The sequence below is a fragment of the Gobio gobio genome (genome assembly GCF_949357685.1).
Source record: "Gobio gobio genome assembly, chromosome: 1".
NCBI lineage: Eukaryota > Metazoa > Chordata > Actinopteri > Cypriniformes > Gobionidae > Gobio > Gobio gobio.
The window spans coordinates 58487733-58555504 of NC_137097.1; the positions used below are offsets into that span (position 1 = coordinate 58487733).

General features: G+C 39.4%; 2 protein-coding genes across 3 annotated transcripts; one reads left to right on the top strand and one right to left on the bottom strand.

Moving 5' to 3' along the window:
• Positions 1-8984: 8984 nt before the first annotated feature.
• Positions 8985-39460, top strand: epn2 (epsin 2). Of its 2 annotated transcripts, none has more exons than XM_079823851.1 (9): positions 8985-9163; positions 14789-15571; positions 24538-24650; positions 31659-31760; positions 33157-33289; positions 34875-35042; positions 35181-35270; positions 36040-36237; positions 36719-39460. In XM_079823851.1, exons 2-9 carry the CDS (start codon positions 14977-14979, stop codon positions 37099-37101), a joined length of 1782 nt encoding a protein of 593 aa, XP_079679977.1. In that variant the 5' UTR covers positions 8985-9163; positions 14789-14976; the 3' UTR covers positions 37102-39460. The 2 variants fall into 2 exon arrangements, with proteins under 2 accessions (XP_079679977.1, XP_079679978.1); XM_079823852.1 differs by having other exon boundaries at positions 33166-33289.
• A 419-nt stretch (positions 39461-39879) lies between these two features.
• Positions 39880-42077, bottom strand: b9d1 (B9 protein domain 1). Its single transcript, XM_079823908.1, has 7 exons — positions 41874-42077; positions 41695-41763; positions 41317-41425; positions 41015-41111; positions 40857-40919; positions 40269-40336; positions 39880-40128 (listed from the first exon to the last, which is right to left on the bottom strand). The coding sequence occupies exons 1-7, from the start codon at positions 41934-41936 to the stop codon at positions 40001-40003; spliced, it is 597 nt and encodes a 198-aa protein (XP_079680034.1). The 5' UTR covers positions 41937-42077; the 3' UTR covers positions 39880-40000.
• Between the last annotated feature and the right edge of the window lie 25695 nt (positions 42078-67772).

Below are 67772 nucleotides of genomic sequence, written 5' to 3' on the forward strand. Positions count from 1 at the left end.
CTCTTTTGGCAATTACACCCTCTGTGGCAGTTCTTCCCACACAGAGTCCCCAGAAAAGGAAAGCTTGAAATGGTAACAAAGTATTTACTTGAGTATTTATTTGGAATATTTTACTCAAAATGAAAATTGTGTCATCATTTACTCACCCTCAAATTGTTTCAAACCTGTATGAATGTCTTTCTTCTGCAGAACACAAAGAAAGATATTTTGAAGAATGTTGGTAACCAGACAGTTGATGGTACCCAATGACTTCCATAGTATTTTTTTCCCTACTATGGAAGTCAATGGGACCCATCAACTGTCTGGTTACTGACATTCTTCAAAATATCTTTCTGTGTTCAAAGCTTGAGGGTGAGTAAATGACACAATTTTCATTTTAAGGTGAGCTATTCCTTTAAGAGTTGATTTAAATGTGGGTACATTTACTTTAAGTACATTTCTAATGAAAAAAAACTGTACTTTTACGTTGGGCAACATTCCTCTCGTTACTTTATTTTAACACAATAAGTTGTTAAATGCATATTTTATTCCAAGCGTGCTGTATCTTTATTGTCTGGGCATGAGCGATGCTCAATTCACAAATGAATCACTCTTTTGAGTCGATTCTGTTCAAATACTTTTTTTCTGGGCACAAGCAATGCTCAATTGTCAATTGATACATTCGATTTCATTTCATTCAGGTAATACATTTTACAACCAAACAGATTACATAATTTCTCGGTGTTCGGTAGCCTATTCAAATCTTTCTTAACCCTCTGGTGCTCTTTGGTCATTTCTGACCGGAAAATTCTCTGTTTTGAAATGTTAAAAATCACAGCCTCATCGGAATGATATGAAATTTGGTGACTTTTCTTGCATTAGGTATGCAAACACACCAAAAAAAATTGAGGGCATGATTTGAGCATGCTAAGTGGTCGTAAAAAAATACTCCCACTTGTTCTCTTTGGTCAAAATTGACACTGTCACAGGGTAAGCCTGTGACTATGCATGGACTATACACACACATACACATGCACATTACGCATACACACCGGCGTCAGGTATGTCTGTTAGCCGACATATATTTATGTATGCATGGACCTTTAATGTCACTGCTGTAAACTGGTATGATGTCCTGTATGTAGGGTTACCTGAGTTATGAGAACTAGTAACCATAACACGAGTGCATATGATAACATGAGAGAATTGTCTTTTCTCATATACAGAAATAAATCGCCACCACAAGTAGTTGATTTACATAGTTTATTGAATACAGTGTAAGAGATACAGATTATGCTTACCACATTTTGAAGAGTCATTTGCCAAATCTGTTCTGTTAAGCAGTCTGTCTATTTATAGGTCTTTGTGTCCACCATCTTGTGCATGTGGGTGATGTCACCGGAGAGTCCATTTGCATAGCTGTAAGGGAGAAGGGTTTCTCAAGTTATTTATTTCCTTTGAATATGTATGTTATGTATACTTGCAGATATGATGTCTTGCATGTATGTTTATTTGTATTTATTGTTTTTGTTGTTTTCATTATGTATTCCTGTGATGTATGTGAAACGTGTTACCTTTCATGTGGTACGTTCCAGAGTAGGAGGAGTCAGGCCTATAAAATGGCTTCAGAAAGTTAGTTGGATAGTTCAGAGATAGGAGGCGAGGAGAGGTCTAGGCAGACCATGGACAGTCTGAGTCTGCGACTGGAGACTCTGAGAGACTGTGAGAGAGTCTCTGAGAAAGTGCTGCTTATGTAGTGCAGTTGCACATACAGCACTGTTAACCACAGCAACTGTTTCCTCTGTCAATGGGAGCCTCCAACCGCTCAAGGCGTTCGTAACAGTTGGTGTCAGAAGTGAAGCTTCGTAACAGTTGGGGCCGGCAGTAAAGGAAACGTAACAGTTGGTGTCTAACAGCGGTTAAAGTGACAGTGACTCAAAAATGCCACCAAAGACCAGGGGTCAGGTGACTACGGATGTGGAAGCGGAAGGAGATCAGGGTGCAGTGGGTGGCATTCCAGAAGAAGGTGGCCAACTTGCTGAGGTCCCAACCACCACGGGTGATGCAGCTGTAACAGCCCTGGCAGGGATGTTTCAGGACTTCCTGCAGTACCAGAAGGAGAGGGACGAGAGGCAAGAGAAGGAGTCTGTACGACGGGAGCAGCAATATAAGGTCCTCAATCATCAGGTCACACAGATGCAGATGGACGTGGAGCGTGCCAGGAATAAAGTTACCTGTTCAGATCAGCCAGGTACGCGAGTGCTGAATCATGTGCCTCAGTTGCCAAAACTACAAGACAGTGATGATGTGGAGCATTTTCTGACTACGTTTGAGAGGCTGGCAGAGGTGTACAGGTGGCCAAGAGAGGACTGGGCGGTTCATCTGATTCCCTTGCTCACTGGAAAAGCGAGAGGTGCTTTTGTCGCCATGGCGCCTGCCTTTACTTCTGACTATGACCGGGTCAAAGAGGTGATTCTTAAGAAATATGAGATTAATCCAGAAACGTATAGACTAAGATTTCGTTCCTTGAACACTGCCGCTGATGAGTCCCCAACAGAGTTGTACATTCGCTTAAAAGACTTGTTCTCAAAGTGGGTCCAGTTGGATGTGAGTAGCAAAACAGAGATGATGGAAACCTTGGTGTTGGAGCAGTATATGAGAGTGCTGTATCCGGAGGTGAGGACCTGGGTGAAGGAGAGAAATCCCAGCACTGCAGGAGAAGCAGCGGACCTGGTAGAGTCCTATATAGCAGCGCGGAAGGGATCTTCTGGGACCTTCCGGTACTCTGGTGTCTTTCCGGAGGCGAGAGGTAAGTCTGTGGGGTCAGGGGGTAGTTCGTTCTCTCAAAGTCAAGCCCAAAGTTTTAAAGTCACTGACCCGAAGCTTTCTCTACCAGTAGTCACACGCCAGATATTGCCTAGAGGCGATATAGTATGTTATAATTGTGGAGAGGTAGGACATACTAGCCCACATTGCCCTTTGAGAAAACCCAAATTTGCCAGTTTGTGTTATGTGCCTCAATCTAGCCCTAAGGTAGTGATGAATCCGGATAAGGAGCCCACTATTGTAGTGTTGTTGAATGGTAAGCCGCTGACAGCGTTGGTAGACACCGGGTGTACACGTACGTTAGTACAGTCACAATATATAGCCAGAGAGTCATGGACTGAGGAAACCGTAATGGTTTGTTGTGTACATGGAGATAAGTCGGAATTGCCTACTGCTGAGGTGTATTTGGAGGTTAACAAGCAGTCATTTCTGATGACCGTAGGGGTTACCACAAACCTACCCTATCCTGTGTTGCTAGGGACTGATATGCCCATATTAGCAGACTTAGTGCAGGAGACAGCTTGGTGTGGGATAGTTACTCGAGCACAGGCTCAAAAGTTTACCCAGGTAGCACGAACTGAAGATTCTGGAGATAGCACCCTTCAGGAGATGCCATTTTTTCTGGAGGAAAGTCTAGATGAAGAAGGGTGGTCTGCGGAAGATCGATTGGACAGACGCAGAAAAAGAGTTGCCGATTTGATGGATAGCTCAGAACAGACAAAGTTTGAGTGGGAAGAACCGGAGATTGATGAGGCAGATTTTGTCATACCCAGTGAACTAGGACAGCTTCAGAAAGAGGATGCTACCTTGTCTGAATGTTTTGGGAAAGTCAGCAAAGATGCAACTGTGAGTTCATTGTATGGTGAGACGTTCATGATGAAACAAGGTCTTCTTTATAGACAGAGTGAAGAGGAAGGTTTGCAGTTAGTGGTACCCAAAGCTCAGCGCAGAAAGGTGTTAGAGCTCAGCCATTCAATTCCCTGGTCAGGTCACATGGGATTCATGAAGACATTGATGAGAGTTTCCAAACGGTTTTATTGGCCCGGTATGTATACCGAAGTGAAAGAGTATTGCAGGACTTGTCCTGAGTGTCAGTTAGCAGTTGGTAGGACACCTGCAAAGGCACCTCTTATTCCGATACCGGCAGTGGATACACCGTTTGAGAGGATAGGGGTGGACATTGTTGGACCTGTGGAGAGAAGTCAGAAAGGGAACCGGTTTATTCTGGTAGTTTGTGATTATGCAACCAGATACCCCGAGGCCTACCCTTTGAGAGATGTTACTGCAAAGCAGATTGCAGCTGCACTTTTAAACTTCTTCTCACACGTAGGCATCCCTAAAGTAGTTTTGACTGACCAAGGCCCCAATTTTATGAGTCGCACCCTAAAACAGGTCTATCAATTACTGGGCATTAAGAGAGTTCGTACTACTCCGTATCACCCCCAGACTGATGGTCTGGTAGAAAGATTTAATCAGACCTTAAAAGGCATGTTGAAGAAGTTTGTGTCTGAAAATGGAAAAGACTGGGACAGTTGGCTGCCTTACCTTTTGTTTGCTTACCGTGAAGTTCCCCAAGCATCCACCGGGTTTTCTCCTTTTGAATTACTGTTTGCTCACCAGATCCGAGGTCCATTGGACGTGTTAAGAGACAGTTGGGAAGCCAGTGACAAGCCTACCAAGCAGAACATTCTCTCGTACATCCTCAAAATGAGAGAAAAGTTGCAACTGGCAGCCACCCAGGCACGAGAGAGTGTGCAAGAGTCACAAGTAAAGCAGAAGACGTGGTATGACCAGAAGGCCAGGTCCCGAACTTTCCAAGTAGGAGAGCAAGTTTTATTGTTACTTCCAACATCCGAGAACAGACTGTTGGCCAAATGGCAAGGTCCATACCAAGTGAAGAAGAAAGTTGGCCCGGTAACGTATGAAATTGAAATTCCATCCAGAAATAAACCGTTGCAGACTTTTCACGTCAATATGTTGAAGAAGTGGCACAGTCCGTCTTCACAGCCGGAACCAGCAAGAGCGGAGGTGAAGGAGCTCTTGGTGAGGGCAGTACAGGAAGAGGACGAAGTAGAGGAGCAGTTCTTGCCTGTTCGTGAAAGTGAGTACCCTTTAAATCTTCAGCACTTGACAGTTGAACAAAGAAATCAGCTGAAAAATTGTATACCTGAGCAGCTGTTCCGGGACACACCTGGGAAAACGGACCTGGTACAGCATCATATTTATTTGAAGGATGTGAAACCGATCCGACAACCAGCGTACAGAGTTCCAGAAAGGCTGTTGCCCACCATGAAACAAGAGCTGGAAATGATGCAGAAACTGGAGGTGATAGAACCGTCAGTCAGTGAGTGGAACAACCCCATTGTGCTTGTGCCCAAGAAAGATGGGTCCCTCAGATTCTGTCTGGACTTCAGAAAACTCAACTCGGTGAGCAAATTTGATCCTTACCCTATGCCCAGAGTAGACGATGTAATTGAAAAGCTTGGCAGTGCACAGTACCTTACAACTCTTGATCTATGCAAAGGCTACTGGCAAGTACCCTTAAGTCCAGACAGTAAAGAGTTTACAGCATTCAAGACTCCGTTTGGGCACTATCAATTCCGCGTGCTTCCTTTCGGGCTTCATGGGGCTCCTGCGACTTTTCAGAGGATGATCAATCAAATCCTTAAGGGGACTGAGAGGTACGCAGCAGCATATCTGGATGACATTATTATTTACAGTAGGACATGGCAGGGTCATCTAGTGCATCTCAAGGAGGTGTTAACTCGAATAAAGAATGCTGGTCTTACTATTCGCTCAGACAAGTGCACGATAGCTAAGGAAGAGGCCTGCTATCTTGGTCATGTGCTGGGGCATGGAGTCATACGCCCTCAGGTTGGGAAGGTTGAGGCCGTTAAACAGGCTGAGCGGCCTGTAACTAAGAAGCAGGTGAGGTCTTTCCTTGGCCTGGTGGGATGGTATAGACGCTTTATCCCGAACTTTTCTGAGAAAGCCGTAGCCCTTACTGAACTCACGAAGAAGAACAAACCCAACAAGCTTAATTGGACTGCAGACTGTGAGCGTGCTTTCATGGACTTGAAGGATGCTTTATGCAAAGAGTCAGTGTTACAGAGTCCAGAATTTGACAAAGTTTTTACAGTGCAGACTGATGCTTCACAATTTGGCCTTGGGGCTGTACTTTTGCAGGGAGAGCAAGAACACTTGAGACCCATTGCCTTTATCAGCAGGAAACTCCTTCCACGAGAGACACGGTATTCAACCGTAGAGAAGGAATGCCTGGCTGTCAAATGGGCCTTAGACTCTTTCAGGTACTACCTCATGGGTAGGAGGTTTAAATTAGAGACTGATCATCGGGCACTGGTTTGGCTCGGCCGAATGAAAGACACGAATGCCCGTATAACACGGTGGTTTCTGGCTCTACAGCCATTCGACTTTGAGGTGGTGTATCGGGCTGGCTCGGAAAACTGTACCGCAGATTTCCTCTCCAGGACACCACGAGTGGTGTCTGGGGAAGGGGGAGGAAATGTCACAGGGTAAGCCTGTGACTATGCATGGACTATACACACACATACACATGCACATTACGCATACACACCGGCGTCAGGTATGTCTGTTAGCCGACATATATTTATGTATGCATGGACCTTTAATGTCACTGCTGTAAACTGGTATGATGTCCTGTATGTAGGGTTACCTGAGTTATGAGAACTAGTAACCATAACACGAGTGCATATGATAACATGAGAGAATTGTCTTTTCTCATATACAGAAATAAATCGCCACCACAAGTAGTTGATTTACATAGTTTATTGAATACAGTGTAAGAGATACAGATTATGCTTACCACATTTTGAAGAGTCATTTGCCAAATCTGTTCTGTTAAGCAGTCTGTCTATTTATAGGTCTTTGTGTCCACCATCTTGTGCATGTGGGTGATGTCACCGGAGAGTCCATTTGCATAGCTGTAAGGGAGAAGGGTTTCTCAAGTTATTTATTTCCTTTGAATATGTATGTTATGTATACTTGCAGATATGATGTCTTGCATGTATGTTTATTTGTATTTATTGTTTTTGTTGTTTTCATTATGTATTCCTGTGATGTATGTGAAACGTGTTACCTTTCATGTGGTACGTTCCAGAGTAGGAGGAGTCAGGCCTATAAAATGGCTTCAGAAAGTTAGTTGGATAGTTCAGAGATAGGAGGCGAGGAGAGGTCTAGGCAGACCATGGACAGTCTGAGTCTGCGACTGGAGACTCTGAGAGACTGTGAGAGAGTCTCTGAGAAAGTGCTGCTTATGTAGTGCAGTTGCACATACAGCACTGTTAACCACAGCAACTGTTTCCTCTGTCAATGGGAGCCTCCAACCGCTCAAGGCGTTCGTAACAGACACCATAGGAAATGAATGGGAAATCTGCAAAAACACAAATTCACAGAAAAGAAATCTATATTTATAAAAAAAAAAATCTAAAACTTTATAATAAATAGTCTTTGAGATTTTTTAAATATATATTCAAATCCATCAACAAAAAATCATTAAATGTGTTCATAACAGAACTAGGGAATTCTCCATAGAGACCTCTAGTGGTTACACACATGGTTGCATGATTTCTTAAATAATTCCAAAAGAAGGCGCTAATCTGCCTTCAAAAAAATAAATTTTGAAGGCCTAGTCTCTATTTTAACCTGAAATACTGCAATAATAATAATAATTAAAAAAAATGTTGTATAATTTTCAATGGCAAAAATAGACCATAATTATTGCATAAATATTAAAAAATACCATCAAATAATTTCAAAATACAAAATTAAAAAGAAAAAATATTATTGAAGAAAAATAAATTGCACTGGTTTTACTGGGGTGGAGGAAGTTTAATTTTTAGGTGTCCGGTCACTTATGACCGGGAAGACGACCAATGCAACCCCTAAACGAAGAGCACCAGAGGGTTAATTAGATTATGTAATGTGGAAAAAATTTGACAAAAAGATGAAATATTGTTTTAAAAGAGTTAACTGAAAGCCTAATGCTAGCTTTATTGACTTAGCTATTTTTCTTGACTAAAATGCTGACTAAAAAGACTCAATAAAAAGACAAAAAACTATGGCATATTTATAGTCTAGCCTATATTATAGTAAACCTCATCAGTTATCAATAGGAGGTGAGCCCTGAATCATGAGGAGATGACTTAAGCAAAAAAATCATTTTTGTCAATTATTTTAGGAAGGTGACGATATTCTATAATTAAAGAGATTATAATACTGATATTTAATATCTGGGGGTTAAAATGTGGCAATACAGATTAGCTACAGATTGCCCATGAGGAGGAAAACCTTTACCATGCTGCCACTTACTGGCCAACACATGTCAATGCTATCAAATCTTTTCTAATGTAGAAGACCAAAAGGCTATTGTATGCATGACATTTAACTAAACATTTTTATTTTGTGTATTGAACTGCATCCAAGAGTTTTCCCCCCAACAATTAAGATAGAAGATTTACATTATGTTGTGTTTGTAAGCACTAAAATGGCATCATAGTTACTAAAAACATCAAATTATGCAGTCCAAGTATAAAACCCTCTCAGATTAGTCTGTATTTGGTAATCCTTAGGTTTGAAAGGGAAAACAACAAGTCTATTCATATATATGTATATATAGTGTGTGTGTGTGTGTGTGTGTGTGTGTGTGTGTGTGTGTGTGTGTGTGTGTGTGTGTGTGTGTGTGTGTGTGTGTGTGTGTGTGTGTGTGTGTGTGTGTGTGTGTGTGTGTGTGTGTGTGTGTGTGTGTGTGTGTGTGTGTGTGTGTGTGTGAGAGATTTTTTTAAGACTGTGGGTTGTTGACTTTGGAAATCTTCTGACTGTTATTTTAAACATGATGAGAATATTAAGTTTATTTCCTAGAAACAGTCCATCAGGGTCACAGTCAATTTCAGCCCACTTGGGGGCCACATTTTGCCTATTTGATCAGTATCGGTAATTCAAAAACACAATTTTCTCACGATGACGGAAAATATACACTCATATCAGCTGAGCGGCGTATACTGGATGTCTTGGTTGACTCTCATGACCGTAAGGAGGCTCGCAGCGGTGATTTTTGGGAAATAAACAGTTTTAAGAATGAAACCCAGTGAGTTTGGTCACACCCTTTGGCTTGTCTCGCCCCTCCTGAGGAGGATGAATGTGCAGTCAGAGCGCCATGTTGAACGTTGTGGGTGTCACACACACAAGCCCAGCACACTAACACTAACGCTCACAATCACCTCGGCCGTTTCTTAGAAAATAAAGTTTCTATATCACTCATACGAGTAGTTTATACTTATGCCGGGTGTTACCCCCGGTCATCATCAGCACAGGAGGTTTGGTAAGTTACTGTTTTTGTTTTCTAGTCGCTTCTCTCAGTGCGGCGATATCTCCGCCGAGCACCACACGTTTCGGCTTGAGGTTTAACTAATTCAGTAGGGTTTTTTTTATTACATAAACTCCCTTCTGACAGCGAAGGACTATGATAAAGCTGGGCTTTATTTGAGGTGTGAGAGGAATCAGAGCGGCATTTGATTAAAGTAGCAAGTTGGTCAAAGCATAGCCACAGTTAGCTAGCCTAAACGGCTAACGTTAATACTTAAACTCACTTTATAGCTTTTAAAAAGTCGTTATCTCTTAAAATGAACCATCAAAACACTATAATTCGGGTGTGCTAAGGCTTACATCGTTTTTAACAACATTATATTAGTAGCATAAAATAGTTTAGTTTAAAAAAAAGTTCTCACAGTTGATGAAAGTTTCGTCGTGGTTTCTGTAGCTTGCTAGTTAGCAATTAAACGTTAATAATGTAAACGGTCTAAAGTCGTTAATGTTGTTGTTATTCATCTTCTAAAACACACACGGACATGTAAACAAATGTTTATTTTTGTATTTTGCTCAACAGTAGGACGTTTTATTGGTTTGGGTTTTGCTAACGTGCTAAAGTTAGCTTGATACTATACATTTGTAACCGGCCTTGTTTGGTTAAACTGTTTGCAACAAGTATCCTTGGGATTTTTGTGTTTATATAATACTTATACATTCAGATGGAGTTGTAAAAACAGATTTTCTGTAGTCTTGGTCCATTTAACTTACTATATAAGCTGTAAGTGTAACGTAGTTCCTCTAGCTATGGTAATTTATATAAATATTTTACCACGACTTGGCTTTGGTTTATCCAGTCCTTTCTTGAGATATTCACCAAACGCTCTCTGCTCTGTTTACATTTACGGTGTTTGTAAATTTGTATTGTCGTAGGTGTATCTGAGATTACGGTGCAGTCGCAAATCATTTGCGTAAGTTTGTGTAAAGGCGGATTTGTAGATTGACCAGTTTATTTTGTCGACACTACAAAGATCGTGGACACTGGGACCAGACAGGACCGTTTTATCCCCATACCATGGACATTTCACACAGTTTCATTTCCCCCTCTGATATCTGGGTGGACACACCCGTGATTGAGGAGGATCATTGTCTGATGTTTCTGTGATCCATTTCTGCAGCATATGCATCTTCATCTTTTAGTGTTTTGCTTCCTGTAATTAGACAGAGTCTCTAGAGGACAACTGAGCATGAGCTGATCATCTGCCTTTATTTAGCAACTCAAGTGGAGTTGACCAATTATCATGTCTTTCTTTCTTTTTACTGAATTAGAGATTAAACATACTATGACATTGAATATATTAAATGTGTAATTTCAAGGACATGTCTGTAATAGTATATAGGACGCAGTTTACTTGAAGTGGCAGAACCGGCTGGATCACCTGAGAGCAGTATGCAGTGCTCATTCGCCCATTCTCACAAGCTCTGGCTTATATAAAATTCACCTGGACTTTTTCAGTTGACCCCGCAGACCTGACTTCTATGGAGAAATTCTCTATGAATTCCCCACTTTATTTTTGTAGTGTTTTAGCGTGCAATGTCTTTCTCGCTGCTGGATTCACTTTGCCACCATAGACCCTACCTAAGTGTTTACAAAATGGATCCTAAAGACGTGAGACATGCTGGCACTTGCCATGCACACTATCTTTTGTTTGAATTGAGTCATACCTGGGTAAGCTGTGCAGAACTTGCTCTTGGTGTTTCTTATGCAGGATTAGTATTCACTGCATGGATGTCGTGCGGCCGGTCATGGATCGGCATGGCCTGCGCATGTCAAATGATGGAGGAATAGGTCACATCAATTGCTGTGTGCAGCAAGGTCACCGTGATTTTGGTGATTTTTTTTTTTTCTTGTTGCTTTTCACTGCTAAAATTATATTGCCTTTATAGTGTGTGCTGATTTTAATTTTGGTGCCTGTATGCCTATGTAATTTTTGCATTAGGTTGCCTATTAACAGTTGCTTATTGTTAAAATCCACATGTAATCAAAAATAGTTTTTCTTTGTGAAAAATGGACCAGAAATATCTGGAAGACTTGTTCTACACCACACATATTATTGTCCAATCAGATTTGCTCTGGAATGAGATGGCAAGTAGTGAATCGTGACTCATTGATGACAATTAAAGCCTATTGGCTGTTTTAAAGTAAAGCATGTCTCACCCAAACCTCCTGTTCCGATGGGCATCACGTCAACATAGAAATTAAAATTGTGCTTGTCAAGCCATTTAATGGGGTCTTTGATTTTTTTTTTTTTGGTAACACTTTACAATAAGGTTTCATTAGTTGATATTAAGTTCATTAGTTTACATGAACTAATAATGAACTGCACGTCTACAGCATTTATTAATCTTAGTTGATGTTAAGTTCAACATTACTAATACATTATTAAAATCAAAAGTTGTATGTGTTAACGTTAATGCACTGTGAACTAACATGAACTGAACAAACCCTGAACAGCTGGATTTTGTATTAACTAACATTAACAAAGATGAATAAATACTGTAACAAATGGACTGCTCATGGTTAGTTCATGTGAGTTAATATATTAACCTTATTGTAAAGTGTTACCGATTTTTTTATTTTATTTTATTTATACCGTGTTAGAAAAATGACATTCATTTTGCTGTTAAGGGGAGTATATTTAAAAAAAAAAAGATATTCAACAGTTCTCAGAATACGGATTTCTCTTCGATGCTACTAAATTTATGTAGTCTAAAGGTGATACACGGGCAACTTTTTTGAGCAATTTTGCTTGGGCACTTTCCCTTTGAGAATGGGCAACAAATTTCTGGATATTTTAGATCGGCCGTGGGCTCTGTGTCTCAGCTGGTTGCCCGTTTATGCCAACATTGCTCAAAAAGTTGCCCTGTGCATCATCACCTTAAGGGGCTATTCATGTAGCCGTGCTGCGTTTAACACTTTTAGACATACACTCGCAAACTTCCCTAAGCAATCAAGTTGATGAGGGAATTTTATTTAGGGAGGTCCTTAGACCAAAATGCACCATGATTGTGACTTCACAGCAGATCATGCTTAATTTACCCCCACCCCACACTCTATTATATGATATTGGAGTTATTTTGAGATTTAACCACCATTTAATACTTGGAGCTACCTTAAGCTAGCTGTTTTTTGTTTTTTACACAGTAATAGTATTGTATTATCATTTTGCTTTGTGTAGCCTATTTTTTTATATTTTATATTTAATATAAAAGTATTAGTATTTAATATTTGTTTATATACAATTTTTTTAACAGTCCAAGCATACATATAGGCTAACAAACAAATTCATACGGGGGAAAAAAACTAAATGATAAATCAGCTCAATTGAAGGTTCTAAAGGCTTAGGGTGTTCAATTTAAACACATTGCAAGGGTTCCATCAGTAGTGGGCACACAATGACGTATATCCGAGTGAACGAGACAGAGGAAAATTAGCAAGGGTAGGGCATATATTGGCATTGTGTGTAGTCTGTTTCTATAACTTTTCCATTGTTTTCCTATTTAAACGTGTGAGAAGCCAGATGGATGTCTTTAACTGTCGTGTGCACATCATGTCTCTTGCAGCATCTCGCACATGACACCGCTTTCTAAAATTGCAGAGCATTTCAAACGATTTAAACTTGTGTATTCTTTGTGAACTGAAATTATTAGCTTTGCTTCTTTCTTTATTTTTTGGTTTCAGCCCAAATGTACGTTGTCCGAGCATAAAGGATTTCAATTAGCCGGTATGCACTAACCGCTCCGTTCACTTTAAGGAGAAAATGTTATTGTTAGTTCAGTCGAATGTTGAAGGCCATTGCAAGGAGGTATTCAACAGTTCGCAGAATAAGGAAGTTCTGAAGCGATCTGGTGTTGACAAAACACTTCTGTGATTCCTCAAAATATGTTCATAGCAGCATTCCCATGTAGTGTGAGAGGAGTGTTCTCAAAACTGAATATTGTTGATGCAGATCGAGTTCTTTGGCACAAGCATTTATGTCTTTTAAAGTATCCTGAAGTATTGATTCATTCAATTTCCTTATCGGGGTTTAAGTCTTCAAGTAGAAAAGAGAGAGACAGTGAGTGCGCTTGCATGCACGTTCTAAAACCAATGCTTAAGCCAACATCGCATGTGGTCATGTAAATACGTTACACCATTTTCCTCAGCGCAAGGCCACAAACGGCTTAAGAATAAACTGATCGACATTGAGATTTTTGGCCCTGATTTCGGCCCGCATGTAAACACCTTAACCTGCATTGTCAGCTTATTGAAGTGTGCATGTATGATATGTGACAGGAAACCGCCTTATAAGGCAGATTTAATCGCATCCAGCCACGGCAAGTGTTTCGCGGCGGGAGAACAGAAATATATATGACCCAAGATATATAAAAGTGTTCTCATCTTGTGCACCCGAAGGACAAGTTTTAATAAACTGGGGTTGTAATGCTTTATTTAACATCACAACTCACATAATAAATGTAATGAGAAATGCATGGATGCTTAAATTGCTGGTAAATCTGGTTATTTCAGTAAACTGATTTTTGGTAGTTATCGGTGTGCAGAAAATGTGCTTGGTGCCGCTCACAGGACTTGCTATGCTGGGTCTCTGGCTCTGCTTCAACACTGATCACTGAGACTCCTTGATATTGGCAGGACATTGCCAGACCTGTTCTTTTAGTATGGAGGAGGCCACCACTTGCCTTGGATCCGCACACAGACCCGGGCCTGTGTACTGGCTTCCTGGGCCCCCGTCACAGTGAGAGCCGCTGGAGCTTTGTTCCGGTAGTGATACAGTTGCCCCTCTCTTCCTCTGATGTGCTGGGTCTGAATTGGTCATTAAAGCAGCAGATGTTTCATTAGGCCGTGGCTGTATTCATGTGTATGCGGGCTTGGGGGAGAGGCAGTGGGGGTTGCTCGTAAGGCAGCGCTCGATTGGCTCCTACGTGGGAGAGCAGGAGTCACATTTCAGTGGCTTTTAATGAATTTATGGGATGGGTTGAGATGTTTTGTTGGCAATTGAAGCATCCCGGTGTGCTCAGGACAGGAAACTTGTATCTAGTATGACTTTGATGCTTTATTTTTGCTAGCAGACACGACTGATGCGTTTGAGCTCAGAACATGGATTGTTTTTACATGCCGTACTGTAATGGAGAACAAAGTATGGTGCAATTTATTACTTTAGGGAAATAAGATGTCTTCCCACATGAGTGTTGTGTTACCGTAAAGATGAGTAATAGGAAGCACTTCACAGACTAAGCCACCATTCTGTGTGTACACACAGTCATGTTTTACTCCACACATACCTGGGTGGTAAACTTCTACTTGTGCTTAGTTGTGAAAAGTGAACAGCTGTGATCTGTTTCTCTTTATCTGAACTGTGGTATCAATAGGATGAGCTGCAAACTACAGTTTGGGAATGGATCATTAAACGTCTGTATGTACATGTAACACAAGTATCAACATGATCACTTTCTTTTCTTTTAAGATCTTGATGGTCGCCTTTACTGTTTTTATGCACACTAGATTGTATTATGTAGTCTAATTGTGCTTAGCAACTATTACTAACTTTTCTGTTTCTGACATTTTGGTTTTGTGTTTCAGGTAATGGAGGAATTCATCGAGCTGGCTTCCTTCTCTGTATGGAAATGGTTTTAACAGGCACAGAGTAACACAGAGAAACTGTTCAAACGGATAACGTGTGTTCGAACTATTAAACAACGGACTTCTTTTTTGTTTTTAAGCAAAACTGAGATTTCTATTTTCAGTTCTTTTTAACACTACACGCCACCATGCCAAGCTCAACCATCCGGAGACAGATGAAAAATGTGGTAAATAACTATTCAGATCCGGAAAAGAAGGTCAGGGAAGCAACGTCCAATGACCCGTGGGGCCCCTCCAGTTCTCTGATGTCAGAGATCGCCGACCTCACTTACAATGTGGTGGCCTTTTCGGAGATAATGAGCATGATTTGGAAGAGGCTGAATGACCATGGAAAGAACTGGCGGCATGTGTACAAGGCCCTGACGCTGCTGGACTACCTGATCAAAACGGGCTCCGAGCGAGTGGCCCTGCAGTGCAAAGAGAACATCTTTGCCATACAGACGCTGAAAGATTTCCAGTATATTGACCGGGACGGCAAAGACCAGGGCATCAACGTCAGAGAAAAGTCCAAGCAGCTGGTCGTGCTACTAAAGGATGATGACCGTCTGAAGGGTGAGCGCTCTCAGGCCCTGAAGACTAAGGAGCGCATGGCACAGGTCGCCACCAGTGTGGGCAGCAACAATCAGATCAGCTTCGGCCGTGGCTCCAGCCAGCCCAACCTCTCCACCAGCTACTCGGAAGAGTACGGCAAGTCTGAGGGTTCACCTGCATCATATCATGGATGTAAGTTTCTTTAGCTTGTTAACTTACCATTTTTTTGTGCTAACTGTGGGGCAAAATTATTTTAAATATGGTAAAATGGCTGTAAACAGTTTTATCTGATCAAGCCAGCTATTTAGCCAAATATTTAATAAATGTAAATATATGTAATAAATAGGTCTGTCGCGATTGGTCAATACAATCGACTGCGTCGACGCTGATAATTAGTCGACGTCAATATTTTTAATCGACTGGGTAAGTTGGGTACGATATGAAATTTTATTCGTACCGGTACTTTAAAAATGACAGCAGGAGTGAGGACGTGTGTGTGAGCTCTGCTTCCACCGTTCACTAAACAATGGAAACAGAACAGTCAAATGAGAAAAAGAAAGAAAGCAACAGAAATGCTTGCATTAGAAAATGAAGTGCGGCGCGGCCGGGACGATGCGTGCTTGCGCTGCCGGGCTCTGACCTCACGCCTTTCATTTAGACAGATCGCGACGTCCGTTTCGCCGATTATTGGGTTTGAATGGTCAAAAATTAAAGGGCCAGACCTAATATTTTGTGTGATTTAATGTCAATCAAACAACAAAAGAAATAATCGAATATATATATATATAGATATAAAAATAGTCGTTAGTGGCAGCCCTAGTAATAAATATGCCAGTGTCCTGAAATTCATGTTTAGTTTAGTTTAGTTTAGTTTATTAGTTTATAATGACGTGGACAGTCCCTTTTTTATAAAAAGAGCAGCTTTAGCCTCTACGGCTAATTTCCAGCTGTAGTCCCCGGCCAGTTGTTAATAGGCATACATCAAGTAAAATAAATTACAATTATATTTACAACAGGGCTAAGCAAGATGGTTGTTAAGCAAGATGTTGTTTCCCAAAATCATGCACTGTACTATATGTACTTACTTTATGCACTACGCTCTTTGCAGTCCAGCGTTTTGGTAAACCAACATCAGCATCTGATTGGCCTGCACTGCTACGCAAGGAAGGTTGTGACAGTTGAGTGCATAAAGTGTCCAATATTCCACACTTGTTTTGGGGATGGGGCATCATCTGAGTATTTGAAGGGTGCCATTTCTTTTTGGAATTTTCTGTGAACACACTGCTCACACTATAGAGCTGGATGGTTCTGATAAATTGAGAATCACGATTCTCCCATGATTCTGAATAGACAACTTAACAAAATAATAACATTAAATTTAATATAGTTTCTGACTAAATGTGGTGTAACGATACACCAGTGCCACGGTTCGGTTCATATCACGGTTTTGGAGCCATTGTTCCGTTCTTTTTGCTGTGGAGTCAGGGTTCATGGCAGGCACGCCAGCAAAAATAACAGTAGATTCACTTTTAACTTAATAGCAACAACAATAATTCAACTTATTAACTTTATCTTGATTAACTTTATATATTGGCATCATTGTATGAATATGACTAATACTGATGAAAAAATAGGCTTATAAGTTAAAGCTATTAAATAGCAGATTTTGTTAATACAATAAAAATAAACAAAATAACATGAAGTGAAAAATAAAGTGGCATTTTGGGGTTATGGAAACAACAGTTACCATGGTGAATACACAATACCAACATGAACTTTTAATGAATCATATAAACTGCTCCTGATGAATAGAATTAACATCATACCTGCATGCCTTTCCATCTAACACACGTCGAACCAGTTACGTGATGTATTGGTACTTTACACGTTCGGTTCGACATGAAAGCACAGCGGTTTGTACCGTGGGTGGTGTATCGTGTTTTTTCGGTTTGGTTTGAATATCGTTACACCCCTATTAAATGTTAATGCTGCAGTCTATATATATATATATATATATTACAAACAGCAACCTTCTGGAGTCCCAGACAAACTCGATTCGCTCGATTAAAACAATTAATCTCAATTCAAAATGACCCCGTAATATACAATTATTTATATTGTAAGAATAAATGTGTGTAATAAGTATACAATGAATTATTAGCCCTTAAATGGCACCCTTAATTAGTCTTGTTTGAACTTGTTCATTCATCTTCATCTTTTCTTTACGGAAGCTTCACGTTCATTTCAAGTGAGTGAGAGAATTTTTCAAATCAAAACAACGTTTTGTGTCCAATTATTTCCTAGATGTAGTTTTGGTGTTGAGGTCAAAGTTAACTTGCCTTGCGTTCACTATACAACAGTGGGTGATGGTCACGAAGACGAAAATATGAATCACGATTCTTTTTTTGTTGCTTAGAATTGATATCACGATTCTCTGCAATGTTTTTTTTTTTTCTCATGAAGTGTAATGTTTATTGCACACATGAACCATGACGAAACAAATTGGCAGTAAGCACATAGAACATTGCACATCACCACAAGCCTGTAAACATAGAGGCTTCAATGAATAAAGAAGAAACACCCTTTAACTGCTTGCCTTTTGTACAATTAACATTCAACTGGCCATTCGAGTAGGTTACCAAAAATAGAAGTTTAATGCACTGCTTATTCTTGTACATAGCTGGCAGTGCAACATATGAAAAATTGTTGCGGGATGGTATTAAGTAGCGTTTGTCCAATGTATGGATCATCTTTTGAAATCCGTCACATTCTGCGTTGTATATTGGAACCATATCTTTTGCTAGATGGTAAGCAATAGCTTCTGTTATTTCCTTACTCCTACTGGAGTTATGTGGGGATGGCGTCGCATTGTGCAAGTTGTCCGTAATAGATGTCTGCGTTTTTGGACGACTTTCGGACCTCTTGCCTTGTACGGCTTCATCATATTGCACTTTGTGGTGACGTTTGAGGTGCCGGTAAAGATTTGTGGTGGTACCTTGCGGTGCTGCAACAAGGGCAAAGCATGCCTTGCAAATCACATCAGACGGACCCTCGTCGTCTTGCTTGAATCCAAAATACTTCCACACCACCGAACAAGTTCGGTTTGAGAGTGGTTGGCTGATTCTCGTCACTAGGACCTGGGTTTTCATCAATATCTATTTTGTTTATTTTGGAACTACCGCGCTCGCTCAACGAGTGAAACACGTGACTAAAAGGTGCTTTGTCATTGGCTGAGGGTGAAGCCCTGAACTGACGAGTGAAACACTTGACTAAAAGGCGCTTTGTCATTGGCTGAGGGTGAAGCCCATGAACTTTGTGAGAGCTGTCCTTTCAAAATAAAGGCAGAATTTAAAAATTAAATCATGAACAGGGTGAATCGAGATCGTGATTTTATAACGATTTACCGTGCAGGCCTAATCGCGATAATCAAACTGTTTTAATGATGATTACATTTTAAACGATAATACTAACCGCCAGTACATTTGATCGTGGTTTATTGTGAAACCGGTAATCGTCCCATCCCTAATTGACCTATCGGTAAGCCCCGCCACCCTTAGTTATTGTTGCTAACTCGGACAAACAAACGGAGTTGCTATATCTTACAATGACAGCTGTCAGTGTGAAAACCTTATCCCAAGATATTTTTGGACACAGAATGTAGCGTATATCCCGTCCGAATGATGGCCAGACTTAACTGATGGTTTATCAAGTTTATTATGTCCTTTTTCACAACAAAAAATCATCGTAAGAGCTGAACAAACAAAGCATAAGAAGTGCGCATTAACGTCTCTCCGTTGCATTACCATTAACATACACAGCAAATTACACAAAAACACTCATACAACTAACAGTAAACAAACATAGACACTGACCGTATGCCTTTTCGAGGGTGCAGTTAATAACTGGTAAACTTTTTATATGCAAAACAACTCTGATAAACTGCGTGCAAGCTCTTCCTTTCACTACCCGTAGACTATAATACCCATCAAAATATGAGTCCTCCTTAGTAGGACAGATAATGTAGACCTTAAACATATCTAAAATTAAATTAATTTACATATAACCAGTTTAATATGGAGAGGCACTGAAATGTAGACCTTCGTGTTTTTGACCTACAGTGTTAACGTTACATGACGTGAGAACGGAAAATCCTCTCAGGATACCTGGAATCAGTGTTACAGTACCTCAGGCACGACATTTTAGCATTTTTGTAGCATAAAGACCATCAAACCGATGAGCGCTTCGGATTTTCCAATGTTTCTCTATGGCTATGTTTCTCTATGACACCTAAAGATGTCCGAGTTCCAGTCCCAGCGCAACTGCTATTGGCTCATCTGCGTTCGAGGGGAGTGGCTTACCGATAGGTCAATTGCAACATAAGGTGAATAGGACTTTAATGATGGACATTTGAATTTTGTGGAAATGTATTTTCCTGCACTAATCTGCATGCTCAGATTTGAACAAAAGTGATGCCTCACAAAATGGTTGTAGTGTTAATGTTTACAGATTGTATTCAGTCTAGTTTCAGGATAAAGGTTTTTTTGTGCGCAGCAGGTTTTAAAACTGTGGACCTAAAGCTTTTTTAAATGCTACAGGCTGCATTATTCTTTGAGAACCATATTAAACCATTTACTGACAGAAATAGGTTGGTAGCCTGCTGATCTTTTCCCTTTATGTCTGAAATGTTGCTGTTAACAGCAACAACTAAATCTGGGCTGGTGTTGTCGTAAAGGAGTCTACTTTGTTGAATTCATTTCGAGAAACTCTGCACACCTGGAGCTTTGACCACATGGGGCAAATTCTTTACACTGCAGACCAGGAAACTGCTTGTCTGCTGTTACCCTGCAGGAGATACATCCTCTGTTGTGCCTCGCAGCAGCATTGAGTCCGTCTGCCCCGGACAGCTGCATGCCGTTCATGCCCCACCCCTTTTCTCTGAGCTCGTTACAGGAAGACAGAATTCCTGAATTCCCAGAGGTCTTATGCTCTGCCCCGTGCTTCTGGGAGGAAGCTGTCTCTCTCCCTTTTCCCCTACTCCCCCCAGCCCCTTTTATACAGGATTTGATTATCTCAGGAGAAGTCAGCCAGTGCATTTTAATCACCCACATGGTGTAAAGTTAGAAATCTAAACATGCAAACGTTTTCTGACCTTCTCGTTGTGTGTCCTTTGTCTTCAGTTGCATTTAAGTGTGTTGGATTAAGCAAAATGTAGTTTCAAATAAAGAGTGTGTGGGGAGCTTCATAGCACCAAAGAGTAAGTAAACAGCTGAGTCATAAAAAAAAAGGAAAATTAGAAGAAAAGCTGATGTTTTAGCAGGAGTGTTTTGCATTCCAGTGCTAGTTTCCTAGTATTGTTTCTCCAGAAAGTGTAAATGGGCTCTCAGTCAAATGTAATTCACACTTCAAGAGACTGAAGAAAATTAGAACATAAGTGCTAAAAATTAAGATTAGGTTTTTTTCGGTTTGTAAATATTATTCAGTGTTTTACGACAGAAACTATTTGATATAATGATTTTCTAGTGTTTAGTTTTCCTGATCTATAACCACATATTTTACAAAGGTTTTTATTCTGTGGTTTGTCTTTCACTGACTTTAAGTTAAGGAAATGGCTCAATAAAAAAATTACAATACTGACAAACCCAGAAGACTTGCATTCATATTTGTAACACAAATGAAGATATTTGTCTCATTCTCTCATAATTTTAATTCATCCATTTGAAAGTCCATCTGAAAGTTAGGGCTCGACCTTAACACTTGTCTGCTTGTCCGGGACAAATTTGATTTTTTGAAGGGGCTAGTGAAAGAGAATTTTACTTGCCAGACCGGACAAGTAGCCTGCTTTAAAATGTCAATAACAAAAAATAACTAGGAAATCACCCAAATGCAAGAATGATAATGCAGGAGCATTTGGAACAAATACACAAAATACTAAAAGCCACTTCAGTAGGTGGTCTGGGTCGCATTGTAAACAGTGAAAACTAAAGTCTAAATACATCTGGTTGTTGAAACCACATATGTAAATTTTACTCTTCACAACAATGCAAAAAAAAACAAAAAACAAACACGTGTGAGCTTATGGGCTATATGACACAGCCAGATATGACCGCGCTACTGAAGCACACGTATCTCTTTATCAAGCCAATGCACAAACTACCGCAAATAAAACCATAAGCAAGTCGCAGATGCTCAACAAACAATCATATTTATTAAAAGTAAAGAAACCGAATGATCTTACCAGTGCTGTTGCCGCACTCTCTCCTATTGCGCTCTTTGATTTTGAAATTAGCTGATGATCAATAAAATGCAGTTCATATCTGTTGTTTTCAGTTATGTGAACTCCATTAAATCTGCATATAGTGCGGGAATTGAAGATCGGATTTATATCCGTTTTGCGGAGATACATTTGTGCCCAAGTGTAAATGAAATAGTTTTGATAAATCAAATAGCTTTGATTTACACACAGCGTGTTTGTTCTCCAGGGCGTGCTCACCAGGTTGTTCATAAAAGCTGAAATGTGCCCAGATGTTGGCTTTTACAGTAGTTGGAGCATTTTAATTACTCGCGTCTCGCATCCCTCTTCCATTGTATGCTACCGCGACAGCACTTACGCAACAAATAACGTCTGAAAAGAATCCATTATAATCGGTTATGGTCTTTTACTGAACCAATACCGAATCGTCCTCGTCTGCATTACGATGCATCGTAGAAACAATTAATTTCGACACCCCTAGTACATTGACACACTCGCTTAAATAGGTGCTTTGAAACCAAATCTTCCACGATCATCTTGTCAGTCAGCTCCTCACTCTTGTGATGAATTAAATCTGACTCCTGCTGCTGGTCTGGGCTGCAACTCTTGTTCGGCTCACACTGCATTGGGCAGACATGTTCAGTTTTTAATTGTAGTCTCTGTTCTCTCACTGAACTAAATTATTTTCACCACTATAAAAAAAAATCTAAACTACGGTGGGGGCGGTGACGCGATGACGCGGTGGGCAAGCGATGTAACCGGTGTTGGGGCAGAACACCGGTAAAACTGACTATCGCAGCAAGAACAATTTGACACCATGAAATATGGATATTGTTTTTTGCAATTTCAACCAGAAGCACAATATCAAGATTGTCCTGCAGTCCTAAACAAAATAACCTAGCAAAATGAATAATGTGTATAGAAATACTGAAATCTTAATATGTTGGTATTTTTTTAATTGAAGTGTACTTTCCAAACTTACTGGTCATGCATTTACATATTACCCTTAAAATGTTAATACAAAATTTTACATTTACACAGTTACTCACAAAACCCTTTGCAGTTTTACAGTCTTTTTTGGTATTCTTAAAAGTTGTGATAGTCCGGCAGTGTGATATTCAAAACTTCATCTAAAATGACTTTAAACGCCATTGAAACAGAAACACTACTTTAATGTTTGTTTATTAATAATTTGTCATACCATTTAAATGAACATAAAGGCTAAAAGTTGATTAGATATGAAGGTGATCTATTAAATAATCTGACATGATATATACATTTGGTAGTTTATATATAAAATGTATTCTAAAATCTTTGTTGCGAAAAGTTTGTCCATTTCATTTAGTAATGACTTGTACGCTGTCAACAGGTGTATTACTGTTAGTCAAGTGAATTGTAACGTGCTTATAAAACAGCTGACGGAAAACCTTTAGAAAATCCTTTCTAGTTTCTAAATTAGAAACCTTTCACATTGTCATTTTCAGATGTCGAAACACTACAACAATTTTCCCCCCACGCTGTATAATTTCTGTGATTCTGTTGTGATGTAATTTTGAGGTGTCCAGGACATGGCACTGAAAACATTCCTATTGTCAGTTTCATGCCAATAAAAGTGTGAGGCCATGTCCACACTAATATGTTTTTATTTGAAAATGGATTTTTCTCTGTTTTGGCGTTCCGTCCGCACTGAGACAGTGCTTCTATGACTGAAAAACTAAGCTTTTTGAAAACACTTCCCAAAGTGGATGAATCGGAAAACACAGTTTTCATGTTGTAGTGTAGACTGTGAAAACCAATTCGAAATCAATGAAACGGTTAGTCATGTGATGCATATTGTACTGATAGATATGTTTATACCGGTATTGTGCTTATGTAGTATTCACTTTTTTTTACACTTTTTTTTTCCTAAGATCTTTCTCAGTCAGTCTATGAATGAAAAATGATTCTTGTTGTTCAAGTTATGATTCTAAGAAATTGACGTTGAACCACGCAGTTTGCAAATGAGTCATATTTCCACTTTGGCCCAATAAGGGTGGCGTGGTGCGGCCTGGAAGCACTTGTGATGTCATCTGTGACCTCACCAAAGCACCACGCTCACGCCACCTCATTTCCCCTATTCGCCTGCACTGCTTTTCCCACAGAATCTCAAGCCCTTTGGTTGTAATTTTCATTCCCTCGAGGGTTAGAAACCGGGAAGCCTGTGTTTCTAAAGGCACTGAGAGTCTCCAGGTCCAGTTTTTCTGATCGTTACTGAAGCGATACATCAAGACTAGGCCTAATGGCTGTCAGTGATCTTATGGATCTCAGACGAGCAGTCTATTGATTGATGCTGCTTGCAACAAGACCGCCTAGACTAACGATGGAGACTTAAAACATCAGAGCCTTAACGCAAACGCACCGTTCTTTTTGTCAGACACGTCATGCTCTTTATAGTTTTAGCAGTTGTGGTAGTTTTAGGAACGTAGTTAATTCTAGCCTTCTGGCCTGTACTTTGTAAGGTGTTTGGCTCTCAATGGCCGGTGCTTCGTGTGCTTCTGAGATGCTTGTGTTTCCTAAGCACATGGCTTGCCCTAATCCAATCAGTATAGGAGGAAGTACTCTCGTCCACTGCTTTAGCAACAAGCTTATAATCAGCAGGCTTTTGTGACTTACCCAGCATGCAGATGGAAGTTTGGCTACTTTAATCTGGCCTGACAACTTTCTCATGGATTTTTATTCAATGTTTATTTTCGCTTCTTTAATTAGCTTAAAAATTGGGTATATGAGCAACTGATAAAACCCGTTTGGCAGTAATTGTAACGTGCTTGTTGGCTCACCCGATTCCTGCCTTATGATGACCCAGCCGGGTGTGGTAGAAGTGCATTGCTTGAATTATAATGGCATTGTATGTGTTTTTTGTTTGTTTCAGCCACATCTCCCAATGCATCTTCAGAGTTGGAGCAAGCCAGACCTCAGACGAGTGGAGAAGAAGAGCTACAGTTGCAATTGGCTCTTGCCATGAGTCGAGAAGCTGCCGAGCAGGTGCAGTACATAACGTTACTGGGCTCCAGACTAATGTTTGAGAGCAGTAGCACCGGTGCCCTCTTTTGACCCACAGCTGCAGTGATTTATACATTTATTCAGTCACAATTTGAAGAAAAGTTTTTGTTTTTCACAAGACTGTGACTTCCTACTTTTTCCATATATTAGTGAGTGTAAATAGGGAGTCAATAATTCCTCCTCTGCCGCCATTTACCAGTTATAGTGGTAATTTCATGTCTTTTTTTTAGTGTTCGTTTTCCTACATCTTTAAACTCTTAGTTGTACAAACCATCACATTAAAATTGGATAATATTTAGCACTTGAAAGTAGGGATGTAACGATTCACTTGGAGCCGGTTGAAAATCGATACAAATGTGTGACAATTCAAGTCGGTTGAGATGTTCAATGCATCACGATACACAACGCTGAAACTTTATACTGTGTCCTCGCTTTACAGGCACGATGGCAACGAGCAAGTTGTAGGGACTGTGCTTGCACTGGCGCGAAGAATAGAGAAATCAGCAAATGTTTTCAGTTCATTCATATGTAAGTTGAACATGAGCGCGCCTATGTGCACGCACAGTCAAACAGAAGCATGGCGACGGCAAGCACGTAGTTTATGTTGACTTAAAATCGGAAGTGTGGTGGCATTTTGACTTTCTGGCGGATTAAATGGCTTCATGATTTCATGGCTAAAGATACGAGGCATTTTCTGCCATAGTAAATGCATTTCAGGCTCTGCCTCATTAAGACAAAGACCAGCATGAGGATGTATTCCACAGACTGAAGGAACGCTGTGCTGTTTCTCTTAAAGTGTACATGGATTTGTTTTCAATAATTTGTTGATTAAGGCATATTTTTCCGAAATGTGTTCTAGGGCTGTAAGATTAATCGAAAAATAACCGAAACCGTCATTCAGAACCTCTAACCGACGTATTTTTCCCATGTCGGTTATTTCGGTTTTCACGTGACTCCGCCCCGTCAGTCACTTCAAGTGCAGTTTGCAGGCACACAGAGAGATGCAGGAGCAGTTATCTGTGTTTATAAATGCCCAGACTCACTATAGTAACTGCATGTTTTACACCGTTTATACAGGTCAGTTAATTGCTGTTCTTATAGCCTATGCGCTGACACACACACACACACAGAGACGGGACGGCGCGCGCAAGCCCCGAAGCCAGATCGCTTTCACTTTCGTGCTCATAAAGTTTGTCAAGTAAATGTGTTTAAAGGCTTGCCAGTTTCAACATATAACGCGATTGTGCACTATTCAAAAACAACAATACGGAAAACTTCTCCATTCAGTGCTCAGCTTTTTTCTGTGACACAGACCCGAGCCGTGTCGCGTCTCTGAAAACGCGCGGGCCCTGAAGGCAGACCTCTATCAAGTGCGTCCTCACAAATTTTGTCATTTGTCGGTGGTTTAAGCCCTGCCAGTTTGAACATTAAAGCGAGTTTCGACCATCAGATGTGTGTTGTGTTGAACTAATGCCTGATATATTGTGACAAACGAACACTCAGACAGAAGCTCGCGCAGAGAGCAGCGCAGAAACGCAGTGTCAACGCTGTCCTGTGACTAAAGTAAAGTCACTAAAGGAGCTAAGAAACTCAACCGTTATAGGCATACATTTTAATACCTTTGCAGTAAGTACAAACCACAGCTTCATAATGAATAGAGACAGTATGAGTAATTCACACACACAATCACTCTCTCATTAATGCATTCAAATAAATGTAATGTAGGCCTATGTGCAAATGTATCTGTATCTGGTGTACAACAAGCAGAAATCTTCCCCATAGACAATAACTGCTGAAAGTCAACCGTTTTCTTCAAGTACTTTAAAATCACAAAGAAATGCACTTTTTCATTAGAAAAAAAAATCCACCTTTAATAGTACAGTACAGTACAAACCTTATCAGTGAACTTACTCAAAAACCTTATGAGGGCAAAAAAAAAAAGCAAAATAATCGTTCATTAATCGTAATCGAGGTCAAATGTTCAATTAATCGAGGTTTTTATTTTTGGTCAAATCGTTACAGCCCTAATGTGTTCTGTTTTTCTAACTCTTGCAAGTGTGATGATACAAATTATACAAATTATTATAATTAAAATCTTGCCTTTATAACAATGTGAAACCCGTCACTGTTGTACTTAAATTTGACAGTCTTTTTATTTCTGCTATTCCTCTGTGCAAGTTGAGGGTGAAGAAGTGCCTGTATCCAGCCTCTTGACTAGATAGACAGACAGAGCTGAAACAACCTCCTCCAAGAAAACTGCATTGGAAGATCTCCTTAAAGGGACCTTTTTGGGATTTGTTTAAAAATTTCAGTTGAGTTGCTATTGGACCCAAAATGCATATTTTAATTTTACAAAGAAATATGCAGAATTTTATCTAAGAAATAAAAGGATTATATATATATAATATATATATATGTATATGTATGTAATTTGTCTTTAAAAATTGTGAGAAAATACATAGTACCATGTATCGCATCGTGAGTTGAGTGAATCGTTACATCCATACATGAAAGCCCTTGAAAAAATGCTTGATTTTTTTCACTCTCAAAAGGTTGTACGAAACCTGAGATGAATAATGTAAAAACAAATTTTTAATTCAAGGTAAATGTTGGTGATTTTGTGGATTGAAAAGTCTTATTTGTTCTAAGCTTGTTCGCCGTGTCTACCTAGAAGCACAGAGGTACATTTAAAGACAGCTTTTATAGCTTTTATGTGCTGCAGTGATTACATATTTTTGTAGGCCAACCTGGAAGTTAGCATCTACCTGGTTCCCTCAATTAGTTTTGACATATTTTGCAATTATAAACAAAAGCGGTCTAGTAAGTAGATGAGTTTACCTCTTACGTGGTATTTAATGTCCCTGAAAACCTCTGTCCCATTTAGCCATTTGTTAGCAACTGCCTTTTTCAAGACAAAAACTTTAATAAAATCACAAGTGGGGTATTACAGATGCATTTTATGTTAATAAAACATGAAAATATCATGAGCTTGTGTTAACCACAGACCTCATTTCAGGCATTTAACCAAAAACCTATTCAAAAACCCCATTGACCTCAGGAAGATGGAACCAGCAGTGTTAAAATGCTAAATTGTTTCTTAATTTTGGCCTCCAAAAATACATAATCCCTGAAGCACTCTAGCTGCATCTGCTTTGGTCATGGTTTGAGGCATATTCCACAGCATACATTTAAGTCTGAATATTTGAAAAGATTTTAAAATAAGACTGTGCATCTCTATGAACTCCTCCACACTTTGAGCTCGAAATAACTTATTTCAGCTATTAATTCTGGTTATTTTCACTCCTTGTTTTTAATGTGCTGCAATATGCATGAATACCGCTCCACAGTTAAAACCATATTGTTTCACCACCCAGACAAGCAGCACGTAATTTCAGAGAATGACTTGCTCTAATGGTCCTCCATTAGCAAAGGTCTAGCCACAGTGAACATAATCAAATAGTCATTTACTGCATCAAATGTGGACAAATATTTGTGACATGAGTTTAAATCTGTGGTGTAGAATGCCATAATGCATACAATATTTGAATTTTTTTTCTCTGATATCTACATAGAAGGTATTTGGCTTAGGTAAGGGCAAAAATACTCTAAATATGGTTTCACATGTCCATTTACAACCATGGGATTTGTCCCTAGAAGGAAATGGGCTGTTATTACCTTATTTGGAAGGGTCATGAATAATATTGTTGAGCTCTGCTCTGATTGGCTGTTTCACAGCAAGGCTCATTTCAGTAGCTCACTCAAGTGCAGTTATTCAGCAAACACAGTCGCAAATAGTCGAGAGATCCATGCTTGGATTTATTATAAGATTTATATAAGGTTTTATGGCAGATTTAATCGCACAAACAGCACAAGCGGCTTGTGAGTCGTGACAGAACACAGACTGACCGCCTGACACTTTAAACAGAAAATCTCAAATGGAGATTGCTGAATTTCAGCTTTCTTGTTTATTGGTGTTTTCCGATCTTCCGTGCGAGAAAGAGGGCTCGCGTGCACATTGGTTGCCAGATTGCAAAGTAAAACACTGGATAGAATGTGTGTTCTTTTAACAGAAAAGCTCTGATTGGGGATCTAAATGATTGAAATCTGGCAACTGCAAGCATAAACGTTTAAACCCTCCTCTCCCCCCCCACAAGACCAAAGAGTGAATTATTATTATTATTATTATTATTATTTTTTTAAGCTTTTATTTTTTAATCTCGTCTTTTTCATCAACGATATTGCATTTTTATATAGTCACAGTTATCGTTCAAGGACGTTTGTCATCTCGTCTTGTCTTAGTCATGGGGAAAAAAAGGTAGTCAATGAACATTTTTCGTCATATTTTCGAAATAAACACTATTCAGAGCTAACAACTTTGAACTAAATTGGTGCAGTATCCTGTTATAGATAAAAATCCACCATGCCTGTTGACAGTTCTGTTCTGTGGCAAGGGTATGAAAAGTGCTCACATGCCCTGAATAGCCTGGAACATAACATTTATATGCATGGTCTGTCATTTTCGCTATTGTCCTTGCTTGCTTCTTCACAATACCTGCAGAACTTCTGATGATTCGGCTGTGCAGGTTCACATTAATACTGCCTGCAAATTTTGGGGGCGTAAATATTAATGATCCCGACTGTTACGTCATAGTCCGTGTTATGTTTGGAATCGCCTGTTTTTCAGTGGTCTTTCACACACAAGATTTACATGTGAACAATGGTGTTTGAGGCTCACGGTATGTCAGTTCGGTGTACAGAGCTCTTATAATTCAACTATGCCAAGGTAAATACAGTTTTCCATTCTATGGCACCTTTAATGTTTAGGCCGGTGTTTGTCACCGTAATATTTGATTTTCTAAAAGTTTACAGCTTTGAATAGCCGATTCAGGAATAGACACATTTGTATGTGGTCTTGTCAGACTTAGCAGATTTACCTTACTGTGCCTATCAGGCATCTGTACATTTTACATATACAAATCAGGTCACTGTATTATTAGGCAATGGTGATTTCTGGGAAAAAGTTTCATTTCTAATTGCAAGCGCAGGGCTTTTTGCATCGCATGAATGCCGTTTTCACTGTACTTGCATTTCAAATCTAAGTGTGCAGCATCAAGAAATCGGAAATATGACCTTATACTGGCTCTCTTTCTTCCCAATTACAAGTTAGACAAATCTGCCTTGTTGTCCTTTTCATGCAAAGTTGGGCCAGTCCAGAAAGAGGATATTGTTTTAGGAAACTTACAAATTAGTGTGGAAGCCATACAACCACACAACTGTCTCACTGGGAATTAAAAACGCGTCTAGCACGTCTTATAAAAGTGATGAAGTGGGGCAGCTGATACAGTAAGAAATATAATGTTCCTGGAAGCCCTGATTATGCTTGGGACTCGTCAGCGATGGCTGCTCAAACATAATGTGAAGGAATTCTGTGCTTGGACATCTGGGATAAATTTCCAAATGGACAAAAAAAAATGGTGCTGGTGAGGAGGGGCTCGTCTCAGAGGGAGGTGCACACAGTAGGGATTTCCTATATTTCTGTGTAGCACTACCGGCCCTCTTAAACTTCACTGTACTTGTTAGCGTATAGCTGTCAGATGTCGATTAAAGGGAAATTCATTCTGTGAGCTCCTTCCCTGTCAGGCAAACTAGGGGTCGTTTCATAAATGGACATAATTGTATGAGACGGATGTCCCAGATTTATGATCATTATGATGTGAAGGGAACCGTAGCTTTCTAACCGTTGATATAATGAGGCTTCTAGTGAAACATCTCAGACTTTTCTGCTGGGTGAACAATGTCATTTCTCTGTTGTCTTTGCTAAATCATTCTGTACCATCATGCTCAATATCACTTGTCTGGCTATCACCAGACCAAGCTCAATTTAAGGTTGATCATTGGTCTGGGGAGTCTGCTCTGTATTTTCTACTGCACAAGAGGCGTGATAAACAAGCATAATTCAAATGAGTCTGTACGCAATTGGATAGTCCTTCAACCAATCAGACCACAAGAGGCGTGATCAACGGGCAACAACCCATCACTTCTCTATCCGTCATCGTGTTAAACCTGCCAATAGCGCACAAGGTGGATGAGCCAGTCTGTGATTTGGTTCCCACAAAAGTCTTACAGAAGCAGTAGAAATGAATGTACAGGTTTCCAGACTGAGCTGCAGGGCGAAATCAAATCGCCGGCAGATCAGGCTGGGTTTACCCAGTCTATCATATTACGACTCTACACTAAAATACACAAAACATTAGACATTTCACTTTCAATAAACGCACTAAACCGCAGCAGCCCTGGTTGATCACCTTATGACTATCTGATAGTTTTCAGTGATTTTGATTTATATTTTTTTATTGCAAATGAGTGAAATGCCAAAGACTGTATATTACCAGACGCAATATGACCGCTTTAGTAAAAGTCCCATCTTCTATACAAGAGCCTATTGCCAATTGCAAAGCCATTGCCTCACTGTAGCTGCTGTTCTTTTTTTAAATGTTTTATAATTGTATAATATCGATTTTCAGCCAAAACATTTTTGATGAAATGTTGATTTAGATCAGTTGAGCCTTACAGCAGATCTCTGTTCTTGTTCCCCTTCAGCTTTAGTTGTCATGAATATGGCTAACCAAATGCAAATGTATTTACTGCCACCAAATTAACATTGGGACTAGATTACAGCCTATCTTCAGTTGCTTCCCACTAACATACTTTACATTTCTCGCTTCCTTCCTGTCTCCTCTGCCCTTTGAAAGCAACCCAATGAGGAAACAAAGTGCCGGGTGTGTCTCTTGGTTTTCTAACACAATTGAGTTTTGGTTTCAGTGTGTAATTATATAATCTTCAAATTTTTACATGCCTCAGTAACTGAATTTTGATGCTGAATCATGATGAATCACAACAACAGGGCGTCCGGTTCATACTGTGATTCAGCAGACGGCATGCGATCCATAATGCGCGTGCTATAACGTATTCTTTTGTGTGGTTGTTCAGGAAGAGAGGATGCGTCGTGGAGATGACCTACGGCTCCAGATGGCTCTGGAAGAAAGCCGTAAAGACAACAGCGTAGGGAAAGTGGCCAAGAAGAAGAAAGAGGTAGGTGCAGGCTCTGAGCACTTTAACTCATCAGTAGGCCTGAAATGAATCTGTGGCCACACACCAAACTCTAGTTTACACATCCCTCACCTCCCTCATGTTAATTTATTAAAGGGATAGTTCACCTAAAAATTAAAACCATCTCATAATTTCATGTTGTTCCAAACTTGAATGATTTTCTTTCTTATGTAGAACTTAACTGGAGAATTTATTTTCTATATAACTAAAGCATATGTTAACAAGGAACTGTTAAGCTTATAAACACACATGAAAGTAAATATTGTATTTGAATATTTGTTCATTTAGACATTTTTTGTTGTTGTTGTTCATCCAGTTTTTGTCCCTGTTTTTGAACAAGCTTAGGCAATATACACGACAAGCTTATGTTATATCTTAAGGTTTTCTTTTAGTTGAAAACATTAAACAATATGCCTATGTGTAAACAAAAAATTATACAGAACAAAAGCAGTTAAGCTCAGGCATCGTGAACAGGAAACAGGCTAATAATGCAGACCACGCCAATTATCGTACAGAACGTACATATACACTTGAGTCAGCATATGGTTATCGTATTTATATTATTTCACATGTGCATGTTGTGAAAAACAAAAATATCCACATGCTCGGGTGAGAATGCGCTCCGCCTGATAGTCGTTGCAGAGACAAAGATAGCGGTGTGCTTAGCAAAGTTTCTAATAGCACTTTGTGTTTTCATCTTCTCGGCTCAATCGGGGTGTAGCTGCATTTTCCTGCAGTCGTGAATGCAGTGATGGACAGCTGTCTTTCCTCATTCGACTGGAGTTTGACATTTGTTCGGATTTCATGTGATTTCTCATTGTGCTGGACTGGTGATATGATAACTAAGTTTCATTAATTCATTTTATCAAAAGTAATTCCATTTTGTAAGATCATTTTGATCTAAATAATACTTCACGTGGCAGACGACGATCATATGATCAAATGCAATCAACTTATGAAACGCCACACAGTGCCACCCAGTGCATTTAATTATAACTCTGAGTTTTAGTTTGCGTGCTTGGAATTCATCATGGATTCACTGCATTTATGGCCAGCAAAGCAATGTAGTCCAATTAAAATGGTATTCTTTCGAATTATAGTTACAGATCGAATATTCAACTATTCATGCACATCCCTAGTTGAAACCGGGATACATCAATTTAACGCATTCTTGCTGAATAAAAATACTGAATATTACGAACTTCAAATTTTACAATTAACGTAATTTTCCCTTTCTTTTCTTGCGGACTTGTTTACTCAATGTGAGTATTATCTTCAGATCAGCTATCAAGTTCATTTTCACTGTAGCTGATGTGATTATTTGCTTTGGATAGTAGGACGTATCTGTGGACACTAATCAAATACATTGTGTGTTCAGCCTCCACAGTCTTCTCTGATGGATCTGATGGACCCAGTGCTCGAGGGCCCTGCCGGTCAAGCGGCGGACCCTTGGGGAGCAGGTGCTGCAGCAGCAGCAGCAGGGCCCGCTTCAGACCCATGGAAATCCTACGGTAAATACAGACACACACAAACTAGGGCTTGATAATATAAACCAGATTGTAAATATCACAATGATTATACTGCACTTTTAGTTGGCCATTATGTTTCCTAAATTAGACTTGTTATACTATCCTTCCAGGTTTTGTTACTTAATTTAAATAAAGCATTTTATGTAAAACATTTTTTTTTCAGTTCTTTCATTTAAACATCTCAGCATTTAAATAGATTGAATGATTTATCTGGGGGAAGAAATCACCATTTTAAACCAATTTTAGATAGATAATGAATATCAAATGGATAAGGAAAATATATCGCCCAGCTCATACACTAACACTGTTTTTAGTTTTATCATCTTGAAGCGTGGCACAAATAAAACAATAGCTAGTTTCACAAGTAAACAACCTTCACGTACAAGATCACATTTGTCCGTGGCTGCTAATAGCACATTGACAACGGTTCGTCTCAGCTTCCTGCTGTACTGATCAAATTAGGCTGTATTCTAAAAAGGAAAAAGAAAAACAAGAGCACTTATCTCACCAGAATTATTTGCATAATAGATACGATTGTAAGAATATTTTTGCTACAATTTAAGGCAGATTTACAACTAATTTCGTCACATAAAAAAAAAATAGTGCTCAGGATGTGAAGACCACCTGTTAACCGAAAGATAATTTTTCTTTAGAGCCCCCCTCCCCCACAGGCTCTATTTCATAATGTTGTTTGGGCCTGTAGCTCATCGTGGCAGCTCCGTAATGTAGCTAGGCCGGTAGTTGTGCATTCCAGAGTGCGCAAAACAAAAGAGACTCAGTATTCAAATCTGCCCTGGTAGAGTCAGCACAGAGTCTGTAAAGGGTTCTCTTAATCTCTTGCGAATGTTCTGAAAATCAAGCCAGACTAAAGTCATGAAGCGTATGGAGAGAAGGTCTGAGGCAGGTGTACATGTCTTCTGGAAGAGGAAACAGCAAAAACTGCCAATTTGAGCACTGTATATTTCATAATTGGGTCACCTTCACTCCTATTTAGCTTGCATCACCTGTCAAACTCATTTGTAAAATAGAATTTCTCTGGTTGTTTCTGCTGTTTTTAATACAATTAAACGGGTGCAATTGACTTCAACTCAGCATGAAATGGAAATTCACCCTATTTATTTTCTAAATGTATCTTATTGTGAATGTTTTTTTGTTTTTCATTTTTTAAATGTATTTTTTAATTCAAAATGTCAACTTGACCTTCCAGTGAAACGACTTTAACTTATGCTGGACTTCTCCAATCATTAAGGCTTAAACCCTGTCGCTATCTTACAATAAACTACAAGCTTTCATTTAGATCAGACTCCATTCATAACTGATGGATAAGTACCACTTGTCATGCTTTTTTTTCATAATCCATTTCACTTATTTACGTCACTATACAGTAGAAAAGATCTGATGCTACTTCCGTTGCATCACGAGTCTCATCAGAGTTTTGTTTTTGCTATGGAAAAGGCTTTTTTCATTTAGAGTGTCCGAATAGGATAGTGGCAGTGATTTTTTTTTTTTTTCATCGTAGTGTTACTTAAGATGTCTATTACCTAACACATCTGTGTGTATCTTCCAGGTGCCGCCCCTAAGCCGGCTGCTCCTGTGGATCCCTGGGGTCTTCCCGGTGCCTCTTCCTCAGTCACTCCTGTGAAGAGCAGTGACCCCTGGGGGTCAAACCCAGCTCCTGCAGCTGCTGATCCCTGGGGCCCAATGCCTGCTACCCGCCCCAAAGCTCCTGCCACAGGTGAGCTCTAAAAACTGAAGTTCAAAAACTGGAAAATAACACTGCATTCTTATTTTTCATTCATAGATCTTTGTCTTGTATATTGTAAATTCAAGGCTTTCTTTATTTTTAATCCCAACCATCTCTCGTTTCCCCCAGTTGGTAGCTTTGATCTTTTCTCCACACCAAATGGTACTTCCAGGGAGGACCTCTCTGACTTTGATAGTCTTCGCTCCTCAGCACTGACAGGTAAATGCTGACCAGTAACCACTGCTACTGCAGTTTACATGGGATGCCCCGAAATTCCGGTTACCAGGAGTTATGGCTTTTTTCGGTTTTGAGCCGAAATGGTTTTGGAGGGCCAAAATCTGTGACCGAAACATGCTTTTAATTAGCGCTTCTCAGATTGCACATTTTGAATGTGTTCAGCATCTTTTTCAGCTGTCAGCTGTGTGGGCACTAGCTCTGGATTGACCATATTAATTTCTCGATTTTAATTGGTAATGATATGGGATCTAAAATCTGTTTTCTGTTTGATGAAGTTTTGTTTTCTGTCAAAACTTCACTAAATATTTGTATGAAATATTTTTATATGAAGCAGACTCAACTTTTCAAATTCTGTCGATTTTATTACGAAATTGAAATGATAAATGTGGTTTTGCCACTCTTTAATATGGCGTGACAGATCGCTGTAGCACCTCAAGCAGCAGCACACCGATCATCTCATCTCCTCTTTACTACTATTACAGCATGAAATAAACATGGGGGAATCCTGTCTCATGTAATCGCTAATTCAGTGTTTTAACTAGGGAAAGATGTCAATAAAACAACTTGTAAATTATATTAACCTCCCATCCATAAACTCATTAAATAGCAAGAAAAACATAAATCTAGAGAAGTGCATTCCTGAATCGGTTTCAGCCCAGAATTTTAATTTCGATGCATCCCTACAGTTTAATAGTTGAAATAAGGGTTGTCTCTTGTTGGGAATGACATGAGGATGTGATGTATTTTGCAGGTGATGGTAGAGGAAGCTCTGCCTTGCCATCGCACACCAGCTTGTCTGTAGGCTCTGATCTGTTTGACGTACCGAGCGGCCCAACCAGAAAAACTCCAGAGTCTTTCCTGGGTCCCAACGCCGCTCTTGTCAACCTAGACTCTCTGGTCAGCAAGCCTCTCCAGCAGGCTCCAATCTCCAACCCCTTCCTTGCTGCAGGTACCCTTCACCAATAGCATGTTTCTAGAAGACAACATTTACAGGGTTCATCAAAAAGTCTTGAATTTAGCTCACACTTTCAGAGCAGTTCACAATCAATGAATTCTGCACATTTATTTGAGCTTATTGATCTACAATGATCTGTAATCTTTCTTCCTTTACACACATTATTGTATCAGCAAAATCGAATAATGCTCGACCTATAATTCCTTTGGTTTATGTACCAATATATCAATACGTACTTAAATTCATTACGTATTAATTAAAACTTGCCTTGCATATTTTAAACTACCTGTTTTGCTATTAAGAAGTATTAAGTCCTTGTTGAGCAGCCTGCTTAACTAAGTAAAAGAGACTATTGATTTGTTCTAAATGGACATTTTATTTACGCAGGTCTTGAAAAGCCTTAAATTTGGATTTTAAAAGCCTTCTAGCTGTTTCGCAATGAGCTCACCTGTATCTCCCAATGGTCTCGTTTCAGCCTCAGGAGCAGCTTTAGCTTCAGCTCCTGCATCTGCACCTGCAGCTGCAGCTCAAGTCAACCCCTTCCAGGTGAACCAGCCACAGCCGCCCACCCTCAACCAGATGAGAGTCAGTCCCATGATGGGCCTGAGTGGTCAAGGCTTCAGCAGCATTGCCCAGAGGAGCAACGAGCCCTTGCCTCTGTCTTCAATGCCCCCGGCTGGCCCCGTCTCCATGGTACCCATGACCGGCATGGCTCCTCTTGGGCCTGTGGGCCAGATGATGCCAAGCATGGGGATCCCAGCAACCATGTCCATGCCCCAGCCGCTCATGAGCGGAGTGCTGCCACCCACGGCCGCAGCAGCGCAAGCCGGCGGCACAACCAACCCCTTTTTATTGTGAGGAACAACCTAGGCTGCCTCCCCGAAACCCACACAAATCTCACTCCCATCCCCGTTCTATGGTATAAGCCACATAGTCGGTTGCGTTCCCCAAAACCGGTGTGCTATTTTGAGACTTTTGGGAGTAGCAGTGGTGTTTACACTGGCAGGCGATTCCCTTCCTCTCCTGTCAGAGATTGGTACCATACAGCGATTTGGTATTGTTTTCTAAATTTCCTCGAAAGAAACCATCACCGATACAGCGAGATTTTCCTCTCCCCTGTTTTTAACTTCTTTTTTGATGGCTTACTTTTTCTTATCAGAGGCTTGAAACTAGGAGTACTGGTTTGTCTTAATTTTTCTAATTTCTAGTCTTTCGAGCAGCGTGCTAGATAAAGCTAACCCTTTTAATCCAAGCAGCCTGTACGTTCTACGCAGTGCATATACACTATGTGTATTTACAGTACGCTTAAGTAGACAGTTTAGAGGACTCTCTATCAGTTTACATGGAAATGATTTTGATGTTCCAAGCAGGGATTTTGCACATGCTCTGATCTATCTTCCTTTGACTGTTTGCCCACCGTCAGTCCTTAGCGCGAGAAGCGATGGGAAACCGTTCACTAAGACACGAGCAAAGCTAAGGACTAGGAGCGAGTCTGTGAACTGCATGTGTGAATGGTTTTAAACCCGATGCTTTGAAAGATGAACTTCATACTGAAGTGGAGAGTTGTTGTTCTTTCTTCCTTTTCTTTTTTTAATGCATGACAGGGAGTTGGTTTGCATATCATAAAACGGCTCAACTTTTATACCGAAGCCTGTTTTTTACTGCTTTACAATCCCAAGATGTTGTTTATTGGGTGAATGGGTTCTTTTTCATTCAGTACGGCTCACTATTTGCACAGCACGGCTCCATATTTCCACAGCAAATCGATACTAATGATTAGAATTCATCCGCTTAGCTACTCTGCGAGTATCCAACAACCTGAAATGCGATCATTTCGGTTTATTTATGCGCGCGTGTGGATGGAGCAAAGGGAAACGGGAGGAAATTTGTGTTGATCTTCATCAGGTCCTAATGCATCTTACTGTTATAACCGACAGCTGTATCACTTCTCACTGCTTCCTAATGCAATCCGTTCATGTACGTTGGAGAAAAGTATAGCAAAGCTTGTTGTTAACTAAATCCTCAGTTATTTACGGAAAGCTAACTTCCTTATAGTGTTATGAGAGCGAGCGGAGATGCTATAGTGTGGGAGGGGTCCCGTAATTGATTTTGTTGGGATTTTTTGTTGTTGTTAAATATGTGGTATAAATGTATGTTAGGGGTCATATTCATCTTTCTGCAGCTAGAAACCTGCGGTTCAATTGCATCGTTCTGTATTCCAATAAAGGCCACGGTTTTATCATTACATGAGACTTAAACTAGACAACGAATTGTTTGATATCACAATTAGCAGTCGATTTAAAGCTAGACTTGGGTGTGCCGTGTGGCTACACTTTTTAATTCAACCAGTTAAGCACAAGGTGGCAACATCTGCCACAGAATAGTAGTTACCAAAGTGACGTTTCTTGTCCTTTTTAAATGCAGAGCTGCGGTGGTTTTCTAACGGACTACACATTTATCTCTCTTCAATTGTTCCCCTATTATTATCATCATCAATATTACTGCTTTTGTTTTCTTGATTACTGCTAGAGTATGGACTTTTGTATGGTTTCTCTCATCTATGAGCTTAGTGACCTCTGCTGGAAATATTGTGGTAGCACTGCCTTGTAGCAGAGCCTGGGTGCGTTATGGTCAATAATCTGCAGGCAAACTCAGGCATTTTTGGGGGATGGTTATGGCTAAGACAGCTTTAAGATGTATGTAATGCGCTTTTGATGGACATGATGGTTTAAGCAGGCTCTAATCCTGCTAAAGACTCCCTGCTAGTGAACGTCACTGTACTCGATTACACAGACTAGTTTGACTTTTCGAATCCATACGATATCTAGCTCGTTTCGTCTCGGCCATCTTGTTTTGCTGTTACCGCGTATCACTCGTTCTTATGTACTCATTATGCATTTATTGTGGAGGACTAACCTTGTGAACATGCATAACATTTTATTTTTTTCCACGTTATTGTGTCTGTATTTACCAAACTGTCTCATATTACTGGGAGCAGGCTGCTTTTTATGGATATGTGCTCAACTTGTTGGCATTATAACTGTATAATATAATTTATCATCTGTTCTATTGTAACATATTGTTGTGTACCTTATTTCTGTGTAATGGTTTTGTAGGAAAGTCACAGGAAGAGTGATTGTTTTATTGTCATCTAAACTGCAGCAAGTGATAAAGGACCTGTAGCTGCCGTGGTAAAACAAATAAATTGTATCAATGACTTTTGATCCGTCTCTTCATGCTGCCAGTAAACACGCCAACATCGCATCCTGTTATGGTGCCAGACAGTTATTGTAGTATTATTGCGATTAGTTTTTATTTTCTTTCATATTTGCTTTTTGTTAATAGTAATTGTATTAATTTAATAGGTGTTTGTTTTAGTACATCAAGTTAGCGAAATTAAAATGTGAACTAGCTGGCAAATACAGCTGAAAAAATTATTTTTTGTATTTTATATCAGTTAAATGTTTATTGTATTGCAAGTAACGAACATGTCTTTTGATAGTTTGAGTTGTATGTATAATAGTCCTGAGCAGAGGTTAATCATATCTGGTGTTTTGAGTCAAAAATGGGCAGATTTGAATCAAGCAAATTAAGGACGAGCCAAGTTATTTCAGTCAGAAATAGTTGACTCTTCTAGACAAACAAATCAAGATCAGTTTATTTAAAAACATACAAAGCTGGTTAAACAATATATCATGTATAGTTTTATAGCAGCTAGAAAACTGACAAAAGGTACAAAAAAAGATCCTCCAGGTTATCAAAGCTGTTGCGATGTTCTTGCAGGTGAATGCTCTATTGATGTAGTGTCATAACCCAGCTTCTTCATGTCCTTAGTCACAATGTTGAACTGTAGTGTGACCAAACCTTGTGAGCGCACCCTGGTGACTGCAAATGGACACAACCGCATCAGTTATGGCTCAATTACACTTGATTTAACATTTTTTGAAGACTCGCTATGATTAGAGATAAAACATCTACTGCAATGCAAGGTTTCATTCTGAGGCAAAGGTAAAATTAAAGTGTACCTTCTCTTCCCTCTCCTTGAGCAACAACCTTGGGATCTGTGAACTCTGGGCGCCTTCCCATCAACCAACTTAGCACAAGAAAAAACTTGTTAGGTACAGAGCCTGTCATTCACGTTTAACATTCAACTAAAACAACAACATATGAGGTATCCATTTTGAAATGAGCTAAAATAAATAGCTAGTGTTTTGCTGGTGAGAATTTTAACATGCTTTAAATCAAATCGTTACAAATATTATTTTTTGCCAACTGCTGCTACATTATTGAATGAAGATTACAAACGGGTTTTAATATATGTAGGTGTTGCTTATGTTTCACTTGTCTCTTGGTATGTATTGTGTTAGGTAAGTCCAATGTTGTGTTCTGGATGCGTTTTGTGAAAGTCAAATTTCCCAGAAATGGGACACAAAAGTATATTCAATTCAATATCGAGTCTTGAAGACCAAAGGAAAGGACAACAGAAAATTAAATTCAGATCACAACCCTAAGCTGGTGCGTAGTAAATTGGGTCATTTTAAAATGTTGCTGTATGTGTGTAAAAGACAGAGCAGTGGTTCGTTTAGAATATTGTGCGAGAAATTAGTTACAACCTTGTGAACTTCTGCAGTCTGGACGTAGACTCGGGAACAAACATAGGAATGGTCTTGGTGTGTCTGTGACGGAGAGCATTCGCATGTAATTGTACATTTCAGACAAATCTCAAGCATGCTGGCTGCTTTTGTCGCACCACAATCTCAGAATGACTCACTTTCCAGGTGTAAACGGGATGTGCACGGCTCCATAACCTCTCACAACATCGTTTCCAAAAGTGTCAGGGCCATACACACTAACTACAATCTGGGGCCCTGAAGAAAAAGAAGAGGTATGTATATATATATATATATATATATATATATATATATATATATATATATATATATATATATATATATATATATATACACACACACACGTCTTATTACAATATATGACAGCATATATTTAGATATAATATTCCTCTATACAATGCAAGCATGCTATTCTGACTCAACCAAAACAAGGTTCACTTACAGCCAAATGGGTTGGTGCTTTTGAATGTGATGTCCAACGGGAAATTCCACACCAAACTCGGAGATCCTCTACCTTTTGATGTTATTTGAGAAATGCCCTCTTCCAAGCCCTAGCAAAAGACACAAACTTACGGTTTTCGAATATAAGTGAATACAAAAGCTTATATATCGCGTCACTAAAGAAGAGGCTAGCAAAATTGTAAAAGTATTAGCCTATATGAAGATGACAATAACCTAGTAATATATTAAATCTTATTACTATCTTTATTCATGTTACGTATTGAATGATAGATACATTAACTTTATATGTTAATATATACATGTTACAAAAGCCCTGATTTCCGTTACTGTAAGAAGTAAAGCGGGTTGATGCACTCACTGATGTGGGCGCCCAGTCGTGTCCATAAACAAAACAATACTTGCAGTACAGGTCGTCATATTCTGGGAACTTTAGACAAAATACGACATGTAATTAATCAAATTAACCCACATTAACAACAGGCTTCACTCGCAGTTTACTGCATCAAACACAGCCTCTATAAATAATTGCTAACTTACATCGGCTGCTTCGATTTGCCCATTGATCATGAGAAGAAAAACAGCTGGGTTGTTTGAGGTCATCTTCACACCAGTAACACCCTGGAGAACATTTAAATCACACCAAACGACCCTCGCTGCATTTAAATATATCAGGTTAGCTATATATTTATGGATTCCCGTTGTCAACAGGTCTCTGGCTGCTATGGACGCTTTCAGTACGGCAGGCAATAAGGTCCAAAATGGCTAGACAAAACGCGTTTTCAAATTGCTATTCCACTAGGTGGTTGTCGTGGACATGAAATTGAGGCCGCTGTCATGAGAAATCCTGTCCCCCTGTGAAACAGTGTCTGCTTAGGACCCAACGTGCTAGCTGTTTTAAATGCCTGATCAAAAGCTATTGCTATAATGGGAGCAATAACATGCCTAACATATTGTAAATTATTTAAATTGATAAACTAAATAATAATACCAATACAAAATCATAACATATTAATATACCTATAATGTAAATAATAAAGAATAAAATAATAATAATATACAGAACAGGTGCACAAAATAAATACTAAGGATTTTTTAAAGTTGGGCTAGGGCTTTTAAGATGTAGGGTAAGTGCAACCGTGGTGTATAAACTAAGCTAATCGGGTAGCTGTATGCTATGCTAGAACATACGCTAACTAAAAAAACATTAAAGGTCCTGTTCTTCGTGATCCCATTTTTCAAACTTTAGTTAGTGTGTAATGTTGCTGTTAGAGCATAAATAATACCTGTAAAATTATAAAGCTCAAAGTTCAATGCCAAGCGAGATATTTTATTTAACAGAAGTTCCCTTTCAAAGCCTACAGCGAACAGACGGTTTGGACTACATGATCCCTGTACATCCTGCTTTAATGACGTCAATAGAACAGTTTGTTCACTAACCTCCGCCCTGAAGAATACGCAAAAAAGGGGGCGTGGTCTTGTTGCTCTCCCACGTGGAGAAGAGGAAGTGTTGCGTTCATGGCTTTCGGTTGCGTTTGTAGTGTGTTTGTCGCCATGTCGTCGAGACGCTTTCATCCCGGAGTGAAATCACCTTTGTTTGGCCTTCAGGGGCTGTACTTTGAGCGCATGCATCTCCCCATTATGGTAAGAGGCGTGACCTTCCCGAGCAACGTGCGCTAAGCTGCTGTCGAATCACAACACGGGAACCGCTGGCACAATCAGAACTCGTTACGTATTTCTGAAGGAGGGACTTCATAGAATAAGGAAATCTTCAAGCCGTTTTTAGGACAGTGAAAACAGCGGTATACAGATGAATTAATTGTGTGAAAAATACTGTGTTTTTTTACACGCGAAACATGAACACGTTATATTGCACACTGTAAACACAATCAAAGCTTAAAAAAATTAGGAAAAACGGGACCTTTAAGAACGAGACATGCTTGATTTCACAACTTATAGCTTCGGTTATATACGAAACAAATGATTTGCAAGATGTTAAAGACTATTTTAACACAATTTAAACGACAAAAATCAAAACGTGATTTTTTTTAAAGAATTGTAATCAGGCTCTGAACAGATTACCCATTAAAAGTTCTTTCAGCCAATAGAATCGCTCTGGGGTCCTAACTGGACACTATTTCACAGGGGGACAGGATTTCTCATGACACCGCGTCCGAATTCGTATACTCTCCAGTACGTACTTATTTTGAATAAGTAATTACTTCACGACTGCTAAAAAAAACAGCAGTTATGGCATGAGTGTGTGTAGCATGAATGTAATCTGGACGTAGCCGTCTACATTCGTCATGCTGTCATTATCATGTGAGCTACCAGCGATAGTTGCATTTCTTCACTGCATGCTATTCACAAATCCTCTCCCGTGGCCTCCCCTCATGGGATAGTAAAGTGTCCATCGTATGCACACTTAATGATCTCTTTAGAAGTAGCCTAGTAGGTCATCAGGGTACTTTTTGCCAACTCTTTTAATTTGGACATGCTACTCTTGTCAGTGGCAGACTGTTTTTGCCTCTTAAGTATGCATATGCAGATTTCAGATGCAGCTTGGATCGGTTTTATAGATAGAGACTTAGCCTGCATCTCAATATGCATACTATCCATCCTAAATAGTATGTGACATACATTAGTAGCCCTAATATTCAATACTATTTAGTGTGGATAGTATGCACATTGCAGGGTTACAGTTTCCTGTGTGGAAACGGGCTGCATCCGAAATCGCATAGCCTACTTCCCTACTATAGTAAACGAAAAACAGTATGTGACAAAAGTAGGCTATGTCCGAATTCACAGTAGAGCCTACTCATAAAAGAGTAGGCAGAAAGTACTCAGATAACCTACTACTTTCAGTGAGATTCTGAAGTGTGCATACGATGGACCCTTTATATCCCATGAGGCCACGGGGTGGGTTTGTGAAAGGCAGTGAAACGATGCTATACACTGACGCTGGTTGGTCACATGATAATGACAGCATGGTGAATGTAGTATGTCCGGATTACATGCATACTACACATTCTATAGCTAGTATACTATATAGTGCGTACCTACATTTTTAGTGGCCGTGAAGTGGGCTAATTACTTATTCAAAATAAATACCTACTCAAGAGTGTAAGTGATTTCTGACGCAGCCTAGCTCTTTCTCTTTCTCTCTAGAGAATAATTTCCAGAGCATTAATAAACACTATACACGTTCATAGATACATAGATACACTAAATATCATAGATCAAAATGATGGGAACTTAATTTGATTATTTTCCACATGAATACTAGAGTATATAGGCCTATAAAGACTAATTTAAACAACTGTTTACTCATAGACATGTCCATGTAGGCTATTGTTTATGTATGTGCAGGTCCCTACCTGGTGTTTGTCCCACTGGTTCCCCTTTTCTTATGGAAATTTGTTACACACCTTACAAAAATGTTAGCAATTGCTAGGATGTGGCATGTATGGTCATATTGGATGTTAAAGGGGTGATGAATTGAGAAATCAACTTTCCCTTGAGCCTTTGATATATAAAAGTTCATCGTGATATAAGAATATCCTGTAAGTTTCAGAGCTGAAAACTTCCTTGTTAGTCAAAGAAAAGCTGTTATTGACACCAGGCCCAGAAAACGCTTGATCTCAGAATATGTCGACCACTGACGTCATAGGATGCAGAAGCACCGCCTCAAGCCCGCCCACCGACTCGTGGAGCTAAACGGGTTGCGCTACCGAGCAATAAACATGACGGTTCCAGCTCACGTGCATAAGATATTGCACGTTTGTTCACTTCATTTCACCACGGAATCGATCGCGGGTCGAGACTGGATTTGCAGACATATTGAGATTAAAACACAATGCTGTGCCTTCTATATTGGATCCGACAGGAATGGTGCAACACACTAATGTGAGTAAAACATGTTTTTTTATATGTGTTAGTATTGCATTGTTACAGATCGTTTGATATCTATTTATTACATTCCTTAGCACGCTGTCAGGCTGGAGAAGGTGTTGTTGGTTCATTCATGATCAGACTTGGACTTGTAACGCCAGTGCTCGCAAAGCCCAAAGTCCCGGGGCTATGTGTTTTTCAGACGGGCTACCAAAACGTATCACCGGCCTGCCGACAGGCTATCTATCTGTGCGTGTACGGTTCGTGGTTATATTCACTGATCGGGCAGGCCAAGTAATACAAAAATAACATTCCGATCAATCGCAGGTAGATATGAGATGAATCATTGTGTTTTTGTGATAAAGATATTTTGCGAGCCCCGTGAGCGTTTCCCCAGACGCTTTCAAAACAATTCCCACATGTACTGAGGGGAGCTTAAGCTCATTAAATATGCAAATCGTATCCAATCCTAGCCCTGGGCGTTTACTTCCATGTCTTCAGTGCGGCACACCCATCAAAACCGAGCGTTTTTCAGAGAGCCTCAAAACCAAGGCAGAAAATAGCCTATTACTTATTCATTAAGATGTTTTTGAATGTAAAAACCATGCAAACGTCATAGGTTAACCTCAGACAACAGGATACAAAATTTAAAAAGCCAGTTCATGACACCTTTAAATGCAAATATTTTTGGTTTGCAAAATTTGCATTGTGTATAATTATAGAGGTCAAGAGATTTGAATCCACCTCATTGTTTTGTTGCCAGATCTACATGTGTCTGCTAGTGTACTATCTTTATCCTACTCTAAATATATTATGTTCAGGGTACAAATGATAAAAGATTAAAAAACTTCCACACCAATAGGTGACAATATAAATTCCAACAGCAGCTAAAATAACAAACCAACCAAACAATGACAAATCACTATTTTCTCACCTGAGCATGGATAACCATCTCAAGCGCTTAACCCCTCATACATATTCCCTTGTGCGAAGCTCTCAGCTTTAGATGAGCTGAGGTGAGGCCTTACTGAAAAAAGTGAGACATCCGTAAAATAGAACAAAAATGCAAAAAGCCCTTGAGAGACAACGTGTCACACAGAGAATCAATATACAAATCCATGGATTGAATTCAGGGCTCAGTCTTTGGATTTAGTTCCACACCCCAGTAAACTCTGATTCAGGCTTTAGACGAAGACCTGCATGTCACTTTTTGGCCCAACAGTGTCCCAGTTTGAGCTGGCCTCGTCTGTTGCCAATTTTCCCTCTCTGGGACCAGGTCTTTGACTTTCAGTCACTATTTATAGCAATAGATGTCTGTACTACATAGAAGTCCTCTACAGGACCTGTGTCTCTCTTTTTTAGACCTGGAATAAACTGACTCATTCAGTCATTTCCGTGTTTTTTTTTTTTTTTTTGCTTCAATCCCAACCCATGTGGCTTTTAGGTTGGGATTGTATTGTTCTTGTCCTTCACTAATCACACGGCACAACTGCTTGGTTGTGAAAACCATTTAATCTATTTCTGTTCCTCAGATCTCACCAGTAGGCCTATGTGAATAGCTGTGTCCATCTGATTGACATTTTTTTGGTTTGGTTGACATTTGCTAGTGTCACCCCAAACATGCACCAACTGTCCACACCATAGCAAATGTCATGGAAATGTCATGTGCCCTGGGTGGGTTTGGTTGGTGGTCTGAAAGATGATCTTGTGTTTTCTTAAAGACTAGTGATCTCCATTGTTTAGTCTTAAAATAATGAACTTATAATAGCACCCAGTTCATGGGTCAGTGACAAGGCACTTTAAAAAAAAAAAACATTAGGAGTGCAGTTCACCACAATTGCATGAATTCATCTCTTCTGAGATAATCATGTTTTTAATATCTGTAAAAAGACCCCCTGCAGACCCTAATGAGGAAAAAGAAGAGACATCTCATAAACTATGAGAAATTAATGAAAAGGCAAGGTTTGTTCAGGTTGTGATGTTCATAAATAATAATTCATGGTATTTGTTAAAATTGTCTGACCTTGAAAAATGTAACATCCCAAATCTGCTTCGTCCATAATATTGTCTAGATTTGAACGTTTTGTTTTATTCAAATTCAGATTTATTCTGTCAATATATAAATTGAAGACATTAGGTTATGGCCATAATTGAGTGGGAGATGCATCTACCTGGTGCCTTTATGACTCATAAATATATAATATCGTTTAATAGAATAACTTCTGGATTTTTATGTACTGAACTTGCCATCCTGTATATTAGTGCAGTCCCTGACCTGCATCTGAAAGTACCAGGTCACTGTTTCTCTGAGTGTTTCTGAAAAGCTCAGCTGAGACGCAACCTGAACGTACGTCATGTAAAATTGTTATCGATTTATGTCCATTCCTCCAAACTCCAATCATGGTCAAAAGCAGAGTGCAATTTATTATGAGGGCTAATCATTAATATTGCCACTCCATTAGCTGGAGTGCAGCTCTGTGACAGCATAATGGCTCATATTAGACAGATGAGTGGGTCACTGTGGATCTACTCTTGTGGCAGAGATCAGGGATTTCGTTTTTACCACTCCCCAATTTTGCGTGCAGTATCTTTCCCACCCAGGCTTTTAGGGGTTTTCCATTTGATGATTAATAAAAGAAAGCATTTTCTTTTAGGAACACATAAATGGTTTTGTCTCTGGCATTACCGTAACTGATGTTTACTGACTTTCCCGGATTGATCTGAAGATAGACAGGAAATATAACACAGGAAGGATGAGAACTTGCACTACCATAAATCACATTTTTGGGGTCATTAAAGGTGCAGTGTGTAACATTTATGAGGATCTATTGACAGAAATGCAATTTAATGTACATAACTATGTTTTCAGTGGGGTATAAAGACCTTATATAATGAACCGTTATGTCTTTATTACCTTAGAATGAGCCATTTCTACCTACATACGCCATGAGTCCCCTTACATTGAAGTCGCCATTTTGCGCCGTCATGTTTCTACAGTAGCCCTAAACGGAAAAACTGCTCTACAGAGCGCTAGCTACTCTCTTCTGTCTCAGACGACGACATCTTTGTCCTATGTCGGCCACCGTAGCTTCTCTATGTGCTTCGAAAGGGAGGGGTGAGCGGAGGACGGTTGCAATTCACAACCTCACCACTAGATGCCACTAAAATTTACACACTGCACCTTTAAGATGAATGAAAATGTATTAATACTTTTTTTATTTAGCAAGGACGCATTCAATTGATCAAAAGTGACAGTAAAGACATTTATAATGTCACAAAAGATTTCTATTTTAAATAAATGCTGTTCTTTTGAAGTTTTATTCATCAAATAATCCTGAAGAAAATGTATCACGGTTTCCACAAAAATATTAATTATTGATCTGATATGATTACTGGATTTATGCAATTTTGTATAATTTACATGCTTCTCACATGCTTTTACAAGCTCTCACTACTAAGGAGAAGATCCGAGACCGCAGGCTCTCAGACACAATTTTTTGACGTTAATGTTGACATTTCCAATCATTGCTAAACTTGCAAGAGATGCAGAAAAATTCTGTCAAATAGACTGACCTGTCTGCCATTTAATAACATGAAGAAAGATGTTGAGTGATTTGAAGGTGAGGGAAGTTAATTTGCTGAGGATGAGGCCTCTGACTCTACAGATCAAATTTAACGACACATTTCTGAGGCGGTCATGACCTCATTTATCTTATGTCCATTTAAACTAAAGCCTGATCTGTAAATTTATGTTCCATTCCTGATGACATTTCATTTATGTTTGGCCTACTGCCCACAAGCGCATATGACCCTAGAGTTACTTGAATAATTTGTGGGCAGTAAAAAGTGACAATATATCAGTATATTGATTGGTATCTGAGATTATCGTCAGGTCACTGGTCACTATATGCCATCATAGTTGGGGTGCTTTGCACTATGTGTGAGGATTATAATTAAATTTTAATCTTAATTTTCACAAAATAAAAGCCATGTTATTTGCAATATAATGGACAGGCTTGCTCTCCTTATAATCCTTAGGGTTGCAATATAACTGTACAAAATATTTTACTATAACTTCATAAAAAAATATAATTATTTATATATCTGTCTGTGTGTGTGTGTGTGTGTGTGTGTGTGTGTGTGTGTGTGTGTGTGTGTGTGTGTGTGTGTGTGTGTGTGTGTGTGTGTGTGTGTGTGTGTGTGTGTGTGTGTGTGTGTGTGTGTGTGTGTGTGTATTAATTATTTATTATAAAGCCATGTGCTATTTGCAATATAATGGACAGGCTTGGTCTCCTTGTAATCCGTATAGGGTTGCAATATAACTTTACAAAAATATTTGACTAGAACTTATTTAATAAAAAATATAATTATTATATATTCATATATTTATATTTATTATATTAATATATAATAATAAATATGAAGTTTATTATTATTAATATTTATAACAATAATACAAATTTAAAGTAAACCAACTTGGCAGATTATGACATGTATTAATACAAATTTAATTATTTTATTTATTTATTATCATTATTATATAAGCAGCTAAGTATAATATAATATACATTATTAGTATTCATTTAAAAAAGTATCCATACTGTATAGTGTACATTATTTAATAATATAGGCATACACACAGTATATTATTCATAATAATAATTTTATAATGATAATAAAATAAGAATATTACTATGCAAATGTGTTTAGTAATATTTATTTAACGTATGTGAGTTTTTAATAATAATATTAGCAATATTAAAGCTGCTGTCTGTAACTTTTTTTGTGTTCAAGATTTACAAAAATTATATAATGAGAACGTACAACATGAATCCATTTTCCAAACCGTGTTTTTGTCTTATCATGAATCATTATGGTACACTTATAATAAGTGTTTATATTGGGACTATTTCAGACCGGTTTGGTAGGAACCACTGCGGAGGAGCACAGTCCCTGCGTGACTCGCCATAGACATAAACTGAGAGAAGTAGCTCCGGCTGCAATGTTCTTCCGCAAGACGCATGCAGTTCTGTTTATTAACCGCTAGAGCGCAAAAAGTTATGGACTGCAGCTTTAATAATAATAATATTTATTAAAAACAATTGTTAAAGGTGCTCTATGTGACTTTTCTCCCAAGGTTTCTCCCAAGGTTTATTTTTCTCCATTAGGTCACCTAATGGGGTTTTGGTTTCCTTGCCACTGTTGCCTCTGGCTTGGCGTGCTCAGTTGGGGACACTAAATTTTTCAACTAAACATCGAAATACATCTAAATAATAAACTAAATTAACCATTTAAACTAAATTACTGATCAAATTATTGATCTAAAGCCCACACTGTCACTGTATGATACTTGAAATTTTTCCAGAATGGCTATACAGCTGAATAAAATTATGCTGCATTATTTTCATGTTTAACACTGTAAAGCTGCTTTGAAACAATCTACATTGTTAAAAGCGCTATAGAAATAAAGTTGACTTGACTTGACTGACTTTTCCGTCCGCTAGAGGTCACCTATTCAAAACAAAGGCGTAGTTTGATGACGCCACGTTTGAGCGCAGAATCCTGGGACATGTGGTCTTCACCTTACAGCCGGTGGAAAAGAATCGGGATAGATCGGGCAGAAATCATGTTCATGGATGTGATTATTAACTTTACTGTATGAAGCAGAGCAAGAGCATTGTGTTGTGGGAGCTGAGCAAGGCCACTAGAGCAATTGTCACACGCCTCGTGAGCAGCGGGACTTTTATTATGACACAGTCGCCGGCGACACTTCCGCTTTTCCGGTCATGAGTTTGAGGTAACGTGTGTTGAAAATTATGTATGACGTTACTCTGTGCGTTCGCTCGGTGGCTGCTATGACACTTGTTGAACACTGCAGTAAGAGTAAAGCGTTTCTGCAAAATAAAACCGGAAACCGAGGGAAACGCAGATATGATGTCATCGGCAGGCGACTCCCTCACACGTCCCAGTTCCTTGGTTAAAATAGCAGTTTTCTCACGATTTACAAAAATTTGGAAACATTTGGGATATTGTAAGTACTCAACTGAACAAAATATACACAGGCCTAGTGGTTTTTGGATATTTTACAGATTTGTTTTTACATAGTGCACCTTTAAGCAGTTGTGCATATGGAGGTGTACCAACAATCATTTGTAAATAATGAAAGCCTGCTTAAGATTAAACCTCACTGCTGAAGATTTTTAGCTCTAAAGTTGATGAAACAACCAAGGCCTATTTTTGAGAGGTGTATAATATAAGAAATGGTTGGCAGATTCCCATAGGCGATGAAATCTATATTTCAGGAACTGCAGAGGCTACACCAAACATGGCCTGCCTACTTTGAAGCCTGGTTTCTTAGAGGGTAAGTCCGCTTTGAGGCTGCAGTTGTTTTTACTGGATTTTTCTCTGCTTTCAGACAGGTCTCTCCTTTCTTCCAGTTTCGAACACTGTGTCCGCTGCGCTAGCCCCTCTTAAGCATCCTACAGTGAAAGAGTTTGTGAGACTCTCAAACAGACCACTCTATCCTGAAGCATTTTGGCTTCGTTAGATAAGACCTCTGAAGAGAATCCAAAAAAGAACTTGAATCGCGGCAACCTTTATCTGAATTGCGAGCACTGGTTTCGTAAAGAACCGGACCATTTACTGTACTATTGGTGGCAGTGTGCATTGTTTTTGTACATGTGTTGTATGTGCTCTGCTCTCAGCATAGACATAGTCACTGGTGAAAACAAACACTGTCAGAATCTATCCCTCTCCTCTTTTTCACACCTCACACTGTTACTGAAAACCAACTGCAAACAAATCCATCTCTCCCTCTGTGTTTATCTCCTCAATAGTACTGGACTCAGCTGCGGTTCATTCTTTTTGCGGTGGTGTTTACAACGGTGGCTTTAATGTATTTCTTTTAGTGTTGAAGCACGCTCACTAGAGATAAATAATTCTATTGAAGATCCATGAAAAATGGTGTGTAGCTACCAGCAGCATGAAAAACAGCATTGAATAAAGATAAAAATTCAACAATGTGTGGAGATTTTACTCTAAGAGTAAATATCTTTGTGAAAATCCAAAGAAACGAAGCTGTATCCACATAAATGATTGCACCTCAATTTCACAGAACTCAATCCGAGACACGCCGTTCCAAATGCAACAATCGCTTCTGAAGGAACAATCTCATTGGCCCTGAAATGAAAGCGATTGGAATCCTTTTGAAAAATTTAATTTGCAAGTGGAATGGTTGCATAACAGGTCCATTTCATACAGACAGTATAACAGGGTCAAAGCTTTGACACGTCCAGATCCCAGCAGAAAAGAACATGGAGGCAGGTGAGTCTAGAGGAAGGGGTGGGAGTTTTGATGCCAGAGAGTTTTGGTTGAAGTCTGCCGTATGACTCATGTGACTATTATTTCAAAGATTTCATTCACAGTTGTATATTCGCTGCGTGTGATGAAGAGACTTGGAGGCTGCCAAGCTGCAATATCTGGGCCGTGTGAAAAGGTATTGCAGTTGACAAAGGAAATCAATCTCTCTCCCTTTTGGATGTCTTAACTCACATGAAATGAAATGCCTGTTTTTTTTTTCAGTTCTTCTAGTAAAACCTGGTGACCTTGGTAATTTGTTAAAGGTCCCATGGCATGACATTTTCATTTTATGAGGTTTTTCAACATTAATATGAGTTCCCCTAGCCTGAATATTGTCCCCAAGTGGCTAGAAATTTTGATCGATGTAAACCGAGTTCTGGCTGTCTTTCTCTGCCTTTGAGAAAATGACAGCCCAGACGAGCTGATCTTGAATTTTCCTGTTATGACATAATAACAGGAACGTATTACCTCTCTTTCCTCCGCCCAGAGAATTTGGCACGCCCATGCGAGCGCCATATTTGTTTGTCCTCTTGTGAACTAGTGAATACTGGCAGTTTCTCAGTGTTTGGATGTACAAATGAAAACAGAAGTCTTTTTTCAGTTCCTTCTGATCTGTGATCAGTGATTTCTGATGTGTAGCTAATTATTCAAGTTCACACAGAACTGTATTATTCGTGCACACGCTGTGGCTTCTCTCTCTCCCGACATAGAATGGTGTTTTCTATCTTGTGAGTCAGTGTTTTTGTACGTCCTCGTCGCGTCTATCTGTTCTAAAATGTGCATACAGTCGTGAGTTTCTGCTCAACATCGGCAGAGCCACATCCTTAGAGATAAACCTCACGCACGCCGAAGCTCGGGCTGCACTGACCGGTCGGTCTTCAACATCACCGACCCCTAGTGCTGTATCTGACCCACAGCGCTTATGCGGCGCGAGATTAAGCAGAAGGGGGGTAAGCGTGAGGGTCTCCGGGCTAGGCTAGCCAGCTATCCCCACAATAAACTGGATTACATTCGATTACTGCTGTTGTCTTTTTTTGCGCTGTGTACTCAATGCGCGTCACTGACGCTTTTCATATGATAGGAAAATATCTAAAAATAATGCTATAATCAAAACTTACTAACTCGTTCATCACGACAGCTGTAATGATACATGACATGTGTTACAAAGTTGGTAGAATAATGATGAAGACGGAATCGGCATGACTGGGACTCGTGTTTATTCAGAACTCTCAGATACAAACAAAATAAACTTGCGCTGACAGCGCTCTCACAACTCAGTACAATATCACTTTGTTAGCAATCTCTCCGTCTCTGGTCCATTGATGTCCGGTTCGCGAACAAATCTTGAACCGGTTCTTTTTAGTGAACCGGTTCTCTTTAGTGAACCGGTCGAACCAGTTCTCCAAATCAGACTGAATCGTTCTAAACGGTTCACGTCTCGAGTCAGCGCTGATCCATAATTTACTAGAGTTATTAACTTTCTGACATGAGTGTCAGTCCCTCCGACTAGAAATAAACTAGTAACTACAACTGTTCACTGAACTGAGACGTGCTGAGAGAACTGATGAGAAGTGACATCCGTCTCTCTGGCAGGCTTGTGCCTCGTAGACCTCGTTAAACCACGCCCCCTCCGCTCATTTCAAATGCAAAGATGTCAGCCAATCACAACAGTGGGCGTTTTTACTGAAGTCTCACAGCAGACACGCCCCTTGAAACAGAGCCTTCAGCCAGAGGGCAAACATCAGTAGAGAAAAAATGCCTTTTATTTCTAAATTATGACTTTTTATGATGTAAAAATCATACTAACAAAATAAGTACACCTCAGAATACATTATAAAATAAAATAAAAATCCATGCCATGGGACCTTTAAAGCGATATTTCACCCCAAAATGATTTGCTCGCCCGAAAAATCGGTATGACTTCCTTCCTTCGGTTTAACACTAATACACACTCATAAAAAAAGGGTAGAGGAACCATTTTTCACAGAAGTGAACAATTCTTAAGGGGGGGGGGGGGGGGGTATAATGCTATTTCATGCATTCTGACTTATTTACACTGTTAATGAGTTTGATTTTCATGCTAAACATGGCCAAAATTAAAAAAAAAAATGAGTTGGACGTATGACATGTATTTATGTGCCAATGCCCTTGTGCTACACTTTTAGAAAAAATTGTACAAAAGATGTCACTGGGACGTTACCCTTTATAAAAAGGTTCTAATATCATTTAGGTACTAGAATGTCCACCAATATGTACCTTTGAGGTACTCATATGCACTCTTTGGGTACAACTTTTGAAAGTTTACCACCCCAGTGACAGCGTTTGAACTTTTTTTCCTGAGAGTGTGCGATTATGGAAACTACAACTATCGAGCGTTGTCCCGGGTTCCACATCTCTTTTTTTCTATTCTAATGAATACTCAAAGAGCATTAAACCTTGCTCCGTACTTTCAATAGAGAAACACAAATCTCTCAAAAGTTGAACTGAAGTCTTTTTTCGCTTGGAATGACATGAAAGATTTGATGGCAGAATTTGTGGGCGAACTATCCCTTTAATATCTCTGTTTAGCACCCCATTCACTGAAGGAATTATGCAAATGAGGTCATGACAGAAACACATCCCCTTGTATGGTGCAATTTCTGATCTTGCGGGTTTGTGCTGAGCGTGAGGTTGCACATCTATAAGGAGCTAGATTGGCATATAAAACAGGCATGTTTGTGTTGAAAAAAAATTACTTAAGATTTACTTAACAAATAATTGACAATAACTTCATTTAAATATTAATGGTGCAGCTCTATTTCAACACAGGTCAGCTTTTGGTTAAACTGGATTGTGGGTGGTTGAAATGCTCCCCTTTTAGACCTATAAAAGTCCCCCTCCAGCACATAATCATTTTATATATTAAATAATGAAAATATTATTTTGTTTTATATTTGAGTGTAATTTTGTTATAACGCAAAGAAAAACACTGTAGCCGACTATGTAAAACGGTGAATTTAAGAAGCCTTTAGAATCATGTAGAAACCTTTGACAAGCTGCACCAAACAAACACACAAGTTTGTAATCCTATTACGACTACCTATTATTATTCATTACCTAATTAGTATTCATGAGCTAAGCTGATAAAGTATGTAATGTCACCTTTCAGATCTTTTTCTTATTTTCTCTAACAGTTCAGTGAATTCGTCCCCCAAGGCTTTTTCTTGTCTTTTTGCATTATAACAGGAAGTGAAGCTAAAGTGCAACTGAAACCATTGATTCACATCTGTTAATGTTGTGGTTTGGGAGAAAAACATGCCTACTCTTTGTTAGATCTTAAGATCCTCTCATGGGAAGAGCGAACAACTGTGACAAACCATACTTGCCTGCTGTCTGCGCCACTTTCTCCGATGCATATTTCAGGTGGGATTTAAGCAACGCTTCCAATATTCGAGATTCATATAAATAGTCGCTGATCTTGAGGGTACAGAGATTTAAAACGGCCGTGTGATCGCTGATCTTCAACGCCATGTGTTTTCATAGCACCAGGTTCCATTACAGAGAGGATTTTAATGCTTTCATACAGAACCATCTTGTTGCATAGCAACTAACTTATCAGACTACCCCCAACCTCCCCCTCCCATGCTAGTTCAACTACAACCTGAAAAAAAATCTTTACCAAGAGCTTTTCTTTAAAGAGAAGAATTGAATGCCATTTGCTACACAAATTTCAGTGGGAAAGAAAATAAATGTTGGTTGAACTCAACCACTGAAACCATCAGAGCCCACTTCAAAGCATTTCATAAGAGATGCCAATGAGCGTCTGCGCAGGCTACCTCTGCAGTATAGAAAGACAGAGAGGAAATCAACCATTTCAAATTGCAGCTGATAAGAAACAATCCTTCTTTTTTTTTGCCGTGACCCAGAGGTAAACTGATATAAAAACAACTTCCAGATATGTATTCACTTTGCTTTTGCCGAGATTCTCAGAGGAACCTCAGCGCTATGAATTCTGCATGTTGGGATAATCAGTGTTGCTCTGTCATACTCCTTTCCTCCCCCTCCATGGCCTAATTTGGAAATATATCCTCTGCACTCTACCTTCATTTTCTAAGCAACTGCAGTACACCAGCACATCATATGTAAATACGGTTCGTTTTGAGCTTCAGGTCTACAGGGGTTAGGCTCCTCTTGTTTGTGTGGCGTACTGCAACTCTGCACCACTCTTAATTGCCGTTTTAAATCAGCCGAGGCTTTTGTTCCGTTCGCCTCCTTTTGGCAAACCGCTTTTGTTACTCAGTCCAGCATGTTCAGGAATGGAAAGATGAAAAATTCCTCTCTGCCAAGTGAAATACAGTAGTGCGATCTGATGTATGTCTTGCTTTTAACCTCCAAATACAATTCCGAAGTGTGGTAAAGACAGAGTGCTTTCCTAAGAGTTGTGTTTTAGGCTACTTCAAGGGCATGGTATAGTGGTTAAAGCTCTGCGTTCAAAACCCGCAAGGGACAATCCATGAAATTATCATCATGTGCCATTGAGCAAGACACCCAGGTTGCTCCAGGGCGACTGTCCTTGTGACTGAGGATAATTTGTCAAGTCAAGTTCTTCATTGTTCAGGTTCACTGGTTCACTGTCCTGTGCAGTTCTTGCTTTGCGTTTCCCACACCGGAAAGTCATAAATAGAAACATATACAGAAGATAAATGGAAGGACAAAAAATATACAGTGTAACTAAAAATGAGCTTCTCTATGTGCACAAATCAGGAATTTGGCAGTGCCTCCATGGAGAAAAAAATGGATGAGAAAATAATTAACTATACTTATATTTTCAGACCGAAAAGCCTTCAGGTAAACACCTTAATCGATCCGAATTAAATGTCCAATGTTTACATATGCTTTACGTCTTATTAATGGCCGTTTATTTACAAATTACGAAGTAAGTCATTGGAGGAGACTGAATGTATATTAAAAATGTGCTAAAAATATTTATTTTTATATACTGTATGTCAATACATCATGGCTTTTATCCCTGGCTTACTTTTGATTCAATATACATTCATGTTGTTGGCATTATATGCACTTACATGCCGATTACCAACAAAACACAGACATTTGATGCAGTTTCACTCACTATCTGCGGATTTGACTCATGACTCACTCACACTTGCAGAACTCTGTTGCTGCTCCGGAATAACAAACTGTATCCACTGTTTAATGCTGGGTTATTTGGGAAGCTGAACAAGTTTATCTTTCCCTCACAACCTGAAACACACTTCTTTAGTGACATTGTGGATTTCGTGGTCTAAAAACCAAACGACAGTGCTGCCGACGGCTTCCGTAACCCGAACAAAGCTCGTTGATGGGCGTGCGCTTGCTCTCGCTCTGGTTGATGTGCGCACACGCTCATCCGGGAAAAGTGCCCTTACAAGCAGTTCTGCCCTTAATGAAGTCATACAAGGCCATACTCGAAAAAATCTTTCCGAAACCTGTTCTAATCCTGAAGGAGTGTATTTGGCACAGAAATACTCCGTCATATGTCCAACTTGGGTTTTTTTTTGGCCATGTTTAGCATGAGAATCCAACTCTATAACAGTGTTAATAAGTCAGATTGCATGAAATAGCATTACCCCCCCCCCCCCCCCCCCCTTTAATATTTAAGGTTCGTATAAACAATTTTTTTAGATTCTGAAATTGGATTGGGTTCATTCGGATTGACTGACTGAAATGTGTGCAAGGAATCATACCTACTGAAATCTTTAGTCACCAAGAAATCAAAATATACAGTTCTTATTTTTTTTAATGAAAATGTTATTATAATTTATTTATCTATGCACATCATTATTTTTATTCAAATTCATGTACTCTCATAATTTTCATAATCAAAATAACTTCCTCTTGCAGCGACATATCTTTTCTTCTCTGATGTGTTTACTGGCGTGACAGTAAGTGACTCACATGACATCACTGCAATAGAAAACCACAACCATCCAATCAATTCCCGATGGACAAAATCAAGTCCCATCCTACATTTTTTCATGTTCGAGAAATTTTACTTGGATATTCATCAAAATGGGGAATGAATGTGAGGGCGCAATGACCATCAGAACATCAAATAAAAAAATGCACTTGCTTGTTACAGTATTATTGTAATTGCATTACAAGCAATGCAAAAAAATAAACCCTGACTTTAATGTGACTTGGTTTTAATACATATAGTCCCCGATATAAGGGGCAGGCAAACTATAGAAATACACATAAAGTTTAAGTGTAGAAGTGTGTGCTGTGGAAAATATACAGTCCTTGTAGTTCAACGGTAAGAAATAGGTTCGCTTACTCTTCAAATTGCAACAATAAAAGCTTGAGTTGAATGTTAAATTAGTAATTAGTACAGCATTATGTCTGTGTAAGGCTTAAGTACTAGTTATGGACAAAGACTGATTGGTAATAGACTTAATTATGGTGAACTCAATGCAAGGTCACACCTCGGAGCAGAAATGGACATTTCTACCCAATCAAATCCTCCCCCACCAGTACACACATCCTCCACAGCACAGCTTTAACTGAGCATGACAAGTACATAGCAGTGCCAGTGAGTCTGATCCTCTCACGCTATCAGTTATTCTTAATGCTTGGGTGTAAATATGCAGGTGTTGTCATTTCCCTCTTCCTTGTCAGTTAAATGATCCTCTAATCCAGATGGAAGTGATGTTGTGTAATATATTTTTTGCATGTGACTCCATTCATTTGCATTATTTATTTCAGAAGTGAGACGTGTGATAGCAGTGTACTACCACTCCAACAGCGCCTCTAGTTTCAGTGTGCCGTGCCCAGGATCCTCACCGTCTGGCTTCCAGCCTTTGGCTATCTCCAAGCACCACTGACTGTGCGTGTCATATTATGTAAGGTCACAGCATAGAACAGAAAGCACAGTGACACTGGCTCCAATAATCATTTTACGGTTGGCTTTTTAACACGTCTGTGAGTAAATAAAATTGACTTAATCCAAATGTGCCCAGCATGCTCCACTTTCTGACAGGTCTTCTGTACGGATGATTTATGCATACACAGCTAACATACTCACAGTGGCAGTTTCACTTTGAGTGCTTACAGCCTCATGAATAAAAGACGGTTTGTTGTTGGGATACTAACCCAGAGTTTGTATGTGACCTTAACTAACATTGTTAAAAGCAGAAAATTCTCAAACCGCCCTCCCTGTACCTTTTGATATCAGCTCATGCAGGACCCATACTGATCATTGACTGGGTAATGGAAAGTAAATAACATTGACGTTTGGTCACTCAAGATATTGACAACATGTTATCGTAGTAATGTTTGTAGGGAAGCGGCTTACGATGTCAACTGTTATCTTGGTGATAATGATGACTCTAGGAGCTTGTGGAAGGCATATCCATTTAAAGGGTATAATTCACCACAAAATGAAAATTATTTCATTATTCACTCATCCTTAGCATTTGACTTTTTTTTCAGTGAAACACAAAAGGGATAATTTTGAAGACTCTTTCAAGCTTCAGAAACTGAGAACTGTCACAAAAAAGTAAATGCATCAAAAAGGGGTCCATTTAACAAGTTTTTGTATGATATATGTGTGGCAAACAGACAGCAATTTAGATACTAATTGTCACGTTCGGGGATGGGTGAAAATAAGGCTTTATTCATAATAAAATGTAAACAAAAACAAACAAAACTACCCATGAGGGGGAAAACCAAACTTGACCTAACTAAACAGAAGGAGCAGGGAAACATGAAGCAAATGACAACGATCCAGCACAGGGCTGCAAACACAAGGAGAATAAATCGGGAAGCAAACAAAAGAGGGTAACGAGGGAAGACAAGTGGAGCAAATAGAGCAATAATCAGATGACAAGATGGGCTGGGTAGACAATGAACAGGAGAGCACATGGCACAAGGAAACACGTGACAAGCCATGTGCTCACACCAAACATGACAAACACAAGCACATGGCCAGCAAAGACAAATTACAACCCATGTGCTCACACAAAGACGAGACCAAAACAGGAGTGTCTGGTCTCTGTCACAACACCAAGAATAAGCTAGACTGAAGTGACAGAACCCTGACACTAAGGCCCAATCCCATTTCTACCCCTTAGCCCTTCCCTTCCCCCTGCCCCTTCGTTTTGCGCGTTCATATGAAAGTGTAGGGGTGTCTCTATGTGTGTAGGGGTAAGGGTAAGGGCCAGATAGCCCTTCAAACAAAGATTTTTCAGGACCACACTTCGAACGAAGGAGTATGAGGGGTTTCCCTCCATCGACTACCATGCTGCTAGAATGTGTGTATGTTGCCACTCGGGATCAATCACTTGTGTGTCGCCTGGCTGCCAGTTTCTCAGTGGCTTGCTAAACGCACTATTTGAGTGATGTGAACACATATTAATAATAGTTACAAATATATATCTGGTCATCCTTCTTAACGCAGTCGATATTTACATCACGTATCGTCTGTAAACTCTTGCGTTATCAAGGCAACGACTGACTTGACGTATAACGTAGGAACATTATCGCAGCACCACAGTAGATAACGAAACCATATCCGTATATATAGAGAACAGTTTGGCCCAATGGAAAAGCCGCTTCAGTAGTCTTGTATGTTCTGTATCATTCTGTATCGTCCTAGGAAACTCTAAGGCTCACAGTTTTTTAAATGAAAACGAGTGCCGTTTTATTTAGTCCAAATACAGCGCAAAACTCTGTTGGGAGTGAGTAATTTGTTAAACGTGCTCGCGACTGATTTCTGTTAGATATAGCCTACGCACCTCATTGCTGTTCATACTGGTGAAATGTCACAGGACACTAATAAAAGAAACGGGGTATGATGACGTGTAATGGTATAGTAGTGGTATACTACTACCATTTCTTAGGGGAATATTTTCACCCCTACAACAGCCGCAACAGTAGCACATTGCACATCCTCAAACTCTCTTTGCAGAACGCAATCCGGCATAATATTTTTTCTTTTTCCCCTTTTCACTGCAAATCAGCGCACAGACTATTTGGATCGCAAGCTTTCTGCAGTTTATCATTTTTAATAACAATTCCAGTCTCGGGAGAGAACTCGCGTTGTTTAGGCTACTTGTCACATCTCACGTGTGTTTGGTTGTGAAACGCACCGGAGAGAGTTGTCGGCAGGGCTGGACTGGTAATCTGGCATACCGGGCAGTAATACCCGGTGGGCCGACGCACTTTGGGGCCGATACAAGGTTATTTATTTATTTAATTTTTTGCCACGGACTGGCCCATCATGCAGGGACAGCGTCCCATTGGTTTGTCTTCTGAATTGACAGGCCAAAGCGAGAGAGACCTTCCCTCCTCCATAGACTGTGTCCATATTAGGCCCTGTTTAAAAATTTGGGCGCATGAAACTGCAAAAGGCGAATATCCGCGCAACAGCGCTGCCGCCGACGAACGTGCGCTGCGTTTCTGCTGCTCTATGAAGTGATGAACCGGCACTTTGACTCCGAATGTTGTTTTATACAATCGTGTGATATGGGAACATTAAAGGTTCTGTGGTGAATCAGCTGAAAACAGCCGCGACCATGTAAATACATCACGAGGTAAATTGGAAAACAGCAATACACACAACTACAAACTTGTCACTCTAGCACAACCAAATTCAATAGTTTATTATTATTTATTTATTTATTTATTTATTTTCGAAACCATATTATACCTATGGTAGCTAATGAGGAGCATGATTTTACCTGTGACTACCATGCCCATACAGTTAAATGAAACTGACCTACAGTTAAACTCAGTTAAAATGTCATTACACGCTAAAAAAATACGCTATATAGCACCTCTGAAGAACCGCTGAAGAACCACTGAAGCACCAAAATTGGTGCTATATAGCACTAAAAAAGGTTCCCCTATCATTACGAGCCAAGAACCATTTTTGGTGCCATATAGAACCTTTTTTTTTTTTTAGAGTGTAGAGTAATTCAATTATAATTTAACAAAACAGCTTTAAAGCCTGGATCCCATGCATTAAAGGGATAGTTCACCCAAAAATGAAAATGATGTCATCATTTACTCACCCTCAAGTTGTTCCAAACCTGTATGAGTTTCTTTGTTCTGCTGAACACAAAAGAAGATATTTTGAAGAATGTTTGTAACAAAGCAGATAGAGCAACTATTGACTACCATAGTAGGAAAAAAAATACTATGGTAGTCAATAGTTGCTCTATCTGCTTTGTTACAAACATTCTTCAAAATATCTTCTTTTATGTTTCACAGAAGAGAGAAAGTCATACAGGTTTGGAACGACATGAGAGTGAGTAAATGATGACAGATTTTAAAAGCAGTAAATTCACTTTAATGTATCCTAGCTCAAAATCAGTGGTTTACTGTCAAGTGCATTTCTGTGTGACAAAAGTGCAATATTACGTTTCTTATCTGCATTTGCAGTAAATTCGATAATATCCATCATTAGTTGTCCCTGTCCTAGATTTATTTATTTACTCCGATTTAAAGGGGTGGTAAACCACGATTTCACTATTCTAACTTTAGCTAGCGTGTAATGTTGCTGCTTGAGCATAAACAACATCTGCAAAGTTACAACGTTCAAAGTTTAAAGCAAAGGGAGATATTTGCTTTTAAAGAAATCAGTTTCTAAGGACTACAGCAAACGGCCAGTAGGCGACTACACACATTCCTCCAGGGTTGGTGACATCAACAGGCTCAATATTTACATAAACCCCTCCTCCGAGAATATTAAATAAGGGGGGGTGAGGCCATTTTGTATCGCGGCGCTGTTGTGGTATAAGTTAGTTAGGCTGGAGTGTTGTTGCCGCGATGCCGAGGAAACGCTGTTATTTCCATCCGGATTGCAGGTCTGGGGTACTTGCTCTGTTCAGCCTTCCTTGGGACGGGGGTGCGTTGCAGAGCGTTTAACATACAGCATGTTATATGCACGTGTGTTTGAGTCAGCGGGGAATCAGGCGCGCGCAGGGCTCCCTGCAGCTCATCTAACAGAGGAAAACATCCACCGTCTTCGCGATTTCAATGCCAGATTTGCACAACTTCAGCTGCGTGAAAAAAACACTGCCGGTGCGTGGATGCACGACGCGCGCGCTGCACATTTCACGGAGGACAACACAAACTTCCACAAACTTCGCGAGTTCAATACAGGATATGCACAACGGCTTGTCCTGAAAGCTGGATTTACAAACAGAAGCTGTTTACGGGCCACAACCTGTAAGTCTGATTTATATTTCATCGATGTGTTTTCCTGTAATATGTTGTAGCAAGGAAGTAAACAGATGACAGCGCTGTTCTGCAAACCAGTCTGTTAAATGCTCATTCATACTTAACGTTATCCGACGAACACCTAACGTTACAAACACTAACGTTAAAATCTCAACATCGAACCTGGCATTAGTGTAAATGATTCTTTGATTAGAGCTTTTATGTATTGTTTATCTTCAGGCATGCTAAACATGGTTCTGTGTGTGATTTGGCTACTAGTAAAGCCAGTGCTTAGTGCTCGTTTTGGGTTAGTTCTTGCGACAGATATTTGGCTATAATCGTTCTAAAAATACAAAAGTTAAAGTGCCATTCAGTAGCGATCACTATAGACCCGCAGTCTTTACTCTTGAGGACTGAACAGTTTCTGCTCGATCATCTTCACTCAAATGTTCTGGGTCTGACTCGAGCTCAGATGGTTTTATTGACGCCGTTGTTTCTAATACTGAACAGCCTCCGGTGAAGGTAAGGGGCGTGACGTTTCCGACAACCGTGCACTGCGGTTAGCGAATCACAACACACTGGGCCAGCTAACCAATCAGAGCCCACTGCGTATTTTTGAGGGACTGGCTTCATACAACCCGGAAAGCATCAGACCGTTTTACAAGGAGGGACAGAGCAGTGTAGAATAAAGGTCAAATATATGAAAAATAAGGCAATTTTTTTTTAAATTAAGCATGAACACATGTTACAGTGCACCTCACAAACACAGTCAAGCCTTCAAAAGAATGTGTTTTACCACCCCTTTAAGGCCCTAACCCCAGTTAAAACACTCAAGAGGGACTCATGGGCCGGATGGGCTGGATTTGCCAGGGCCGAATTTTAGCCCCAGTCCAGCCCTGGTTGTCGGTGGTTAAGTCATGCAGTGTGAAACCTCCTGTTGCCGATCCATCGTGCAGTGTGAACACAGCAGTCACTGAATGCTTCCCCAGATAGTCATGCAGTGTGAAAAGAGCAGTGATCCGATGAGTTTGAAAATTGTGCATTCTGAACTCAGCATTAGGCTCTCGAATGTTCAATGATTGACATACCAACCATAGCTATGAATGTAATAAAAATATGATAGGTCTATGTCAAAATAGATTTCATGCATTAAGATTTGACTGCATTGAGCAATGCAGACTAAAAATATTCCATATTCTGTTCCAATTAAAGGGGTCCTTGAATATGATTTCACTTTTTTAACTTTATTCAGTGTGTAATGTTGCTGTTTGAGCATAAACAACATCTGCAAAGTTATGATGCTCAAAGTTCAATGCAAAGGGAGATATTTTCTTCTACAGAAAACGCTTTCTAGGGACTACAGCTTCTTCCTGGGTTGGTGACATCACAAACCCTAAGATTTACATAAACCAAGGCCCCGGGAACACGCAACAAAAGGGTGAGGCCATGTTTAGAAGTGGAAGAGTTGTTGTAGTAGAGCTCATTTGGGAGTCTGCTCAAGCTGTCCCATCCGTCTTAAAAGCAAGATGACATATAACAGCATTTCATGAGGAGAATAAATCCAGGATTATTTCTCAACGCGTCTCAAAACGATGAAGCTGAAGTAGGCTATATCAGTACTTGATGTGTTTATTTGAGATGATGTGGGCGCCGACTCTGGATCGTCAGTATTTGAATCTCAATAGAGCGTGCGCTCCGTGGGTGTGGTCGAGTGACTGACATCTATCTCTTTTCAAACAGGTTACATAAACACAGAATATTTGTTTTCGATTTGGTTTACATTATTTAAAACCTGACATTTCAACGTTTCTTTAGACATATGTCTCATCTTTGTGAGACAAGTATTCACTAAGCTAGAGTTCCTTTTCTGAACACTATCTGACTGTCTTTGATAGCTGCAGATCACGCATCATGTTTGTTTTCTTTATTTTGCAAAAAGCTAAACATTTAGTTTTTATTGTGACTGTACACAAAAAAATAGAAACTTAACAGATTCTAATGATGTTTAACACTTGCCTGGTTATTTGAGGCTCTTTGGCACTGATAAGAAAAAAAGCGAGTTAATCGTGAGTTAAATGACTCGAGGGGGTTAATTAAACTAAACTATACATGTTCTACCTTCATGCAGTATATATTCTCTGGCTCTGAAGGCATCTTACAACAGTTCCCACACAAGCGATTTTTATATTATCATGACAGAATATGCTAATCAATGACTTGAAGATAGTTAGCTCCACATCAGCTACATAAATTCAACAACTAACCATTCCGAAACGTCCTGTGCATTCTACATGTTGTCACTTTTTCTTGAGTCTCTCCATCATTGTCCGACTGCAGTTTAAACATAAAAGGCTGAACAGTTTCTGAAGTTGTCAGTGTCTGTGTGAAGTAATCGGAGTTGCTAATGTAACGGAGGCCAGCTAGTAGTAGCTGTGCGAGTAAACATCACTCCTCTGATCTCAAGAGACGCTCTAGCGACTGATGCTAGAGGTTGCAGCCTTTAGCCTCCTTGTTAGAGCGTCCGACTCTCATGCTGGCGGACCTGGGTTCGAGTCCCACTTGGAGCGGGGCGGTTTGAACAGGAGGGGTTGCACTAACTCAAGCTCTTGAAGCTCCGCCCTCTTCCTGAAAGGCAGCAGCTTACCCTCAAAAAGTGACAATTTTAACATGCTATAAAAATAATCTAGTTTGAGCTAAAACTTCACATACACACTCTAGGGACATCAGAGACTTCATTTACATCATGTAAAAAGGGGCATAATAGGACCCCTTTAATTGTAAAGTAATGACTTAAGTAATGATAATTTAGTAAATCTCTCACTGTATTCTTGTTAGGTTCCATTATTATCTGCTCTTTACAAGAGCAGGCCTTTATTCACCCGAAATTGCATGAGAGATGTGAATTAATGAATTGTTAATTTGAGTTTTTCTAAAAAAGAAATAAAAAAAGAAACAAACAACAACAAAAGACTATTTTTTCCCTCAATTAATCAGTTGATCCAATTTGAATTTTTTCATTTTACATCATTTTATGTTCTTTTGTCTTTTTGTCTAAAAATATTTCTATTCAGTTTTGATTTATATTTATAAAGCTACTGTTTTAGTAATTTTAGTGCTGCAGCAGTTCAGCATTTACCTATTTTATTGTTTAATTGCCAAGGCAACCTATCTATTTTGTTTTGAATTTTTTTAATCTAATGTTTTTATGGCACTTGACTGTGTTATTTAACAATATCAACACAGATTTGTTCATGATTTGGATTTGTCTGATTCACTGACTCTGATTCAATGGCTTTTCAATGAACAACAACTTACATTTTGGTCTGTTCCTTACACAAATACAACTTTAGAAGACTTGGAATATAGTGCAGAAGTCATATGGACCACTTTTATGATTATTTTATGGTGCACTTTGATGCTTAAAAACCTTAGTCCCCATTTATTGCAACAGCAGGATAGAGCTGACCAACGACATTCTTCAAAATTCCCCTTTTGAAAGTCATATTTAGGTCAAAAATTACAATATTTTTGGGTGGTGAACTATTCCTATTCCTTTAAGGTGCAGTCACATTTACCATTTCTCACTGAAATGTATTGGCTGAAATCCAGTCATTTCCCAATGCATATTTTGCAATGGGATAATGTTGGTCATGCAAATATGCAGTGTTGACCATCAGAAAGCTGCTTGGTTTGAAAATGATTTCTTTGTGTGGAACATTATTGAAATTTCACAGTAATTTTGCTAATGTGACTGCACCTTAAGAGGTATTTCCTCTCTGTATCATCGATACAGCATCCAGTCAATAAGTTATTTAGAAAAGTTACTGAAAAAGGAGTAATATTGACGTTTGGTCCCTGAAGGGATTGCGAACGTTACCATAGGGAGGTGGGTGACAATGTGTCTGTCAACTCTTGTCATCTGTGATGATGGGGAAATCTAATTAAGGTCTATTGGACACCATCTGTTCTTCTGAGCTCCATTCGGCAAGG

Bases quoted from the DNA above. Each gene is read 5' to 3' on its own strand.
- epn2 (XM_079823851.1), top strand. From the start codon at position 14,977: ATGCCAAGCTCAACCATCCGGAGACAGATGAAAAATGTGGTAAATAAC. The intron at 31,761-33,156 runs GTAGGTGCAGGC...TTGTGTGTTCAG, and splicing joins TGGCCAAGAAGAAGAAAGAG to CCTCCACAGTCTTCTCTGAT. The intron at 33,290-34,874 runs GTAAATACAGAC...TGTATCTTCCAG, and splicing joins AGACCCATGGAAATCCTACG to GTGCCGCCCCTAAGCCGGCT.
- b9d1 (XM_079823908.1), bottom strand. From the start codon at position 41,936: ATGACCTCAAACAACCCAGCTGTTTTTCTTCTCATGATCAATGGGCAA. The intron at 41,426-41,694 runs GTGAGTGCATCA...GTCTTTTGCTAG, and splicing joins ACGACTGGGCGCCCACATCA to GGCTTGGAAGAGGGCATTTC. The intron at 40,337-40,856 runs GTTGTAACTAAT...TCTTGTGCTAAG, and splicing joins AGACTGCAGAAGTTCACAAG to TTGGTTGATGGGAAGGCGCC.